Below are 68,040 nucleotides of genomic sequence, written 5' to 3'. Positions count from 1 at the left end.
CATCGCAGGTAAATGTAATTATCGTTAGAGCTCTCAGTAAGCTAGGGGTTCAGGTCAAGATTACAATTAACACTGCCTCCCAGCCAATCCCAGAGAGCCAAAGGCAAAGGCGTGCCAAACTGCCAGGACAAGCAAAGGGAAATCCAAGGAAGCAAAGGGAAATCCAAGGTAAAGGCAAAGCAAACAGCTGCAGACTTCTTTTCTGCACTACGATTGGGATGAAGGTTAATTTGACAGAAAACAAGGGGTGTTATTTTTATTGCTGCATTTCGGGTTAGAGACATTTTTTTTTACATCAGGCTAAGGGTTAGGTTTACAGATGCATTGCAGGTTAATGTAATTATCATTAGAGTTCCCATTAAGCTAGGGGTTCAGGTCAAGATCAAAATTAACGCTGCCTCCCAGCCAATCCCAGAGAGCCAAAGGCAAAGGCGTGCCAAACTCCCAGGACAAGCAAAGGGAAATCTGAGGTAAAGGCAAAGCAAACAGCAAAGGCTAAGGGAAGGGCAAAAGCAAGGAGAATGCCCAATGAAAGGCTATGGTGAGGGCAAGGGCAAGGAGAGCACAGCAGGGAAGGCCAACGGCAAAGGCCAACAGAACACAGCAAGAAATGCCTAGGTGGGGGCTAAGAGCACACGGCAGGACATGCCAAAACAGGAGGCCGAGAGGACGTGGCAGGGAACGCCAGAACAAGCAGCCAAAGAGAACATGGCAAAGGAAGCCAATGCAGAAGGCCAAGAGAAGGTGGCTAGGTAGGCCAAAACAGGAGGCCAAGGAGAATGCCACAGGGAACGCCAAAACAGAAGGCAAAGGTATAGACAGCACCCAAGGGAAGGCAACATCAAAGACAAGGCAAAGTCATGGAGAACAACAAAGGGAAGGCCTCGCCAGAGGCCGGGCCTCAAGGGACAGCCTCAGGAATGCCAAAATGAAGGACAAGATCAAAGAGAATGCCGCAAGAAACACCAAAACAGCACAAGACTGATGAGACCATTGCACAGAACACCAAAACAGAGGGCAAAAACCAAGATAATGCCACCGGCAATGCCAAAACGGAGGGCAGGGCCCAATAGAACAATGCAGGGAACGCCAAAACGGAGGGCAAGGCTCAAGAGAACAATGCAGGGAACGCCAAAACGGAGGGCAGGGCCCAAGAAAACGCCGCCAGGAACGCCAAAACGGAGGGCAGGGCCCAAGAAAACGCCGCCAGGAACGCCAAAACGGAGGGCAGGGCCCAAGAAAACGCCGCCAGGAACGCCAAAACGGAGGGCAGGGCCCAAGAAAACGCCGCCAGGAACGCCAAAACGGAGGGCAGGGCCCAAGAAAACACCGCCAGGAATGCAAAAACGGAGAGCAGGGCCCAAGAAAACACCGCCAGGAACGCCAAAACAGAGGGCAGGGCCCAAGAAAACAATGGAGGAAATGCCAAAACGGAGGGCAAGGCCCAAGAAAACACCGCCAGGAACGCCAAAACACTGGGCAGGGCCCAAGAAAACACCGCCAGGAACGCCAAAACACTGGGCAGGGCCCAAGAAAACACCGCCAGGAACGCCAAAACACTGGGCAGGGCCCAAGAGAATGCCACCACAGACATCAGAACAGAGACCAAAGAGAATGCTGCAGGAAATAACTAGGCACAGAGGAGAGGCAAGGTGAACGCACAAGGAAGAGAACGGACAGCCTGTAAGGCACGCTGAAATGCAGAAATGAACTCCGGGTACCCTACCTTGTGTCTTACTAAGTAATGGGTAAACATTGCCCTTACCTCTTGGGCAGATTATTACCGTCAGCAAAGTTGGCTTCCAGGGCATCGCAGGAAATGCAGATTTCTGTTCCTGGCTGTTCTCATGAAGAGCCACAGATCACTCTGTGCAGTTTTTACGGCGCTCAGGAGCACCACAGCTCTCCGCTGCCACCTGTTGGACACAATACAGTAATGAAGGCACTATCCCACACATGCGGGGGCTGCACCCTGTGCACACTGCTCTAATGATGTCACAAAGGAGCATTAGGGATAAAATTAATGCTATTTGTTGGCTTGAATTGTTAAACTAACTACAACTTCTTTTCTGCACTACGATTGGGACGAAGGTTAATTTGACAGAAAACAAGGGGTGTTATTTTTATTGCTGCATTTCGGGTTAGAGACATTTTTTTTTACATCAGGCTAAGGGTTAGGTTTACAGATGCATTGCAGGTTAATGTAATTATCATTAGAGTTCCCATTAAGCTAGGGGTTCAGGTCAAGATCAAAATTAACGCTGCCTCCCAGCCAATCCCAGAGAGCCAAAGGCAAAGGCGTGCCAAACTCCCAGGACAAGCAAAGGGAAATCTGAGGTAAAGGCAAAGCAAACAGCTAAGGCTAAGGGAAGGGCAAAAGCAAGGAAAATACCCAGTGAAAAGCTATGGTGAGGGCAAGGAGAGCACAGCAGGGAAGGCCAACGGCAAAGGCCAAGAAAACACAGCAAGAAACACCAAAACAGAAGGCCAAGAGAACATGGCAAGAAATGCCTAGGCAAGAGCTAAGAGAACATGGCAAGAAATGCCAAAACAGGAGGCCGAGAGGACGTGGCAGGGAACGCCAGGACAAGCGGCCAAAGAGAACATGGCAAAGAAAGCCAATACAGAAGGCCAAGAGAAGGTGGCTGGGTAGGCCAAAACAGGAGGCCAAGGAGAATGCCACAGGGAAGGGAACGCCAAACAGGACGCCGAGGAGGACATCACAGGGAACGCCCGGGCAAGGGCTATGAGATGGCAGGAAGTGCCGAGGACAACGGCCAAGAGAACATGGCAAGAAATACCAAAACAGAAGGCTAAGAGAACACAGCAGTAAATGCCTAGGCAAGGGCTAAGAGAACATGGCAGGAAGTGCCAAAACAGGAAGCCAAGAGGATGTGGCAGGGAACTCCAGAACAAGTGGCCAGAGAGAACATGGCAAAGAAAGCCCATGCAGAAGGCCAAGAGAAGGTGGCTGGGTAGGCCAAAACAGGAGGCCAAGGAGAATGCCACAGGGAACGCCAAAACAGGACACCGAGGAGGATGTCACAGGGAACGCCCAGGCAATGGCTATGAGATGGCAGGAAATGCTGAGGACAACGGCCAAGAGAACATGGCAAGAAACACCAAAACCAAACGCTGAAGAGAATGCAGCAAAGAAAGCTAAGTACAATGGCCACGACAATGGGGCACAGAACACCAAAACAGGACAGCAAGAAAATGCAGTAGATAATATCTAGGGTAAAGAGAAGGAGAACACTGCAGTGAAAGGCCAGAGACAAATAGAATGTGGGAAGAAAAGGACAGGCAGCCTTTGGGGTACCCTAAAATGCAATAAAGAGCTCCGGGAGTGCTACATTGTACCACGCTACATAATGGGTAAACATTGGTGTGCATACGCTGCCCTTACCTGCTGGGCAGACAATTACCAGTCAGCAAAGTGGGATTCTGGGGCATCCCAGGAAATCCAGCTTTCTGTTTCTAGCTGTTCTCATGAAGATTCACACATCTCTCCATGCAGACGTTACAGCACCTGGGAGAACCACAGCTCCCAGTAATGCTGCACAGTAACGAAAGCACTACCCTGCATACATCGGGGGGCTGCACTCTGTGCATGATGCTGCTCAACAGCAGCACAGTAGCTGAGAACAACACACAAGAAAAGGCTCAAATACCCAACAACACTTTTGCTTCCATCTCCTCTGATAACTGCTCATTATATACAGCCCTCACCTTTGGCTGTGCAGGTGGGGATTGAGAAAGCAATGCCACCCCCACCAACAACCTCCCTGCCCCACACTGAGAGTCAAGATAAGGTTTGGGATCACCTGAGGAACCTGAACATCCAGGAGTCTATGGGTCCCAATGAAATGCATCCCAGAGTCACGATGGTATTCGCTGATGCAGTCAACAAGCCATTCTCAACGGTATTTGAGAAGTTGTGGCAGTCAGGTGAAATCCCTGGTGAGTAGAAAAAAGGCAACAGCACACCTGTTATTATGGATAAAAAGGATGACTCTGGGAACTATCAACATGTCAGTCTCACCTCTGTGCTGTGAATGATCGCAGAGCAGATCCTCCTGGAAGTGACTCCAAGGCACATGTTCCAGTGCATCACCACCCTGAGTGAAAAACTTTCTCCTAATATCCAACCTAAACCTCTCCTGTCTTAGTTTAAAACTACTCCCCCTTGTCCTATCCTGATCCACCCTCATAAACAGCTGTTTCCCCTCCTGTTTATCCACTCCCTCAAGTACTGGAAGGCCACAATGAGGTCTCTCCAGAGCCTTCTCTTCTCCAGTCTAAACAAGCCCAGTTCCCTCAACCTTTCCTCATAGGAGAGGTGCTCCAGGCCTCTGATCATCTTAGTGCCCTCCTCTGGACCCACTCCGAGAGTTCCAAGTCCTTCCTGTGCTGGGGGCTCCAGGCCTGGACGCAGTTAAGCAGATGGTGCCTCATGAGAGCCGAGTAGAGGGGGAAAAGAAAAAAAAAAAAAAAAAAATCACCTCCCTCTCTCTGCTGGCTGTTCTTCTTTTAATGCAGCCCAGGATATAGTTGTCTTTCCAGGATGCAAGTGCACACTGCTAGCTCATGTCCAGCTTCTTATCCACTGGGATCCACACGTCCTTCTCTTCAGGGCTGCTCTCAAGCGGTTCTTTGCCGAGTTTGTATAAACATCTGGGATTGCCTCTTCATCAGTAACATTGACAGTGGGGGCCAAGTGCACCCTAATGACACCGAGCTGTGGGGTGCAGTGACACACCAGAGGGATGGGACACCATCCAGAGAGACCTCAACACGCTGAGTAGTGGGCACTCAGCAATGTACCTTCCCAGCCCAGAAAGCTAACTGTATGCTGGGTTCCACCCAAAGATGCGTGGTCAGTAGGCAAAGGGAGATGATCCTGCCCCTCTGCCCTATGCTGGTGAGGCCTCACCTGGAGTGCTGTGTCTGGATTTGGATGGCTGCAGTGTAGGATACAGACATAGAGCTGTTCGAGTACATCCAGAGAATAGCCACAAATATGAACCGAGGGATGGAATGCCTTTCCTATGAAGAGAGAAAATTGGGGCTGTTCAGCCTGGAGAAGTGAAGGCTCTGAGGTGACCTGGTAACAGCCTTTCAATACCTAAAGAGAAGAAAGAGAAAAAATTTAGGTTAGATATAAAGAAAATCTTGTGAGGGTGGTGACAGAGTGGAACAGGTTACTCAGACACATGATGGATGCCTTGTCCCTTCCAAGGTGAGGCTGGGCCAGGTTCTGGGCAACCTGATCTAGCTGTATCACAGAGCCTCTCTGGACCAGTCCCAGTATTCAGCAGACCAGGGACCTCACTTCATCACACTGTTGGGAACCAGAGCTGTAGAGCTATTGAATGGGGGACAGGGGATGGAAGGAAGAGGGATGGGGGTTTGGGTGTCATAGAGATTAGGAAACTAATAGGATCTCCAGACAATTAGGATGGAGATATCTGGGGTGATGCTGAGTACAGTGGTCCAAAAGAGGACAATCCTTGGCCTTCTATAAAGATGAAGTAAGATCTGCTGTTCAAACAGAAAGGACTGTAGGATCCCAAGGTGGTCAGTCACAATGTGCTCTGAGAACAATGCCTGGGGATCCATTACCATTGACAAATTTTTAAGGGAGATATGGGAGAGAACCAGACAAAATAGGAACAGAATACCTGTTATCACTAAGCTCGAGTGGTGCAGACCATATTAAGCACAGTGAGGATGAAGCAGATGGCCACTACGTTCTGGGAGTGTTCTTCAGGTCCTGGCCGAAGCACCTCACTCTATCATCAGCCGTGTAGTGCAGCAGGCTGGGAGAATAGACCCCATGGAGAAAGGTGAGCCGCCTGCAACCCATTTGATCCCTAAGTGAGCTTCCCACAGCCATTAGAAACCTGCCTGCATACAAGCTAGTGCACAAACACGGGGCTTGGAATGCTCTGTTACCTGCTCAGTAGATCTCAGAGTGCTTACACCCCTGATGAGACAAACTCCAGCAATCCCTAAACCCCATCAAGCTAAAAAAAAAAATGAGATCAGCTGATTTATTACATGTAAGGGTGCACAGAATGCCTTTAAACAACTTTGTATGCTTGGAAGCAGTGCATAACACTCTTAACTACAGTCATGAAATGGGATGATAGAGGTGTACACAAACCATGTTTGGAGCCCCAGGTTTGAGATCATGCTGTAAGAACCATGAAATGGTGAACACAGGTGGAACCAGAAGATAACAAGCTCAGAAATATTTGCTTAAAAGACCTGGAGAATGAAGAACCTCTTTATGGAAAAGGATGTTAGCTCTGGGCATTCCCACAACACCAATGCTCAGTCAGCTAACCAGCATTATCCTGAGGCTGATTGAAGCATTCCAGAAATGAGGGAGCAATGAAAGAAAGAAACATGTGTCAGTCCTTCAATCACCATATCAGAGAAAGGGAGATAACACCTTCATCTCCATTAGAGAAGAAAAAAGGGCATTGTGATGACAAACATGCAAATACAGTTGCTCTAATCCAGTTTGGGATCCCCCCAAAAAGGTGGAGCTCACAGCCCTGAAATAAAGAAGGAATTACATGCCCCGTTCCAAATACTCACCCCACTCTCCCAGGGAAGCTGCCGCCAGGATGCTGCACCTATGGCTGCCAGGCCTTAAATGTAGTCAGGATACCCCCAGAAGGGGATATCACAGCCCTGAAATAAAAAAAAGAATAAGTTACCCCATTCCAAGGATGAACACTCAGCCCACACTGCCAAGGAAGCAGTCTCCAGGTAGAGATGCTGCCCTTGTGGCTTCCACCCCTTAAAATGTGGTCAGGACACTAGAGGAGAAAAAAAAAAAAAAAAAAAAAAAAAAAAAGAGAGAGAGAGAGAGAGAGAGAGAGAGATATTACAGCCCTGAAATAAAGAAACCACTTACCCCCTTCTCAAGAACCAACACTTGCCCATGCTCCACAGGAGACAGTCTACAGAGATAAACGCTGTCCTTACAGGTGCCAGCACTTAAATGTGGTCAGGATGCCCCCAAAATGGGAAAAAAATCACAGCCCTGAAATAAGAAGGAATCACTCGCCCTTTCTCAAGGACCAGACCTCGCCCCACACTCCCAAAGAGACAGTCGCCAAAGATAGATACCACGTTTAAGGCTGTCAGCCCTTAAGTGGGGGCGAGATCTACCAAAAAAAGGAAAGATTGCAACCCTGAAATAAAGAATCACTCACTCTGTTCTAAGGGTTCACTCCATGCTCTAAAGGAAACATTCACCAGGTACAATAGCTGCTCATCCTGCTGCCAGACCTTAAGTGTGGTCAGGAACCCCCCAGAAAGGGAGATTACAATCCAACAATGAAGAAAGAATCAGTTACCCTATTCCAACAACAATCACCCCACACCACAGAGGAAGCAGTCTCCATGGAGAGATGCTGCCCTTATGGTTTCCACCCCTTGAAAGCGGTCAAGATGCCAAAAAAAGGGAAAGATGGCGGCAACATCAGTAACAAGGCACGGCGGCAACATCAGTAACAAGGCACGGCGGCAACATCAGTAACAAGGCACGGCGGCAACATCAGTAACAAGGCACGGCGGCAACATCAGTAACAAGGCACGGCGGCAACATCAGTAACAAGGCACGGCGGCAACATCAGTAACAAGGCACGGCGGCAACATCAGTAACAAGGCACGGCGGCAACATCAGTAACAAGGCACGGCGGCAACATCAGTAACAAGGCACGGCGGCAACATCAGTAACAAGGCACGGCGGCAACATCAGTAACAAGGCACGGCGGCAACATCAGTAACAAGGCACGGCGGCAACATCAGTAACAAGGCACGGCGGCAACATCAGTAACAAGGCACGGCGGCAACATCAGTAACAAGGCACGGCGGCAACATCAGTAACAAGGCACGGCGGCAACATCAGTAACAAGGCACGGCGGCAACATCAGTAACAAGGCACGGCGGCAACAATCAGTAACAAGGCACGGCGGCAACAATCAGTAACACATGAATCACTCACCACTTTCCAAAGGTCTGCACTCACTCCCAAGGAGACAACCCCCAGGTAGAGATGCTGCCCTTACTGTTCCCAGCCCTTAAATGTGGTCAGGGAGGGGGTGGAGCCAAGGTCAGCCCTATCCGGTCCCATAGGTGAATTGCTTCCACCTGTGCTCACAGGGCTGGCTACACCCTTCACCAGGTGCTCAATCACTGCTTCTGGCTGTGACCTAACTGTTCCCATAAGGTCTGAAGCAAAAAAAAAAAAAAGACTAGTAACAAGCTGGCGATTGGATCTGCCTGTCTGGCAAGGGGAGTTTTATCAGTGGATGAGCAACAATGGCACGCATATTTTGATTCAAGTCTGTCCTCAAAGGCAATTGGTAAAATTGCCTGACTTTCTAAAATTGGTGACTCTGCTGGTGACACTGGGGTGACATTGGGCTAGGATGATGTGGGGGGGTGATGCTGAGGGGTGATGTTGGAATATCATGGGGGGACATCAGGGAGTGATGTTGGAGTGATATTGTTGGGGGGAATGTAGTGGAAACCCTAAGTTGTGGCTTGAAACAATAATTGAGAAAGGACAAACCAGAGGAGCTCAGGTGCACGAAACGCACCTGAGTGATGAAAGGGGTGGATCCTGGCTCCACCCCCTCCCAGGCCTCATTTAAGTGTTGTCAGCAGGAATGAGCAGCTTTTGCTAGAGGTCCCTGCTTGCTTGAGGTCTTCTAAAGTTAAGCAGATTTTGTTCCTTGTTTTTGTGTTTACAGCTGCTGTGTTTAAGCAAGTCCTCACTTATTGCAACCTAGTACTTGCTTTTTTGCTATTGTTGTTGCATTTTCCATCATGTTGCAGCATTACAGGAGATAATTATTGGTGGGGGTGATGTTGGGGTTTTTTTGAGTAGTATTGTTGGAGTGAAGCTGGTAGGTTACATTGCGATGACTAGGATGGTGTTGGAGTTTCACTGGGGGGTGACATAAGGGAGTGATATTGGGGTTACACTGTTGGGGTGACACTGGTGGGGGCACACTGGTGTGACACTGGGGTGAAACTGGGTTGAGGTTGTGCAGTGATGCTGTAGGGTGATGTTAGAGTATCTCTGGGGGATAAGATGAAGGAGTGACGTTGTTGGGGGGGGGGTGACATTATTGAGGTGATGCTGGGAGGGAAGTGAGGGAGGAATCAGGAAATGACGTTGGGGTGATGTTGTTGGGGTGACAAGGGAGAGACGTTGGGTGGTGATGTTGGGGTATCACTTGGGGTAACATCAAGGAGTGACATTGCTGGGGTGACATTACTAGGAAGGATATTGGGCTATCCCTACCCTAGAGGGGTTTCAACAGGGAGTGACGCTGCGGTGATGTTTGGAAGTGATACTGGGGAGTGCTGGTGGGGTGTGGCTGGGATTGACATCAGGAAGTGAAGCTGGGGGGGTGACACTGGAGTGAAATTGGGATGATACAGGGATGATATTAGGGGGTGACACTGGGGGTGATGTTGGGGTATCACTGGAGGAAGTGATGTTGGGTTGATGTCGGGGAATGAAGTTGTGGGTTGATGTTGGGGTATTACTACGGTTTAACATCAAGGAGTGATGTTTTGGGGGGATGTGGGGGTGACGCTGGGGTGATGTTAAGAGTGACGTTGGGGGAGACATTACTGGGGTGAAATTGTTGGGGTGACACTGGGTTTATTTTGGGGAATGACATTGAGAGGTAATGAGTATGACTGGAGGTGACATCAGGGGGTGATACTGGGGGAACGTTGTTGGGGTGATACAAGGAATGACACTGGGGTGGCACTGCTGTGACAGTGGGGTGATATTAGGGAGTAATGTTGGGGGGATGAGGTTGGGTTATTGCTGGGGGAGGGTTCAACAGGGGGGTGACACTGGGGTGATGTTGTAGTATTACTGGGGGCTGACATTGGGGATACTGGAGAATGATTCTGGTGTGTCATTCTAGTGACAAGAGTGATGTTGGGGCTTTTCTGGAGGGAGTGACATCAGGGAGTGAGTGCTGGGTGGTGATGTTGTTGGGGTGTTATGTTGGGGATCTAAAGGCCCCTGACTGAAGAATGATCCTGGAATTGAATAAGGTATTTTGGCAGTTTTAAGGGAGTTGATATTTGTGGCTGTGGCTGCAAATGTTTTGTGGAGAGAACTATCCTTGGTATTTGGTCTTGTTCTTGCAAAGACTTGTTTTGCAAGTTGATGTTCCACTTGGGCTCTGTATCACACGCTGGCCGCATGGGTACAGCATGCAAGCGGAACAAACCCTACAGACCCTGGGGAGAATGAAAGCAGGAGAAAGCACGGAAGTGCACTTTGAAGTGGGGGATGCCGTGCTGGTGCTGCCAATCGAATCTACTGCTGGCATGTTCCTTCTCTCTCCTCTTCGGTGACTTGCCATCTCTCAAGGGTCAGATAGTAATAGCACACCTGCTTAGGGAGATTCTGCTTCCCACTTAATGGAATTATCTAACATTTCAGAGAGCAACACTGGAGGAAGTGACACTGCGGTTGTGGTGGAGTGATGTTGGGATATCAATAGGGTTGACATCAGCAAGTAGCACTGGGGTGACATCATTGGGGGTGATGTTGGAGTACCACTGGGATTTAACATGAATGACTGATGGTGGGGTGAGAGCGTTGGGGTGACACTGGGGGATGACAATGTTGGAGTGATACTGAGGGTTGATAGTGTGGTGATGTTGGGGGGTGACATTGTTGGGTTGATGCTGGTGGGTGATTTTGGGATGACAGGGGGGTGATATTAAGGAATTACGCTGGGGGAGTGATGCTGGAGCATCCTTGGGGGGTGACATTGGGGTGTTGGGGCTGATGTTTGGGGTCAAATAGGCAGGGTTTGGGAGTAGAGTTTGGGGGAAAATAGTAAGGATTTGGGGCTGATACTTGGGATGAAATAATGAGGTTTTGGGAGCTCAATTTGGGGTGAATTAGCAAGGACTTGAACCTGGAGTTTGGCGTGAAATACTGATGGTTTGGGGCTGGAGTATGAGGTGAAATGGGCTTTGGAGCCTATTCGGATGGCAGTTTTCAATGTAAAAAACATGTTCTTTACAGTTTCCTTGCAGGAAGAGGATAAAGAAACTCTGCTTTCACGCAGGAGGGGATACAATATACCTTCAGCAGACTCCCACTATTGCTCCAGCCACCTCACTGAACTTTGACAGAAAGTTTCACTGCCTTAGAATGTGAAATTGTATCCATGTGTAGATATTTTAATTGCAGGCACATACCCTGGAAAGGTGGGGGAAGTGGCCAGCAGCACTAGATGACTCAGAAATTGAGATTCCACCTGCAAACTGTCAGGGACTAAGTAAAGAAGTAAAATTTTAAGGCAGCAAAGACCAGCAAAATTGTGCAGACTTGACTGAACCAAAGTGAAGATATGTGAACTAGTGTGAACAGAAGTGAAGCCGTGCAAAATTTTACAAAACCATGTGAACTTCATGGAACCTCAGTGAAGACCAGTGATCCTGTAAAGTCTTCAGTGAACCAGGGCGGACTTCTGCAAAGCCCAGTGAAGACCCACAAACCTGTACAAAGATACCATGAATTTGCACAGACAATACAAGTTAACCAAGTGAAAACCCACAAAATTGGGCATCCTTCGGTTTATTTGGGTTTGGAATTCTGGCAATGCAACCCAACTGGATAAGTCCCTTGTAGACTGGTAGTATTTTCTTCACAAATAATGAAATCTGAATCAGTAGGACATTGTTCATGCCCTATTACCTGACTCTTACCTTCTCCTCCCCTGGTTTCTCATTGCCTGAGTACTTCAGGTTCACAAAAGACGAAAATTAAGAAAAAAAGAAAGAAAAGAAAATAAGGGGAAAAGAAAAAGAAAAAAGGGAAAAGGAAAGAGTAAAAAAAAGATGTAGAAAAAGAAATAGAAAAAGAATAATAAGAGGAAATAGAAAAGGAAATAATTAGAATTATAAAAAGAAAAATTATTAGAAAAAAAAAGAATTAGAACAGGAATAGGAAAAAGACAAAATAATTGGAATTAGGAAAATAAATAGAAAACGAATTGGAAATAAACTAGAAGAAGAATTGGGAAAGGCTGTGGAAAAAACTGGAATTAGGAAAAAAAGAACTGAAATTAGAATTACAAAAAGATAAAGGAAAAGAAAACTAATTAAGGAAAACAATTAAGAATTAGAAAAAGATAAAGAGTAAAAGAATGAAAAAGAATTAGAAAGAGTAAGAAATAGAAAAGAAACAAGAAAAAGGAAAAGAGAATTCTAATTATAAAAATTATTAGAATTAGAAACAGAAAAAGAAAATAATTAGAATTAGAAAATGAAAGAGAAAAATAATTAGAAAAAGAAAAATGAAGAATTAGGATTAGAATTGGAAAAAGAAAAAAATGGAAAAAGAATTGGGAAATGAGAAAAAAATTAAAAAATATATTAGAAAAAGAATTGGAAAAAGAACTAGAATTAGAAAATGAAAAAAGAGTGAAAAAATAAAAAAACCATTGGAAAACGAGTGAGAAAAAGTCTAGAAAAAGATAAAAATAGAACTATGAAAAATAAAAGAATTAAAAAAAGAAAAGAATTAGAAAAAATAGAATTAGAGAGAAAAACAAGAATATGGAAAAGAAAATGAAAAGAAAAGGAATTGGACAAAAAAGAACAGAGAAAATAAATGGAAAATAAAATAGATGAAGAATTGGAAACAGAACTGGAAATGGAATCAAAACTGAAAAAAGAATTGGAAAATGAAAAAGAAGAGAAAGGAAACAAAAGCACTAGAGCAAGAGAAAGAATATGAAAAGGAATTAGAAAAAGAAAAACCAATGGATAAAGAAAAAGAATTAGAATGATAATTGGAAAAGGAAAAAGAACTGCAAAAACTGAAAATGCAAAAAGAAAAACCTGGAAACAAAAATAATTAGAAAAAGATTGAGAAAAATAAAATGAATTAGAAAAAGGAAAAATATAAAGAAAAAAAAAAGAAAAATATCAAGAATTACAATGAGAAGTAGAAAAAGATTTAGAATCAGAAAAAGAAAAGAAACTGATTCAGGAAAAGGACAGAAAAAATCGAAAACAAATTTAAAAAAAGAATCAGAAAAGAATTAGAAAATGTAAAAGAAAAAAACTGAAATAGAGAAAATGAAAAGGATGTGGATTGGGGAAAAGATTTGGAATGGGGAAAAGAAAAAGAACTACAATTAGAAAAAGAGTTGGAGTTAGAAAAAAATGAAATAGAAAAAAGAAAAAAAAGAGTTGGAAAAAGAATTAGAGAAAGAAAAAAACAAGGAGTAGAATAAGAATTAGAAAAAGAATTTGAGAAGTCATTAGAAAAGGAAAAAAGAAAATGAAACAAGTATTAGAAAAAAACAAAGTATTATAAAAAGAAAACGAAGAATTAAAGTTAGAATGAGAAGTGGTAAAAGGAAACGAAAAGGAATTGGAAAAAGAAAAACAATGAAAAAAAGGAAATTTAGAAAAAAACCTAGACAAATAATTAGAATTAGACAAAGAAATAGGAAAAAAATGGAAAATTATCCAGAAAAAGAGAACGCAAGAACTACAATTAGAAAAAGAACTGGGATTCAAAAAAGAAAAAAAAGGAAATAGAAAAAGGAAAAAGACTTGCAACAGGAAAAAGAAATAGGAAAAGAATTAGAAAAAAAAAATAGAAAAACAAAATAGATTAGAAACAGGAAAGAAAAAAACAGATTTAGAAAGAGAAAAAGAGAGATTTAGAAAAAGGAATGGAAAAATAATTGGTAAAGGAAAAAGAAATGGAATGAGAATTGGAATGGGAATTGTAATATGATGAAGAAAAAAATATGGAAAGGAATATGACAAAGAAAAGGAACATAATGAAGAAAAAGAAAGAAAATTGGAAACGGAAACAGAATTGGAAACAGAATTAGCAAAAGAAAGAATTAGAGGAATAGAAAAAGAATTCAAAACAAAAAAGAATTGGAAAAAGACTTGAGAAAATAAATTAGAAAGAAAAATAAAAGGAAGTAGAAAAGGATATAAAAGAATTAGAAAATGAAAAGGAGAAAAAAGAAAAAGGTAAAAAGGAAAAGAAAGGGAAAAAACAAATTAGAAAATTATTCAGAAACAGCAATGAAAAAAATACAAGGAACTGGAAAAGGAATCAGAGAAAAGGAAAGCATTACAATTAGAAAGCGAATTAGAAAATGAAAATAAATTAGAAAAAGGGGGGGAAATAAAAAAAAAAAACCGAAAGAGAACTGGAAAAGAAGAAGTTAACTCTAGAAACCCCAAGTCATACATGGCCCTCACTGGAAGCCTGTTTTGGAGCCTACCTCTTCTTTTTGCATCTCACTTGGTCAAAGCAAAGCAGTCAGCATTTGGGTCGCTGTAGCTCCAATGAGGCACAGATTGACAACATGAAACACTAGAAAAGAGAAACAAGAAACACTGCATAACGGCAAGAAATGATATTGAACCCAAAAAGAAAAGAACAAACCCATGTTTGGAAGGAGTGACAGAAGCTGCAGACATCCCATTGGTAATTGGGAGCCTAAGCCAGCTACTGTGGACGTGATGAGTGTTGGTCAAGCTAGAGTTGAACTCCATCAGGGTACGTTTGGACTTTGTGAGCCCTAGAAGACAAGGAGAGAGAAGGAACCAGGCGGCGGATGTGAGAGGCAGTGCCAGTGGAGCATCCCTTCAAGTGACACTTCTCCTGTCTCACCCAGGACAGCTTCTCTCCTGTTTTTTTTTCTTCTCAGGGTCTGCATGCTTTGTTTTGTTGGCACACCGCATCTGCCTGGCCAGAGAGAGATATGGAGACCAAGTGGAACACTTGCTTGTAAGTATATGGTGGGGAAGATGGTGTAAAATAAGAACTGTATTCTGTACCTACTAAATGTCATACACAAAGCCAACATAATACAGCATTCTCAACAGAGGAGCTTTTATTTGAAACAATGGACTGGAAACAGCTGTGGCACAAGGTGCTTTCAGTTGTCACACAACACAGTCTGCCTGAGGGCAATTCCTGCCATACACTGTAACCTTGTGAGACACTTCTGTTTCTATCAGTTTTCTGGCAGGATGCTCAGTGTGCTGCCTGCCGATGACTTTTGGCCAGAGTAATCATCCCAATAATCAGCTCTTTGAGTAAGGGACCACAGGGCACAGTAGTTGCCAGTGGTGGTCCCCAGTAACCCTCTGATTCCTTTTCAATCAACAGGATCTGATCTCCCACTGTTAGTGGCACTTTCCACACATACTGATTTCCTAGGTGTGTAACCAAAATCCTTCCTTTATTTGGCTAGTTCTGTAGCAGAATAGGGAGACCTTCTCTATACAAACATCAGAATACCCACTTTCAGTCTCTTCATACGCATGCCCAGTTTCTATCGGAAGGCAGAGAAGGATCACCAGGTTTTCTGATTTGTCTTTGTAATCAATTCCTGCAAGGACTGAATAATTTGGGTTTCTGCCGTGTGCTGTTCATTGTGGATCTCTACGGCAGCAGTAAGAGCAGCTCCTGGAACTGCACAAGTGATTGATTTTCCCTTTTCCTCCACCATACGAGTTTGCTTGTGGAGGGAATCTATATGATCCACAACTCCCTCTAAGTTGGGCCAATTATTCTGTGCCCAATTCATCTCCATGGGGGAGAATTTGGCACCATGCTTTTCTAAGAGGTCAAGGAGCGGATTCCTGCCCTCATTCCTTTTTTTTCTTAATTTCCTTTTTTTTTTTAAATGATCATGACTCAAAATGAGGAGCAATCTCCTTGGGGGGGCAAACACATACTTTCAAAGTCTCAACAATTTACTCCTTACACCCCCAAAGTGTACACACATACTCTCTTCTACCCATAGGACACTTGCTGCTACCACCTGGACACATTCAGGCCAACCTCGAGATACAGGGTCTAGTGCTTTGGACAAATATGCAATAGGCTTTCTCTAAGATATTTATAAGCATAGTTGGAAATAGCCAAATAATTTTCCAGGACAGTATCTCTGATCTTTATATCTATCCTTATTTGTAATGGTGGGCCTCCTGCAAGCAGGAGTGGACACAGGAAACGGCATGATATCTTTTATCCCCTACTGCCCTTATCTCTTTCTCCCCGGCTCCTCACTGGCTGAGTACTGCAGGTTCACACTCTTTCGCAACGCTTCACTAATCGTACCAATACCAAGTAAACACAAATCCTTACCACCCAACCACAAATATCTTAATTGGTCGACTGCCTTCTAACAACTGCTTTCTTAACAAACATCTGGTCGTAACTTTTGGATGTCTGCTTTACAACATAGACATAACCTCTTAACTGCTTCATTACCCCCCAGCATTTGTGCCCTTTGCACTGGGTCATTGTTCAGGTCATCCGTCTGTCCTTGCTTAGAGATAAGCTTGGAAGGAGGACAGAGGGCAGTATCTTGGAGCCTGCCTACGGCATCCTAACGTTCCCACAGAGTGGGACAGTTCTGCTTTGTGTAAAGGCCCCGACTCCTTGAGAGTTTGTTCAATGGACTTCACTTCTGCTGGCCTAATGAACAACCTTACAGTACGTTTCCCAGATCAGAATACTATACCCACATTGTTTAGAACATTTAAAGTCTGTTGCAGCTTTGGGAGAAAGAATTGGTCACGTAATTCGGTAACTATGTCTCTAAAATATGTTACCTATATGCATATGGTAATCTTCCTGTCCACGTCAGCTATTTCTAAGGATATGTGACAGCTTCATTCTTTAGATCAATTGCCCTTTTTCAATGTTCAGTGCAGAAACAACACTTTCACTTTCCACAGTATACGGTATTCTTACTTTGCACATCAGCTATTTCTAAGGACGTGCTACAGCTCACTTCTTTAGATCAACTGCCCCTTTCAATATCCAATGCAGAAACACCACTTTCACTTTCCACAGCATTTACCAGAACCACAGAACGGCAGGGGGGCTGAAAAGGACCACAACGATCATCCAGCTCCCCAGAACCCCCACACCCCCTCGCAGCCGCCTACAGCCTCAGATCTCGCTAGATCCCCCCCGTCGCCTCCCTGCAGCTTCCTGGAGCCCCGCACGGCCCCTCTCCCCGTCCCGGGACCGTTCTCCCGCACACCTCCGGCACAGCTGTCCTCAGCACTCGCTCCCGTCGCGCCGCGGCTTCCCTCTCGGTGCTGCCCGGACAGCTCCGGCTGCCGCCGCGCTGTCCTGCGGGGCGGCCCAGGCGGCAGGAGCGGCGCTCTGCGAGGAGAGCCGCGCCTCCGACAGCCGGCTCCCAACGCTCGCTCCCGCGCACGGCGGCTCGGCCAACGGCAGCCGGCAGAGCTACCGCGGACCAAGGAGACCCCGGGGGCGGGGCGGCGCCGCCGCTGCCCAATCAGAGGCAGGGGGCGGGGCAAGGGAGATGCTGCTCAAGGTGAGCTCCTCCTGCCGCAGCGTGATGAGGACAGGTCTGCACGGCCAGCTCGTATGTCGGGAGCCAGGAATGGACACGGCAGGAGGAGAGAGGCGTTAGGGAGCAGCCGAGGCTTCGAAATGCATCAAAAAGCCCTGAAAAGCATCACAAAGCCACAGCCAGGAAGCTCGGGATTATCATGAGCAGCATCCAGGATGCTAAACATCATTTGCTACCATACCAGATGGTAGCTGAGCTCTCGCTGCAGACATCCCAAAGCCAGACAGAATGGGAACAAACCCAGAGCTCTGCTGCGCGCACCCCACAGCCATCGCGTTGCAAGCTGGAGCGCCTTGCTCTTCGTTGCATTCGTCCCAGTCTCTGTGAATGAAGACTCGGAAGGCAGTCAAGGCGTTGATTGAGCACGAGCGTGCTTTTATTATTATGTAAAAGACAGGAGGGCGTGAGAGGTCCAGGGTAAAGATGGGACTCATCCTCTCTTGTCACGGAGAGAGTGGCTCAGAGCTCTCAGTGCTGCTGCCCGGTGCCTGGGGCTGGAGGCCTGATTCTAAGTCCCCCTCCAAGAGGCTCGGCTTCTCCTCAGCGACGCTGACCTGCTCCTGCGTGGAGGTGCTGCTGTCGGGGCACTCGGACTGTGCTTGGGCTGGGCTGCACTGCAAAGGCACTGGGTCACAGTCCAGGCTGGTGACTGTGGTGTCCAGCAGGCTCAGGTCAGCATCTTCAGCACAGCCGGGAGAAATGAGGGCGTGAACTTGGATGAGCTCCTTCTCTCCATCGCTGTTATGTGGAAGGCTGTCATCTGAACCACAGTGACTCGTGCTTCCTAAGAGCCCTCCATCGATGGAAGCACACAGCGCACCATCGCTACTTGCCCCGGCTCTTCTGGGTAGACAAGGGCTCGATTCACCTAGGAAGGATACACAGGGGTTAGTGTCAAACTTTCACAAGCTGAATTATGAAAGTGGCTCTTGATCAGGGGTGATCTGAAGATGCTAGGTATAGGTTGGAACGCTAGAAGGAGATACAAGTCCACTTGTATTGCATGAATTCTATGTCGCTGAAAAGCAAGGCTTTGAAAGCTGGATTCGCACCCTTACCTGCCAGCACCACGACTTCTGTCTCTGAGGGCTCCCTGGGACTGCGCTGCAGTCGGCGTTTGGCCACAGAGGATGGTTTCCGCAGGCTGAAGCAGGAACGCCAACTGCCAGCTGGTGATTCCTTCATCTTGCTGGGTGGACGTTGTCTGGAGAGAGAAAACAGTGACTGGTGTGAGTCGTGCGTGGTGCGGGGTGAGGGAAGAGCTGCACTGAGCTCTTGCCAACAGTTGCTTGTTCCTGGCACCGCCTGGTTTCTGCTGAAGCACAGCTTAGAAACTCGCTCTCTTTCAAGCAGTTGAGGACGGTTCCACTCCTATAGCTCAGCCCTGAAGTTTTGCTGGCTAAATTCCCCTAAACTGTGTCAAGCAAGATGCAGAGCACGTGAGCAAAGGCTCCGCGGCTGTACAGGACAGCATCTAAGGGATGGCTCTTCTGGAGCCAGCAGGCGTAACTGCTTTCTGAGGAACCGTGCAGCCATAAAGGAAATTCAAAAGCACCTCTGACTCTGACATCAACACCTCGTCGGCCCCATCTCACCGCCAAGTTTAGTTTCTAGTGCCAGCAGGTCTGACCAACAGCTCTGCTTAGAGGAGAACCGGAACTGGTTTCAGGCATGTGGCCCCGACAGCTGGAAAACCCCAACGTTTCAAGGTAGAGCCAGCTCAGGCCAGGGTAGACGTCAGCATGGCTTTATACATCTCGTGACTGCGTGCCCAGCAAGGAAGGAATGGCAGCCTCGTGTGGCTAAACCGAATATGTTAGTTGAATCTCAGAGTCCAAAGGGAGCAGAGATTCACTGCAACAATTCACTTCAGGCACCGTTACTTTAATTTAGCTTCCACATGTTTTGGCACAAGAAACAATGGGGGAAAAAAAAAAAACAACAACACAACCCACCCAAACAATGATGATGGTTGCTGGAAAACAAAGTCCTCTTTACCTTTCAGATGGAAAGTTGATAATTGTGTGGAATTTCCCCTGTACAGCTGTGGGGCCTTCTTCCACTTCTATGTCCCTGCTCTGTGTCACAACGGAAGAGCTGCTGTGGCCTCGCCTATGAGCCTGTGCCTCCTCCAGGGTGAGCAGCTTTGTGGCAGGAGAAGACACCCACGCAGACTTGGGCCCTGAGAGAGAACCGTGCCCTGTAAGGGAAAGCCACAGGTAAGAGCGAGGATCACAAAGCAGCACCACAGCCATCACAGTTCTGGGGGAGATGCTATAGTTTTCTCAGACCTGCTTATCTGAGCCACTAGAAGAAGAGGAGGTCAGAATAAGCAGGTGGTCAGAGGTATGTTTAAGGCAGAGGACAGAGTCATAATTAACAAGAGCAGCTCACTGTATCGAAACGGGCAAAGAAAAACCCTAGAAAGCGGGGGCAGGGCACTCAGAAAGCTTCACTGCCACACTTTCATCAAGCTTCACTTGCATGCAAAACATCGTAACGACAGTGACGGTTTTTTTCTCATTGTATAGTTTGGACTTGGACATTCTCAGCATCCAGCAACAGGATTCTAATCTAGGCCCAGATTCTAATCTAAGCCCAGAAGTCTGCTGTCCCCTCGATAGAAAAAGTGTATTTCAAAGATCTTGGAGAAGGCCTGGATTTGATCAAGGTGTCTGATCAAGATAAAGCTCATGGAGGAAGACACTCACCTGCTCCATCTGCCATGTCTGATCTGGATTTGGAGCAGAAGAGGACGTCTGCGTGGTTGATGATGAATTCCACCACAGCCGACTGCGTCTGCAGTTCCATGCAGGCGGCTCTTCCGCTGGCGCAGGCAGACTCGTTCTGCTGTGATCTGTAGAAAAGGCAGATTTTAGCATTCATTTATCCAAGATCCAAGTTTCCCCAAGTCTGGATTGTTGCAGCCAAAAGCTGTCAAATTGGGCTCCGGAGGCTTCCGCGGTGATGCCGCTGAAGAAATTCTCCTGGCTGATCAAGGACACGCCAGTCCCATCTAAACAAGAGGGCAGAAATTGTCATCTAGAAATTTTGCCCGTGCGGTTGGAGAACAGCCCAGGCTCTTGCTCTGCCGTCAGCCACTTACTACACAGTGTACAGGAGAAGAGCACATTCGATGGAGAAAAAGGTAGATTGCATTTTTTTCTGGAGAACAGATCCAAGCAGTGTGTTGAAATGGAGAAAGAAGTTTACCTTAAGAGGTTTGGAGCCCACACAATCGCTAAGTTCTTAGCGTGCATGTTTGTCACGGAACAGTTCCCAGCTAGACGAGCCAAGTGTCTCATCAGGTACTCCAGTGTCCTGGAAAATAAGAGAGGCAAATGTTCAGCACCAATGAGCACGCCGTGCTGCAGTTCACAGAGCAAGCCTCAATGCATGTTATTGCTACTGTCACTGAAGATGAAGTAGATCCAACTTGACTAAGTGCCGCGCTGCGGCACCAAGCCCCAGCACAGCACAGCCGCAGCCACCAGCTGCACCAACTGTGCCCCCGTGCCCAGGAACCGACCCAATAAATTAACCCCGTGTAGCCTTAAACTGCTTCAACATACGCAGGCATCATGTTGCCAGCATGAGACAAGCCTGGAATCACACCACTGCCCTCTGAAGTGCAGCACAGCTGAGCTCAACAAACTGAAAGCAGCACTGACCTGTAGTGAGGAGCGGGCAGCTGCTGGATGACGTCCTGCATTCTGACCAGCTGCTCCTCATCTGTAGCGGCACCAACAGCCTCCTGGAATAGTACAGAAAGGCACTGAGACACAAATCAGGCTAGATACCTGCCACAGGGTCGGGAACTATGGGGACAGCGTGCAGTTGGTCTGCGCCGAGACAGATTTTACGCCTTCCAGGAGGCATCTGGGGAACATAGCGGCACGCAGCTGGTGCCATCAAGGCCAAGGAGTCCAAGCAGTGGGCCGGTTTACAGCCTGATTGTGCAGCTCAGCTTCTCAAGCTTCAAGTGCACTTTGCTATTAATCCCATTCCCATTCTATAAATACTTGGGGAATAGAAAAACAAAACAAAAGAAAAAACAAAAAACATGAATTCTCGCAAGCTTTGCGAATGTGGAAATAACCGCCTCCTGGGACCACCAAAAATGGCATCCGTATGATGCATGATGTGGCAAAGACATACGAGTAAACCCCACGGGGCTAACAGAAAAAGGGCCTCAGAGCTGGGGCACTGCTGCAGCCATCTCCCAAGAGGCCCAGGGAAGAGGTAAAGGAAAGACGTTGCCTTGTGCTTACCGAGAACTTGTCATACAGCTGGTTGGTCAGCAGAGGGTTCGGGAGCTCCCTGAAGTACATTTTGCAGACGGAGCTCACGCTGTGAGTGTCACGGACAGTTAGCTCAGGAATCTGCTCAGACTCAAATTCTTGGCTGGAGAGAAGGACACAAAAACGGGCGGGGGGGTTGGGAAAGAGGAAGACAAGTCAAAAGCCACACCAAATATAATCAAGCATTGGAAGGGCTTCCCGATTAACAGGAGAAAATGAACACTCAGTCACCAGCACCACATGAGCCATGCTGGATGAGATGTTTCCAAAAGGAGACCTTTTCGTTTTGCTAAGGCATTTCCTGTGACTCTGACAACTGGCTGCCTAGCCTACAATCCTAAGCAAGGAGCCCGGAGCAGCAAGGAGGAGTGTGGGCTGCTCCAAAGGGCTCTGCAAACAGGAGGAAACGGGAATGAGAGCTGGCAGCGGTGACACCGCAGTCCCCCACAGCCTTCCAGTGCTCTGAAGGACAGAAGGAGAACTTCCTGCTCCAGCAAGTCTGCTGAACGCCCTGTATTCCTATCAAACAGCGACAAGCCTGGCGCACCACCGCTGAGCGCACGCTGCCTGCACAGAGCTGCCCCACGGCGCAGGCCTCTGAGCACCCGCAACAGGGCACGCGCCCCTACTGACCGCTGTGTCAGTCGCAGCACTCTTACCGCAGTCTCTGGATGTTGGACGCAACGCCGGACAGCCGGTATATCCCCTGCACCACGCCGTGCTGCTCAATGAACTCGGCGCAGCTCTGGAGGACCTGGGGGACTAAAGAACACGTGGCCAGCGGTTACTTGAGCTCCTCATTCAAGTCCTGGTTCAGGCTGTGCTCCTGTCAAATCTCATCCACTAAGCCCAGCCAGGCTACTGCTTAGTTCTTCCTTACAGAAGAAAGCTGTCCAAGACGAGGAAACTGGACAGACATGTGTTCCTTGCCTTCAAGAAGTGTAAGGACCTAGGAATCAGCCTAGAGAAAGTAATTCTGGGGAAGCCGGAGACACTGCAAGTCCCACCACAGCTCCATGGGAATGAAAGGAGGTGGGAAATCTCATGTCCAGGAGAGCTGGGAAACTGATGCAGGACACTCTCCTTGGCCAAAAGGCTTCCCTTCTTTTCAGGCTAGCGTGGGATTGGCTTACAGGCTTTGGTTTAAGCAAATACAAACGTGCTTGTTTATCTTTCAGCCATCAACTTCCATTACACGTTTCTCCATCGGTACCAACCTGCCCCTTTGCTAGATATGACCTCCCTTTCATCTTTAGATGCCCAACAGAGGAAGATCTCAGGAATGGGCTGTCCCTTACCATCGCGACCAGAGTGGAGAAGATGCTCTCCCAGGTCACAGCCAAACACCTTTTTCTTCTCCACCTCCCGCTCTTTCGGTTTCTTTGGGCGGGCCTTCACCAAGGAACGAAGGAAGGTGACGAGCTTGCCACATTTCTTTGGCACTGCACAACAGGAAGAAACCAGTTCATTTCAGGTTTGGCTCAGTTGGACAAGGCCGAGCATAACACATTCTACAGAGCACGTCAAAACGGGAAGAACGTTACCAAGTACATACAAAAACGGATTTTCTCCCATCCCTGCAGGAGGAGCCAAAGGCCAGGTTGGATGGGGCCCTGGGCAGTGGGGTCTAGTCTCGCATTAGATGTGGAGGTTGGTTGGCAGCCCAGTCTGAGGCAGGGGGGTTGGAACTTGATGATCCTTGAGCTCCCTTCCATCCCAAGCCATACTAGGAGGATTCTATGATTTCCCCAAGTCCACTCATAAACACGGGAGGATCGGGCCAAATCTCTGCGCGTTCTGATGGAGTTTAATGCACTCCTCTTGCTTGGCTTGCTCAACTTGGGGATTAAGGATCCTCTTGAAAAGCCACGTTCTGATCAAGCATATCACTAGCACAACCAGGCCTCTAGCTGTCCACCAGGGACACTGGCTGTTCTCAACCTCACACTGACTCGCAGGAGAACTGCCTTTGCCCTCCTTCATTCTCATTGCCTACAAAACACCAGCCATATGCCCCGTGATATGCCTGAAGGATCATCAGCACAGACTATAACACGGGATGGATAAAGGAGGTATTAAACACAGAACACACCCAAAAAGAAACGCCATTTTGCTTCCCTGCACCATCAAATGCAACATCTGTACCTGGCTTTGGCACTGAACTGAGGAGAGACTCCGGAATTTTTCCATTGATGAGCTCCACGCACTCACTTGGGAAAAATCCAACCTGTAACAAGAAAAAAAAGAGAGGTGCAATACTGAAGGCAGCATTTCTCAGACCTGAACTGTTCAACCAAAAGCCACCTAACATTTTCCTCGGAACGTGCTTGCCTGACGCTCCGTAAGACTATCCAACAAAAAGTGGCCTGCATAAAAGTAATAATTATTCAACGTTTGCAGCCAAAAGACCTACAAAACAAATAATTGCTTCTGTAGAAGATGTAGAAGAAGAAAGTTCTTGCTGACTGAGATGCAGCTGCGATCCCCAGCTCCGAGCTACCCAGCGTTCTGCAGCCAGCAGCAGCAACAAGCACGCGGAGGGTCTGTTACCCTACCTCGGCTGACAGGCAGTAACTTCCTAAAAGACACTAACTTCACGTTCTGCATGGGTGCAAGCAAAATACTCTGAGACACTGAAACACTGTCTTAGCTGCTGTATTTCCAAAGGTGGGGTTCAGTGGCCGTGACCTGATGCATATTGTGAAGGCTCTTGCTTCTAAGTGAATTGAGGAAGACAGTTTCCTACAAAGACCATCTCTGACACCGACACAGGGAAAATGTTTACATCCATGAGCCCTCCTGTGCAGGCAGCACAGCTCTTAGCCGAGATTCCCGACCTGACCGAAGTTGCGCTCTCAAGTCTGAAGCTTGTGCCTACCTGAAAGCCATGCTTGCCTCTCCACCAGGGGGTCAGCTCCTTTGGTGGCATATCAGTAACGCACACAATGTCTCCCACCTGCAAAAGACTGCAACCTCACCAAACATTCTGAAGGTATCTGAGAATATTCCTGATGCGTTCACACCTTATACTCTCCTGTACATGACAACTAGGAACGCCCTTAACTGCTTACCTCAAAGGAGAGTTCATCCGGTGTCTGGGCAACGTATCTCTTAAGAACATGGGCAGCAGCAACAGCTGGAATGTTTACAGGTGACTCCTCGTGGATCAGCTGGGGCTTCCCATTGTTCTCAGTCTGAAACAGAGAGCACAGGCCATGGTGAGGAGCTGAGGACAAATGAGGACAATTTCAGAGCAAGGAGCACATCTGCAGAGAAAGATCCTTATTGTGAGTGCTTAACAAGAAACTGCAAGTCTAATAACAGCTGTTTCTCTTCCCGACGTGCAGCAGTATCACCAGGCAATGCAAAGATGCGTCTCTCTCTACCCAGACTAAGAGGACAAACACCCCAACCGAGAGGACTCCTGGAGTTTTATAAACTTGCCACACTTGCAGTACTGTCTTGCCAAAGAGGAGCGTAAGAGTCTGCTTGCTTCCTGTAACCTATTGCTTGGAGACCTCAGCCATGGACTGGACACAGGAGCCGGTCCACTGACCCAATCCTTGGCTCACTACAAGTGCCTGCTTCCCTTAACTTGCTGAATATGAGAACTTGGTCTTTGGGTGACAAAATCCAGGCAGGATGGGGAAAATGCTTCTGCATGTTTATAACGCTCGATCTGATTCTGTCGGTACTATAACGTCCACGGCCATCTAGATGCTCGTAGCAAGGACATGAAGCTTTTCAGGCAGCTTTTCAGTGACACCGATAGAGCTGGAACGATTCTCCCTCTCTTGAAAAGCAGGAGAGCTCATCTGCAGCTCACTCTGCCGGCTCAAGTCAGCAGAACAAAGACCAATCAGAGCTTCATACTCTACCTCCATTTGTGCCAGGTCAGGCCCACAGCTGATCTCGCTGCACGCGATGCCCATCACAGCAGGCACGACAAGCTGGAACTGAAAAGAAACACACTTCTATTTTCTCTGTTCACACACCACGGTATGGAGAGACTTCTTCAGAACTACCCTCAGTTACCCACTGGCATAGGCAGGTGTTCTAGAAACAACCACTTCGTTCAGTCAATTCAAACGAGACAGCCTATTGCGCAGCAGTTTACCAAGTCGCTATCCCTCTGCTAGCAGATGGGGACTCCGGCACAAAGCAGCAGATGCGCTTGCTCAGAGCACTCCGACAGCGCAGTAGCAGGGCAGTGAGAGGAGTCACTGCTGGAGGTGGATCTGCTCCCCAGCGGCCGGCTCCCACCAGTTCACCTCCAGCGCCGGCCGCAGCCTTGCACACAGATTTCCTCTGCTTGCATCTCTGCTGTGCTCCCCACAGCTGTCATGCGCACACGCAGCCGAAGCACGCATGCTCGTGGTCACGTTGTGCAGCCCTGCACAAACTGGGACTAGGACTCCTTGCCTAAGGGATTGGTTTCCTAAAGATTAGCCGGTCACAGCATCACAGACAGCATCCTTCTGAGGGCTGAGCTGGAGGGAAAGTGGAATAACTCTACACGTGACCGGTGTCCTGTCAAGGCTGGATGAGGCTGTGTTACTAAACACGGTGCGACGCGGGCTGCAAAACCACGTGGGGGGACAACGCGTGGCACATACCAGGCAAGAGATCAGAACAAGTTCCTTGAAGCCGCAGCCGTTTCTTGTCACTTTGCTCTGTTCTTCCGCGAGCAAAAGCTGCATCAAAGGAGAAGGCAGAGGGCGGGGAGAGGAGAGAGAAAGAGCTGATCAGTGAGCTTGCACAATTTAACAAAGAAGACAAGGGAAAAGCCCTGAGACAAATGCCACCTCTATGCTTTGGAATGTAGCTACTGAGTGAAAATTATGTCTGATGGTCAAGAGTAAGCAGCATGACACTACCAGCTCCGCCAGCCAGCAGCTTTCAACACCTCACTGTCCACCCGTCTATCTCACACTGTCTCAGCTTACCTACAAGATGCTGCACAAGACGGTGTGAAAACGAAGGTACTCAGTCGATGCACAAGTGCAACAAGCGAGCTGCTCAGTCAGAGCTCAAGCGCTCCAATGAAGGGACGCAGCAGGCACTGCTCCTCCCCTCATTCTAGCTGCTTATGACATCACTAAGGGCCACCAGGCTGCTCCACCATGACAGACAAGGTGGGGAAGCAAGACCACATCACAAGACCAGAAGATTCCAACACTCCAACATTCTAGAATCAGAGGGCGGTTGGAATTCTACCTCAGCCAAATCCTGGAGAAGCTGGCACGGGGTCGTCATGACCAAAGCGCAGGACCCGGCGCTTCCTCCCAGCAGCATACCTTGCAGTGCAGGGCCTACATAAAATCCACACTAGAGTCCTTTGTTTCATTCAAGAGCACGTTACAGCACGTATCTATTTCACTGTAAGGAAATCAAGGAAGAGACGGGAGAAACACAGAACTGCTACGAGACTGCTATATACATTTCTTGCCCAAGTGGATTTTCGCCTTTTTGCTTCCAGGACGACCTCATTTTCTTCTCCCCTTCTTGTGGGGAAGCTGCCTCCAGTTCCTGAGGTTCAGGAGACAGCATGAAACACGACACTAAGACAAACGCTTGTCATGGGCGAGGGGTGGCTGTGCTTTGCCAGGCATACGGCGGGGCAGTAAGTGCCACACGGCAGCCCCAAGCCAAGCCCTGCATTCAGTCACTGTGGCCACAGCTGGTGCATCGCTGCCAGAACGTATCCAAGGATACAGGTGGACGCAGGCACTCCTGCTCCTTCTGAAAAGCCATCCTCTGCAGAGCCCATTAGGTGCTGCTCAGTGCTATGCCAACCAGGCTCCCGTTTACTGCAGCCCTGGGATAAACACGCGTGTACTCTTCTGTGCAGCAGTGAGCTCCAGGGATGAAGCACAGAGGGTAAGCCAACAGAATCTACTGCTGACTCCATCAGCTCCTTCTTCTACCAACCATGGGCAAACACTGTGAGACAGAACACAAGGAGGGAAAAGCACTTCTGCTCACACGCCTGCAATGGAATTCGAAACAGCTACTGCAAGAAGAGCTCATAGAGTAAACCCAGCCTCAGAGACACAAACGCACCAGGTTCCAGGAAATAGCATGGCACACTGTTGACCAAATGCTGCTTTGTTGCTCAGAGAGCATGCAACATGCCGCTTTGACAGGCACAGCAGTGCTGCGACGTCCAAGCTGGGCACCAAAACCTCCCCAGCATCCCTGGCCAACGCTGCCAGGGAAATGCAACACCTGCATCCCTATCTGGCTTACGGCACACACACTGGGGGGCTGCCTTAGTCTCAGGCGGGAGGGATTTTTCTTCAGAGTATCTGGTATGATGCTATGTTTGGGTTCTAGGAGAAAAATCACACTGATAACACCCTGATCTTTATAGTTTCTGACAAGCAAAGTTGCACAGAGCCAAGGCCATTCTCAGCAAAGCTCTCAACAAGGAGCTGGGAGGGAACCGAATTAAGACAGCTAACGTAAACTGGCCAAAGGGATATTCCATACTATACGGCATCAAGTGGAAGGAGTTTTGAAGGGGATGAGAGTACATCTCACTCTCTTTTATTGCTTGGCGGCTAACTGGACAGTGGTTGGCGGGTGGTGAGCCATTGCTTGTACATCACTTGCAATACATTCATATATATATTCAGAACTACTTTTATCTCAAAAACATGAGTTTTACTTCTCTTTTTCCACCCAACACTCTCCCCCATCCCACGGGGAACAGGGGAGTGGGCAAAGGACTGCGTGGTGCTGAGCCACCCACCGGCTTCAACCACAACAGGGCCGCGGGGCAATGGGAGCAAGCACAGAAATAAAACACAGAAACTCGCTGTTCCTTGGGCTCGTGGCTGCCACAAATCTCGTGTTTTAGTGATGCAGAGAACTGTATCTCCAGCTATTGTGTGTCTTGTTAACCACAAGCTCAGCTATGAGCTGTCACCACAAGCAAAAGATAAACGTAAACAAAGGCTTATATCCACACGTACCAATCTGGGTGTGATCAGTAAAAGCCCATTGGGCCATGGACAAGGCAGGCAGCACATAGGCAGGAAACAGGAAGGAGTTGAACTCCAGCTCTCCTACACAAAAGAAAGGGAGAGCACCACAGGAGGAGTTACGACACAGCTTCAGAGCTTACAGAGCCCTGAGATTTCCAAAGAACGGTGCCAGAGTAACTCTCACCATTCCCATGCAGGGGTCTTCCCAGACACTTCAGCTGCTGACTTCCACTTCCTCTGTCATGTATGTGTAGAAAGTCCAGGTGACAAATGCTCATTTCGTCTGGGTAACGCTTCCATGGTCATGACTGAAAAAAAAGAAGCATGCAACCCCATAAAATGTACCTTTCTGCTCTTTCTGTCAGCACGACATCTAAGATGAGCATTACACGTCCCTGCTACTGACTGAAAATTCATCCAAGTCTATGTTCCACACAGCTTCATCTCAGTGCCAAAAAGAAACATGTAAACAGATGTTCAGAGGATTCTTTGTGCAGATAAAAGTGCGGGGTGCATATGTATTCTCTTCTGTAATAAATATTAGTTTAGAATCCAAAGGTAACTTTTCAAGAAGCAGTATGAAAGAAAGGTCAGTCAAAAGGAAATACGTGATTTTCATCTATTTTCATCTAAAAAATCCTTGCTAAACCTCTTCCCATCAAAAAGGAAGCATGCTGGGCATTGTTAGCAGCAGCTCAGAGAACATCTTGCACCACAAAATGCAGCACATGCTTTTTTGCTCACAGGCCCCTCATGTCTCTAATTTGTGTCAGATTCACTCAAAATGACCACGTGGACCAGAACAGCCATTTGGTTCTGCTGAGGTAGGAACCCACTGCTGGGATGTCACACAGTCCCGTTTCCCCGCTACTTCCAGCCCTGGGGGGAAAAGGAAGAGCAACTGACTTCACCTACCCAGACTTCTGCACGGCCTCCAATATGGTCTCACATCACACGGAGAAGCATGGTGGAGAGCTCTGGCAGCTGAAGAAATCAAGGTTGCCTCTAAGATCCTGCTTTAAATCCACATGACTTACTGCCCATAAGACGTGAAAGACAAGGTTAAGATTAAAAAGCCTCCAATCCCCGTGGATGTGGCTGCCTGCAAAGACAACAGTTGCCTGCTCTCCAGCAGGGTGATGCTCACCCAGCAAAGCACTCACCAGCACATGTCTTTCATAGAAACATAGAATTAGCAAGCTTGGAAAAGATCTCCAAGATCATCCAGTCCAACCATCCTTCCACCAACATTTCCCACTAAGCCACGTCCCTCACGACAACATCTAATGTTTCTTGAACACCTGCAGGGATGGTAACTCTATCACCTGTCTGGGCAGCCCGTTCCAGCGTCTGACCACTCCTGTGGAGAAGTTTTTCTTAACATCCAACCTCAATCTCCCCTCATGCAACTTCAGGCCATTCCCACCAGTCCTATTACCACTTACACAGGAGAGGAGGACAACACCCACCTCGACATAACCTCTCTTCAGCTAGTTGTAGAGAGTGAGGAGGTCTTCCCTGCGCCTCCTCTTCTCCAGACTAGATGATCCCAGTTCCCTCAGCCGCTCCCCATAAGACTTGTGCTCTAGATGCCCTGCAGCTTCACTGCTCTTCTCTGGACACATTTAAGGCTTTCACTGTCCTTCCTGTAGTGAGGCACCCAGAACTGAACAAAGTACTCAAGGTGAGGACTCACCAGTGCTGAGCACAGGAGGATGATCGCTTCCCTGCTCCTGCTGGCTCCAGTTCTTTGCATTGCACTTCCAATCTAAACCGTTCCTTCTGCGGTAGCGCTTGCATCCTCACTTAGGGCTGGAGCTCAAGAGGTCAACACAACAGAAAAAACACAACGTGCAACTGGAAGACATGACTCAAAGCTCACAAGACTCAACTCTCTGACCTTGGGCACAACTCACCAACCAAGAGCCAGGCCTTGCCAACTTGGCAGATCTGAGCATGCCAGAGGGGATCAGATCACAAAGTGTCCATTTCAATTGCAGCTTCATGTAGGGAAGAAAACCTGCTAACAGGCATGAATGAATTCACTCACAAGCTGCACAATGAGTCTGTTCTTCATTAAAAAAACCACATGGATTCCTAATCCAAAAAGAGAACGGCAAGAGTTAATACCGATGGAAGAGGTTCCTGGTCCAAAGCCTCATCCTCTTACCCAACTTTCCTTGCCTCGTACTCTTCCCCAACTCCTGGGCGATGCCCACAGGCTTAAATTCAGACCTCAAATTCATAGGACTACTGTATAATCAATGAAAATTATATAAAGGAATTTTATATAATCAAATGATATTAAGATGTTATAATAATGAAATAAGCAAGAGTTAGGCACAGCAAGACAAAGAGAATAAATAGGATGCTTACCCGTGTTGTGGGCTCGCTCAGGAAAGACCAGTGGAGTGGATCTTCCGAAGAGAGAGAGATCCTTCCCCACTGGTAGATTGTTTTATATTGTATTATTTTGCATTCCGATATCATAGTTAGTAAAATAAGTTTACCTCCATAGATTGTTGCCGCTGTTTTTTTCCTTTTCCCCCTTCCTTCCCATTTTGTGGGGCCAGGCAGGGGGTGGGGAGGGCAGGGGCCTACTGCCCCCTGTCACGGGCATAAACTGATCTAGTTAATTCCATGACACTCGTCAAACCAGATTGTCTCAGTCAAAGGATGGTATGCTATCGCTCTCCACTTGTTTGGGTTGCCCTTGCTGGACCCATCTGTATACCAGGCATCTTCAGGGATAGGATATTTAATATCCTATATTTAATAAAATTAGGTCTCTCATCCCCGCTGAGAATTTGACCAGATCCGGGCCATCAAAGGTATCTTCATAAATCGCTTCCCTTACACCTAATTCACAGATGTAATTTTGAAGGTTTTCCATGGAGGACCACATCCCTGTATGTAAAGGAATATCAGATTTATTGGGCCATACCATACAGCAGGCCGCCATTAACCATTCTATTATAGAATGGTTTTCATCATTGTATTGATTACCTGCATATAATCTCTGTCTAAGAGCAGGATGGACGGTCATTGTGGCCAATTTGGCTATTTCCGGGCCATTCATCAGAACACTTTCTGCCCCAGAATCCCATAGTCCAAGCTGGCACACTTTCTCTAGCTTTCTGCCTGAATCGTTGGACTAAGTCCATCAGTTCTGTTGCCGTGTACGGTCGGGCTGTTACATGCAAGTGGGTTTGAACGGGGGGCCACTGATCAGGCGGCACCCCCGCCGGTCTGTCCTGTACCTTTTTTGTTTTTTGAGTTATAACAGGACGGACTTCTAGTGCATCCGTCAAAATTGGAGATTCAAGATCAGATTTAGATTGTTTATTTTCCTGATCAACACAGTCCGTTGATAACAGGAGCCTGGTCATTGTTTATTGAAATATTACGGACTTGACCTATTGGAAGATGTAGAATTGAGTTTTTTCCTGTTAATATGCCAAGTTCCTGTTCTAACTTTTCAATAGGATCTTTTAAAAGTTCATTTTCGTTCACTAAAGTATTATTCCTTATTTCAGCATTGTTTAAAGCATTTAACAGTGGCCATGCCACTGTAGAAGCAGCTAATTGTCTTTCTCTTGTGAAAAATGTATCTTTGCCTAGTCCCTGAAAGTAATCTGCTAGGCGATATGGGGAAACATTTCCCACAACACGTAGAGGACCCCATTTTTCAATGATAGTTGACAACTCATAATAAGGGGATCCCGCAAATCCTGGCATCTGCCCTGGAATTATTTTATCTAGGGGGGTAGTGTTCTCCCCCTTGAACATTTACAGAAATTCCAAAGAAAGGACATAGTGTAAGTTTTAGTTTATTCGGCTTGCCTGCCTGGCTCACCAAGTGTATAATCAATGAAAATTATATAAAGAAATTTTATATAATCAAAAAATATTAAGATGTTATAATAATGAAATAAGCAAGAGAGTTAGGCACAGCAAGACAAAGAGAATACATCGGATGCTTACCCATGTCATGGGCTCGCTCAGGAAAGACCAGTGGAGAGAATCTTCCAAAGAGAGAGAGAGATCCTACCCACAGCTCTTAAATGGGTCTAGGAGAGGTGGAGCCATGCACCACCCCTCCCTGCAGCACAGGTGAATTGCTTTCACCTGTGCTCCCAGGGCTGACTCATTGCTCGCCTCAGGTGATAAATCAGAGGTTCAGGCCCTGACTCAGCAGTTCCCATACAGACTCCTTTCACAGGACTCAGTCAAAGAGGATGTCACACTTGTTCCACACACTCAAACTGACTGAGCAGTGGTATCACAGTCACTTAAAACACACGGAAGCATCCAAACCCAAGCATGCACATTCCCTCTTGTGCTACTGGTGCCCACAGCTCACCTTCACACCTCTGGGGATTTCTGGTGTTTTACACTGATGCAGCCTCACTATAGCTCCATGGGTGTCACACAAGGCCTGCAGGACCTCTTTCTCCACAAACCCCATCTGCAGGCACTGGTTCATAGGGCTCACCACCCACCCTTCTGAGCAAAAGCAAGCACTAAGAATGAGAGCAAAGTGCACTGGATTTGACCTGGCCTGGTCCCCAAGCCTCAGTCCTGCCAGACATACCCCGGTGCGTAGACTCATCCCCAAAATCTGACTGGACATTGTCATTCTGCAAACGCCCCATCCCAGCAGCAAGGGATCAAAGCATTGGGACAGCTGAAACAAAAATGTCATGAAAGTTTCCTATTAGCACTGATCAAGAACACATCTACCCCTGAGCAACAGGATGGGAGACAAACAGCAGAAGACAACCAACCTGCAGAACCCGCTCCGCTGGGGTTGGTCCAGATGTTTGTATGCTCCCTTCCATGGCCCAGGCCAAGCTTGCTGAGCTGCTCCTCCTTTGTGCAGGGGGAGAGCGGCGCAGATGCTACGTGGTGGCTATGCACAGCATGCCTTTGACTTGATTCTCCTCTCTCCATCTTCCATTAGCAAGCAGCATTTCAAATCTCTCCTTGCAAAAAATCACCTAGGTAAAAAAGAACTGGCAATCTTGCTTTTAAAGTTTCCTTATTTATACAACTTGATGCTTTAAAGCACAAGCTCACCTAGCAATCACCTACCTTAGACAAGCCCAACCTGCAAGGAAAAGTTATTCTTCTGTGTCTGCAGACTTTGCACACATTTCCAGGTGCAGTAGTCAGCCCAGTTCTCAGCACAGCTTTACCAACCACAGAAACCCAGTTTACGCCCGCCGTGCTTTTCTCTCATCTGAAACGCTGCATTGCTGCAAGAAGCAATGAATAAAATCACAGAATCACAAAACTGGGGTTGCAAGGGAGCTCCAGAGATCACTGAGCCCAAGCCCCCTGCAAAACAGGCTCCCTAGAGTAGGCAGCACAGGAAGGGCGCCCAGGAGGGCCTGGAATATCTCCAGAGAAGGAGAATCCACAGCCTCCCTGGGCAGCCCGTTCCAGCGCTCCGTCATCCTCGCCGTGAAGAAGTTCCTTTGCATTTTGGTGCAGAACTTCCTGTGCTCCAGTTTATGGCCATTTCCCCTTCTTCTGTCACCACAGATCGCTGAAAAGATTGCAGCCGTGTCCTTTTGACTCCCACATCTAAGATATTTATAAGCGTTGTTGGAAATAGCCAAATAGTTTTCCAGGACGGTTCTCTGATCTTTGTATCTATCTTTATTCCCAATTGCAATGGCGGGCCTCCTGCAAGCAGGAGAGCGCAGAGAAAACAGTGTTACATCTTTTATCCCCTACTGCCCGACCCTTATCTCTTTCTCCCCGGCTCCTCACTGGCTGAGTACTGCAGGTTCACACTCTTTCGCAACGCTTCACTAATCGTACCAATACCAAGTAAACACAAATCCTTACCACCCAACCACAAATATCTTAATTGGTCGACTGCCTTCTAACAACTGCTTTCTTAACAAACATCTGGTCGTAACTTTTGGATGTCTGCTTTACAACATAGACATAACCTCTTAACTGCTTCATTACCCCCCAGCATTTGTGCCCTTTGCACTGGGTCATTGTTCAGGTCATCCGTCTGTCCTTGCTTAGAGATAAGCTTGGAAGGAGGACAGAGGGCAGTATCTTGGAGCCTGCCTACGGCATCCTAACGTTCCCACAGAGTGGGACAGTTCTGCTTTGTGTAAAGGCCCCGACTCCTTGAGAGTTTGTTCAATGGACTTCACTTCTGCTGGCCTAATGAACAACCTTACAGTACGTTTCCCAGATCAGAATACTATACCCACATTGTTTAGAACATTTAAAGTCTGTTGCAGCTTTGGGAGAAAGAATTGGTCACGTAATTCGGTAACTATGTCTCTAAAATATGTTACCTATATGCATATGGTAATCTTCCTGTCCACGTCAGCTATTTCTAAGGATATGTGACAGCTTCATTCTTTAGATCAATTGCCCTTTTTCAATGTTCAGTGCAGAAACAACACTTTCACTTTCCACAGTATACGGTATTCTTACTTTGCACATCAGCTATTTCTAAGGACGTGCTACAGCTCACTTCTTTAGATCAACTGCCCCTTTCAATATCCAATGCAGAAACACCACTTTCACTTTCCACAGCATTTACCAGAACCACAGAACGACAGGGGGGCTGAAAAGGACCACAACGATCATCCAGCTCCCCAGAACCCCCACACCCCCTCGCAGCCGCCTACAGCCTCAGATCTCGCTAGATCCCCCCCGTCGCCTCCCTGCAGCTTCCTGGAGCCCCGCACGGCCCCTCTCCCCGTCCCGGGACCGTTCTCCCGCACACCTCCGGCACAGCTGTCCTCAGCACTCGCTCCCGTCGCGCCGCGGCTTCCCTCTCGGTGCTGCCCGGACAGCTCCGGCTGCCGCCGCGCTGTCCTGCGGGGCGGCCCAGGCGGCAGGAGCGGCGCTCTGCGAGGAGAGCCGCGCCTCCGACAGCCGGCTCCCAACGCTCGCTCCCGCGCACGGCGGCTCGGCCAACGGCAGCCGGCAGAGCTACCGCGGACCAAGGAGACCCCGGGGGCGGGGCGGCGCCGCCGCTGCCCAATCAGAGGCAGGGGGCGGGGCAAGGGAGATGCTGCTCAAGGTGAGCTCCTCCTGCCGCAGCGTGATGAGGACAGGTCTGCACGGCCAGCTCGTATGTCGGGAGCCAGGAATGGACACGGCAGGAGGAGAGAGGCGTTAGGGAGCAGCCGAGGCTTCGAAATGCATCAAAAAGCCCTGAAAAGCATCACAAAGCCACAGCCAGGAAGCTCGGGATTATCATGAGCAGCATCCAGGATGCTAAACATCATTTGCTACCATACCAGATGGTAGCTGAGCTCTCGCTGCAGACATCCCAAAGCCAGACAGAACGGGAACAAACCCAGAGCTCTGCTGCGCGCACCCCACAGCCATCGCGTTGCAAGCTGGAGCGCCTTGCTCTTCGTTGCATTCGTCCCAGTCTCTGTGAATGAAGACTCGGAAGGCAGTCAAGGCGTTGATTGAGCACGAGCGTGCTTTTATTATTATGTAAAAGACAGGAGGGCGTGAGAGGTCCAGGGTAAAGATGGGACTCATCCTCTCTTGTCACGGAGAGAGTGGCTCAGAGCTCTCAGTGCTGCTGCCCGGTGCCTGGGGCTGGAGGCCTGATTCTAAGTCCCCCTCCAAGAGGCTCGGCTTCTCCTCAGCGACGCTGACCTGCTCCTGCGTGGAGGTGCTGCTGTCGGGGCACTCGGACTGTGCTTGGGCTGGGCTGCACTGCAAAGGCACTGGGTCACAGTCCAGGCTGGTGACTGTGGTGTCCAGCAGGCTCAGGTCAGCATCTTCAGCACAGCCGGGAGAAATGAGGGCGTGAACTTGGATGAGCTCCTTCTCTCCATCGCTGTTGTTATGTGGAAGGCTGTCATCTGAACCACAGTGACTCGTGCTTCCTAAGAGCCCTCCATCGATGGAAGCACACAGCGCACCATCGCTACTTGCCCCGGCTCTTCTGGGTAGACAAGGGCTCGATTCACCTAGGAAGGATACACAGGGGTTAGTGTCAAACTTTCACAAGCTGAATTATGAAAGTGGCTCTTGATCAGGGGTGATCTGAAGATGCTAGGTATAGGTTGGAACGCTAGAAGGAGATACAAGTCCACTTGTATTGCATGAATTCTATGTCGCTGAAAAGCAAGGCTTTGAAAGCTGGATTCGCACCCTTACCTGCCAGCACCACGACTTCTGTCTCTGAGGGCTCCCTGGGACTGCGCTGCAGTCGGCGTTTGGCCACAGAGGATGGTTTCCGCAGGCTGAAGCAGGAACGCCAACTGCCAGCTGGTGATTCCTTCGTCTTGCTGGGTGGACGTTGTCTGGAGAGAGAAAACAGTGACTGGTGTGAGTCGTGCGTGGTGCGGGGTGAGGGAAGAGCTGCACTGAGCTCTTGCCAACAGTTGCTTGTTCCTGGCACCGCCTGGTTTCTGCTGAAGCACAGCTTAGAAACTCGCTCTCTTTCAAGCAGTTGAGGACGGTTCCACTCCTATAGCTCAGCCCTGAAGTTTTGCTGGCTAAATTCCCCTAAACTGTGTCAAGCAAGATGCAGAGCACGTGAGCAAAGGCTCCGCGGCTGTACAGGACAGCATCTAAGGGATGGCTCTTCTGGAGCCAGCAGGCGTAACTGCTTTCTGAGGAACCGTGCAGCCATAAAGGAAATTCAAAAGCACCTCTGACTCTGACATCAACACCTCGTCGGCCCCATCTCACCGCCAAGTTTAGTTTCTAGTGCCAGCAGGTCTGACCAACAGCTCTGCTTAGAGGAGAACCGGAACTGGTTTCAGGCATGTGGCCCCGACAGCTGGAAAACCCCAACGTTTCAAGGTAGAGCCAGCTCAGGCCAGGGTAGACGTCAGCATGGCTTTATACATCTCGTGACTGCGTGCCCAGCAAGGAAGGAATGGCAGCCTCGTGTGGCTAAACCGAATATGTTAGTTGAATCTCAGAGTCCAAAGGGAGCAGAGATTCACTGCAACAATTCACTTCAGGCACCGTTACTTTAATTTAGCTTCCACATGTTTTGGCGCAAGAAACAATGGGGGAAAAAAAAAAAACAACAACACAACCCACCCAAACAATGATGATGGTTGCTGGAAAACAAAGTCCTCTTTACCTTTCAGATGGAAAGTTGATAATTGTGTGGAATTTCCCCTGTACAGCTGTGGGGCCTTCTTCCACTTCTATGTCCCTGCTCTGTGTCACAACGGAAGAGCTGCTGTGGCCTCGCCTATGAGCCTGTGCCTCCTCCAGGGTGAGCAGCTCTGTGGCAGGAGAAGACACCCACGCAGACTTGGGCCCTGAGAGAGAACCGTGCCCTGTAAGGGAAAGCCACAGGTAAGAGCGAGGATCACAAAGCAGCACCACAGCCATCACAGTTCTGGGGGAGATGCTATAGTTTTCTCAGACCTGCTTATCTGAGCCACTAGAAGAAGAGGAGGTCAGAATAAGCAGGTGGTCAGAGGTATGTTTAAGGCAGAGGACAGAGTCATAATTAACAAGAGCAGCTCACTGTATCGAAACGGGCAAAGAAAAACCCTAGAAAGCGGGGGCAGGGCACTCAGAAAGCTTCACTGCCACACTTTCATCAAGCTTCACTTGCATGCAAAACATCGTAACGACAGTGACGGTTTTTTTCTCATTGTATAGTTTGGACTTGGACATTCTCAGCATCCAGCAACAGGATTCTAATCTAGGCCCAGAAGTCTGCTGTCCCCTCGATAGAAAAAGTGTATTTCAAAGATCTTGGAGAAGGCCTGGATTTGATCAAGGTGTCTGATCAAGATAAAGCTCATGGAGGAAGACACTCACCTGCTCCATCTGCCATGTCTGATCTGGATTTGGAGCAGAAGAGGACGTCTGCGTGGTTGATGATGAATTCCACCACAGCCGACTGCGTCTGCAGTTCCATGCAGGCGGCTCTTCCGCTGGCGCAGGCAGACTCGTTCTGCTGTGATCTGTAGAAAAGGCAGATTTTAGCATTCATTCATCCAAGATCCAAGTTTCCCCAAGTCTGGATTGTTGCAGCCAAAAGCTGTCAAATTGGGCTCCGGAGGCTTCCGCGGTGATGCCGCTGAAGAAATTCTCCTGGCTGATCAAGGACACGCCAGTCCCATCTAAACAAGAGGGCAGAAATTGTCATCTAGAAATTTTGCCCGTGCGGTTGGAGAACAGCCCAGGCTCTTGCTCTGCCGTCAGCCACTTACTACACAGTGTACAGGAGAAGAGCACATTCGATGGAGAAAAAGGTAGATTGCATTTTTTTCTGGAGAACAGATCCAAGCAGTGTGTTGAAATGGAGAAAGAAGTTTACCTTAAGAGGTTTGGAGCCCACACAATCGCTAAGTTCTTAGCGTGCATGTTTGTCACGGAACAGTTCCCAGCTAGACGAGCCAAGTGTCTCATCAGGTACTCCAGTGTCCTGGAAAATAAGAGAGGCAAATGTTCAGCACCAATGAGCACGCCGTGCTGCAGTTCACAGAGCAAGCCTCAATGCATGTTATTGCTACTGTCACTGAAGATGAAGTAGATCCAACTTGACTAAGTGCCGCGCTGCGGCACCAAGCCCCAGCACAGCACAGCCGCAGCCACCAGCTGCACCAACTGTGCCCCCGTGCCCAGGAACCGACCCAATAAATTAACCCCGTGTAGCCTTAAACTGCTTCAACATACGCAGGCATCATGTTGCCAGCATGAGACAAGCCTGGAATCACACCACTGCCCTCTGAAATGCAGCACAGCTGAGCTCAACAAACTGAAAGCAGCACTGACCTGTAGTGAGGAGCGGGCAGCTGCTGGATGACGTCCTGCATTCTGACCAGCTGCTCCTCATCTGTAGCGGCACCAACAGCCTCCTGGAATAGTACAGAAAGGCACTGAGACACAAATCAGGCTAGATACCTGCCACAGGGTCGGGAACTATGGGGACAGCGTGCAGTTGGTCTGCGCCGAGACAGATTTTACGCCTTCCAGGAGGCATCTGGGGAACATAGCGGCACGCAGCTGGTGCCATCAAGGCCAAGGAGTCCAAGCAGTGGGCCGGTTTACAGCCTGATTGTGCAGCTCAGCTTCTCAAGCTTCAAGTGCACTTTGCTATTAATCCCATTCCCATTCTATAAATACTTGGGGAATAGAAAAACAAAACAAAAGAAAAAACAAAAAACATGAATTCTCGCAAGCTTTGCGAATGTGGAAATAACCGCCTCCTGGGACCACCAAAAATGGCATCCGTATGATGCATGATGTGGCAAAGACATACGAGTAAACCCCACGGGGCTAACAGAAAAAGGGCCTCAGAGCTGGGGCACTGCTGCAGCCATCTCCCAAGAGGCCCAGGGAAGAGGTAAAGGAAAGACGTTGCCTTGTGCTTACCGAGAACTTGTCATACAGCTGGTTGGTCAGCAGAGGGTTCGGGAGCTCCCTGAAGTACATTTTGCAGACGGAGCTCACGCTGTGAGTGTCACGGACAGTTAGCTCAGGAATCTGCTCAGACTCAAATTCTTGGCTGGAGAGAAGGACACAAAAACGGGCGGGGGGGTTGGGAAAGAGGAAGACAAGTCAAAAGCCACACCAAATATAATCAAGCATTGGAAGGGCTTCCCGATTAACAGGAGAAAATGAACACTCAGTCACCAGCACCACATGAGCCATGCTGGATGAGATGTTTCCAAAAGGAGACCTTTTCGTTTTGCTAAGGCATTTCCTGTGACTCTGACAACTGGCTGCCTAGCCTACAATCCTAAGCAAGGAGCCCGGAGCAGCAAGGAGGAGTGTGGGCTGCTCCAAAGGGCTCTGCAAACAGGAGGAAACGGGAATGAGAGCTGGCAGCGGTGACACCGCAGTCCCCCACAGCCTTCCAGTGCTCTGAAGGACAGAAGGAGAACTTCCTGCTCCAGCAAGTCTGCTGAACGCCCTGTATTCCTATCAAACAGCGACAAGCCTGGCGCACCACCGCTGAGCGCACGCTGCCTGCACAGAGCTGCCCCACGGCGCAGGCCTCTGAGCACCCGCAACAGGGCACGCGCCCCTACTGACCGCTGTGTCAGTCGCAGCACTCTTACCGCAGTCTCTGGATGTTGGACGCAACGCCGGACAGCCGGTATATCCCCTGCACCACGCCGTGCTGCTCAATGAACTCGGCGCAGCTCTGGAGGACCTGGGGGACTAAAGAACACGTGGCCAGCGGTTACTTGAGCTCCTCATTCAAGTCCTGGTTCAGGCTGTGCTCCTGTCAAATCTCATCCACTAAGCCCAGCCAGGCTACTGCTTAGTTCTTCCTTACAGAAGAAAGCTGTCCAAGACGAGGAAACTGGACAGACATGTGTTCCTTGCCTTCAAGAAGTGTAAGGACCTAGGAATCAGCCTAGAGAAAGTAATTCTGGGGAAGCCGGAGACACTGCAAGTCCCACCACAGCTCCATGGGAATGAAAGGAGGTGGGAAATCTCATGTCCAGGAGAGCTGGGAAACTGATGCAGGACACTCTCCTTGGCCAAAAGGCTTCCCTTCTTTTCAGGCTAGCGTGGGATTGGCTTACAGGCTTTGGTTTAAGCAAATACAAACGTGCTTGTTTATCTTTCAGCCATCAACTTCCATTACACGTTTCTCCATCGGTACCAACCTGCCCCTTTGCTAGATATGACCTCCCTTTCATCTTTAGATGCCCAACAGAGGAAGATCTCAGGAATGGGCTGTCCCTTACCATCGCGACCAGAGTGGAGAAGATGCTCTCCCAGGTCACAGCCAAACACCTTTTTCTTCTCCACCTCCCGCTCTTTCGGTTTCTTTGGGCGGGCCTTCACCAAGGAACGAAGGAAGGTGACGAGCTTGCCACATTTCTTTGGCACTGCACAACAGGAAGAAACCAGTTCATTTCAGGTTTGGCTCAGTTGGACAAGGCCGAGCATAACACATTCTACAGAGCACGTCAAAACGGGAAGAACGTTACCAAGTACATACAAAAACGGATTTTCTCCCATCCCTGCAGGAGGAGCCAAAGGCCAGGTTGGATGGGGCCCTGGGCAGTGGGGTCTAGTCTCGCATTAGATGTGGAGGTTGGTTGGCAGCCCAGTCTGAGGCAGGGGGGTTGGAACTTGATGATCCTTGAGCTCCCTTCCATCCCAAGCCATACTAGGAGGATTCTATGATTTCCCCAAGTCCACTCATAAACACGGGAGGATCGGGCCAAATCTCTGCGCGTTCTGATGGAGTTTAATGCACTCCTCTTGCTTGGCTTGCTCAACTTGGGGATTAAGGATCCTCTTGAAAAGCCACGTTCTGATCAAGCATATCACTAGCACAACCAGGCCTCTAGCTGTCCACCAGGGACACTGGCTGTTCTCAACCTCACACTGACTCGCAGGAGAACTGCCTTTGCCCTCCTTCATTCTCATTGCCTACAAAACACCAGCCATATGCCCCGTGATATGCCTGAAGGATCATCAGCACAGACTATAACACGGGATGGATAAAGGAGGTATTAAACACAGAACACACCCAAAAAGAAACGCCATTTTGCTTCCCTGCACCATCAAATGCAACATCTGTACCTGGCTTTGGCACTGAACTGAGGAGAGACTCCGGAATTTTTCCATTGATGAGCTCCACGCACTCACTTGGGAAAAATCCAACCTGTAACAAGAAAAAAAAGAGAGGTGCAATACTGAAGGCAGCATTTCTCAGACCTGAACTGTTCAACCAAAAGCCACCTAACATTTTCCTCGGAACGTGCTTGCCTGACGCTCCGTAAGACTATCCAACAAAAAGTGGCCTGCATAAAAGTAATAATTATTCAACGTTTGCAGCCAAAAGACCTACAAAACAAATAATTGCTTCTGTAGAAGATGTAGAAGAAGAAAGTTCTTGCTGACTGAGATGCAGCTGCGATCCCCAGCTCCGAGCTACCCAGCGTTCTGCAGCCAGCAGCAGCAACAAGCACGCGGAGGGTCTGTTACCCTACCTCGGCTGACAGGCAGTAACTTCCTAAAAGACACTAACTTCACGTTCTGCATGGGTGCAAGCAAAATACTCTGAGACACTGAAACACTGTCTTAGCTGCTGTATTTCCAAAGGTGGGGTTCAGTGGCCGTGACCTGATGCATATTGTGAAGGCTCTTGCTTCTAAGTGAATTGAGGAAGACAGTTTCCTACAAAGACCATCTCTGACACCGACACAGGGAAAATGTTTACATCCATGAGCCCTCCTGTGCAGGCAGCACAGCTCTTAGCCGAGATTCCCGACCTGACCGAAGTTGCGCTCTCAAGTCTGAAGCTTGTGCCTACCTGAAAGCCATGCTTGCCTCTCCACCAGGGGGTCAGCTCCTTTGGTGGCATATCAGTAACGCACACAATGTCTCCCACCTGCAAAAGACTGCAACCTCACCAAACATTCTGAAGGTATCTGAGAATATTCCTGATGCGTTCACACCTTATACTCTCCTGTACATGACAACTAGGAACGCCCTTAACTGCTTACCTCAAAGGAGAGTTCATCCGGTGTCTGGGCAACGTATCTCTTAAGAACATGGGCAGCAGCAACAGCTGGAATGTTTACAGGTGACTCCTCGTGGATCAGCTGGGGCTTCCCATTGTTCTCAGTCTGAAACAGAGAGCACAGGCCATGGTGAGGAGCTGAGGACAAATGAGGACAATTTCAGAGCAAGGAGCACATCTGCAGAGAAAGATCCTTATTGTGAGTGCTTAACAAGAAACTGCAAGTCTAATAACAGCTGTTTCTCTTCCCGACGTGCAGCAGTATCACCAGGCAATGCAAAGATGCGTCTCTCTCTACCCAGACTAAGAGGACAAACACCCCAACCGAGAGGACTCCTGGAGTTTTATAAACTTGCCACACTTGCAGTACTGTCTTGCCAAAGAGGAGCGTAAGAGTCTGCTTGCTTCCTGTAACCTATTGCTTGGAGACCTCAGCCATGGACTGGACACAGGAGCCGGTCCACTGACCCAATCCTTGGCTCACTACAAGTGCCTGCTTCCCTTAACTTGCTGAATATGAGAACTTGGTCTTTGGGTGACAAAATCCAGGCAGGATGGGGAAAATGCTTCTGCATGTTTATAACGCTCGATCTGATTCTGTCGGTACTATAACGTCCACGGCCATCTAGATGCTCGTAGCAAGGACATGAAGCTTTTCAGGCAGCTTTTCAGTGACACCGATAGAGCTGGAACGATTCTCCCTCTCTTGAAAAGCAGGAGAGCTCATCTGCAGCTCACTCTGCCGGCTCAAGTCAGCAGAACAAAGACCAATCAGAGCTTCATACTCTACCTCCATTTGTGCCAGGTCAGGCCCACAGCTGATCTCGCTGCACGCGATGCCCATCACAGCAGGCACGACAAGCTGGAACTGAAAAGAAACACACTTCTATTTTCTCTGTTCACACACCACGGTATGGAGAGACTTCTTCAGAACTACCCTCAGTTACCCACTGGCATAGGCAGGTGTTCTAGAAACAACCACTTCGTTCAGTCAATTCAAACGAGACAGCCTATTGCGCAGCAGTTTACCAAGTCGCTATCCCTCTGCTAGCAGATGGGGACTCCGGCACAAAGCAGCAGATGCGCTTGCTCAGAGCACTCCGACAGCGCAGTAGCAGGGCAGTGAGAGGAGTCACTGCTGGAGGTGGATCTGCTCCCCAGCGGCCGGCTCCCACCAGTTCACCTCCAGCGCCGGCCGCAGCCTTGCACACAGATTTCCTCTGCTTGCATCTCTGCTGTGCTCCCCACAGCTGTCATGCGCACACGCAGCCGAAGCACGCATGCTCGTGGTCACGTTGTGCAGCCCTGCACAAACTGGGACTAGGACTCCTTGCCTAAGGGATTGGTTTCCTAAAGATTAGCCGGTCACAGCATCACAGACAGCATCCTTCTGAGGGCTGAGCTGGAGGGAAAGTGGAATAACTCTACACGTGACCGGTGTCCTGTCAAGGCTGGATGAGGCTGTGTTACTAAACACGGTGCGACGCGGGCTGCAAAACCACGTGGGGGGACAACGCGTGGCACATACCAGGCAAGAGATCAGAACAAGTTCCTTGAAGCCGCAGCCGTTTCTTGTCACTTTGCTCTGTTCTTCCGCGAGCAAAAGCTGCATCAAAGGAGAAGGCAGAGGGCGGGGAGAGGAGAGAGAAAGAGCTGATCAGTGAGCTTGCACAATTTAACAAAGAAGACAAGGGAAAAGCCCTGAGACAAATGCCACCTCTATGCTTTGGAATGTAGCTACTGAGTGAAAATTATGTCTGATGGTCAAGAGTAAGCAGCATGACACTACCAGCTCCGCCAGCCAGCAGCTTTCAACACCTCACTGTCCACCCGTCTATCTCACACTGTCTCAGCTTACCTACAAGATGCTGCACAAGACGGTGTGAAAACGAAGGTACTCAGTCGATGCACAAGTGCAACAAGCGAGCTGCTCAGTCAGAGCTCAAGCGCTCCAATGAAGGGACGCAGCAGGCACTGCTCCTCCCCTCATTCTAGCTGCTTATGACATCACTAAGGGCCACCAGGCTGCTCCACCATGACAGACAAGGTGGGGAAGCAAGACCACATCACAAGACCAGAAGATTCCAACACTCCAACATTCTAGAATCAGAGGGCGGTTGGAATTCTACCTCAGCCAAATCCTGGAGAAGCTGGCACGGGGTCGTCATGACCAAAGCGCAGGACCCGGCGCTTCCTCCCAGCAGCATACCTTGCAGTGCAGGGCCTACATAAAATCCACACTAGAGTCCTTTGTTTCATTCAAGAGCACGTTACAGCACGTATCTATTTCACTGTAAGGAAATCAAGGAAGAGACGGGAGAAACACAGAACTGCTACGAGACTGCTATATACATTTCTTGCCCAAGTGGATTTTCGCCTTTTTGCTTCCAGGACGACCTCATTTTCTTCTCCCCTTCTTGTGGGGAAGCTGCCTCCAGTTCCTGAGGTTCAGGAGACAGCATGAAACACGACACTAAGACAAACGCTTGTCATGGGCGAGGGGTGGCTGTGCTTTGCCAGGCATACGGCGGGGCAGTAAGTGCCACACGGCAGCCCCAAGCCAAGCCCTGCATTCAGTCACTGTGGCCACAGCTGGTGCATCGCTGCCAGAACGTATCCAAGGATACAGGTGGACGCAGGCACTCCTGCTCCTTCTGAAAAGCCATCCTCTGCAGAGCCCATTAGGTGCTGCTCAGTGCTATGCCAACCAGGCTCCCGTTTACTGCAGCCCTGGGATAAACACGCGTGTACTCTTCTGTGCAGCAGTGAGCTCCAGGGATGAAGCACAGAGGGTAAGCCAACAGAATCTACTGCTGACTCCATCAGCTCCTTCTTCTACCAACCATGGGCAAACACTGTGAGACAGAACACAAGGAGGGAAAAGCACTTCTGCTCACACGCCTGCAATGGAATTCGAAACAGCTACTGCAAGAAGAGCTCATAGAGTAAACCCAGCCTCAGAGACACAAACGCACCAGGTTCCAGGAAATAGCATGGCACACTGTTGACCAAATGCTGCTTTGTTGCTCAGAGAGCATGCAACATGCCGCTTTGACAGGCACAGCAGTGCTGCGACGTCCAAGCTGGGCACCAAAACCTCCCCAGCATCCCTGGCCAACGCTGCCAGGGAAATGCAACACCTGCATCCCTATCTGGCTTACGGCACACACACTGGGGGGCTGCCTTAGTCTCAGGCGGGAGGGATTTTTCTTCAGAGTATCTGGTATGATGCTATGTTTGGGTTCTAGGAGAAAAATCACACTGATAACACCCTGATCTTTATAGTTTCTGACAAGCAAAGTTGCACAGAGCCAAGGCCATTCTCAGCAAAGCTCTCAACAAGGAGCTGGGAGGGAACCGAATTAAGACAGCTAACGTAAACTGGCCAAAGGGATATTCCATACTATACGGCATCAAGTGGAAGGAGTTTTGAAGGGGATGAGAGTACATCTCACTCTCTTTTATTGCTTGGCGGCTAACTGGACAGTGGTTGGCGGGTGGTGAGCCATTGCTTGTACATCACTTGCAATACATTCATATATATATTCAGAACTACTTTTATCTCAAAAACATGAGTTTTACTTCTCTTTTTCCACCCAACACTCTCCCCCATCCCACGGGGAACAGGGGAGTGGGCAAAGGACTGCGTGGTGCTGAGCCACCCACCGGCTTCAACCACAACAGGGCCGCGGGGCAATGGGAGCAAGCACAGAAATAAAACACAGAAACTCGCTGTTCCTTGGGCTCGTGGCTGCCACAAATCTCGTGTTTTAGTGATGCAGAGAACTGTATCTCCAGCTATTGTGTGTCTTGTTAACCACAAGCTCAGCTATGAGCTGTCACCACAAGCAAAAGATAAACGTAAACAAAGGCTTATATCCACACGTACCAATCTGGGTGTGATCAGTAAAAGCCCATTGGGCCATGGACAAGGCAGGCAGCACATAGGCAGGAAACAGGAAGGAGTTGAACTCCAGCTCTCCTACACAAAAGAAAGGGAGAGCACCACAGGAGGAGTTACGACACAGCTTCAGAGCTTACAGAGCCCTGAGATTTCCAAAGAACGGTGCCAGAGTAACTCTCACCATTCCCATGCAGGGGTCTTCCCAGACACTTCAGCTGCTGACTTCCACTTCCTCTGTCATGTATGTGTAGAAAGTCCAGGTGACAAATGCTCATTTCGTCTGGGTAACGCTTCCATGGTCATGACTGAAAAAAAAGAAGCATGCAACCCCATAAAATGTACCTTTCTGCTCTTTCTGTCAGCACGACATCTAAGATGAGCATTACACGTCCCTGCTACTGACTGAAAATTCATCCAAGTCTATGTTCCACACAGCTTCATCTCAGTGCCAAAAAGAAACATGTAAACAGATGTTCAGAGGATTCTTTGTGCAGATAAAAGTGCGGGGTGCATATGTATTCTCTTCTGTAATAAATATTAGTTTAGAATCCAAAGGTAACTTTTCAAGAAGCAGTATGAAAGAAAGGTCAGTCAAAAGGAAATACGTGATTTTCATCTATTTTCATCTAAAAAATCCTTGCTAAACCTCTTCCCATCAAAAAGGAAGCATGCTGGGCATTGTTAGCAGCAGCTCAGAGAACATCTTGCACCACAAAATGCAGCACATGCTTTTTTGCTCACAGGCCCCTCATGTCTCTAATTTGTGTCAGATTCACTCAAAATGACCACGTGGACCAGAACAGCCATTTGGTTCTGCTGAGGTAGGAACCCACTGCTGGGATGTCACACAGTCCCGTTTCCCCGCTACTTCCAGCCCTGGGGGGAAAAGGAAGAGCAACTGACTTCACCTACCCAGACTTCTGCACGGCCTCCAATATGGTCTCACATCACACGGAGAAGCATGGTGGAGAGCTCTGGCAGCTGAAGAAATCAAGGTTGCCTCTAAGATCCTGCTTTAAATCCACATGACTTACTGCCCATAAGACGTGAAAGACAAGGTTAAGATTAAAAAGCCTCCAATCCCCGTGGATGTGGCTGCCTGCAAAGACAACAGTTGCCTGCTCTCCAGCAGGGTGATGCTCACCCAGCAAAGCACTCACCAGCACATGTCTTTCATAGAAACATAGAATTAGCAAGCTTGGAAAAGATCTCCAAGATCATCCAGTCCAACCATCCTTCCACCAACATTTCCCACTAAGCCACGTCCCTCACGACAACATCTAATGTTTCTTGAACACCTGCAGGGATGGTAACTCTATCACCTGTCTGGGCAGCCCGTTCCAGCGTCTGACCACTCCTGTGGAGAAGTTTTTCTTAACATCCAACCTCAATCTCCCCTCATGCAACTTCAGGCCATTCCCACCAGTCCTATTACCACTTACACAGGAGAGGAGGACAACACCCACCTCGACATAACCTCTCTTCAGCTAGTTGTAGAGAGTGAGGAGGTCTTCCCTGCGCCTCCTCTTCTCCAGACTAGATGATCCCAGTTCCCTCAGCCGCTCCCCATAAGACTTGTGCTCTAGATGCCCTGCAGCTTCACTGCTCTTCTCTGGACACATTTAAGGCTTTCACTGTCCTTCCTGTAGTGAGGCACCCAGAACTGAACAAAGTACTCAAGGTGAGGACTCACCAGTGCTGAGCACAGGAGGATGATCGCTTCCCTGCTCCTGCTGGCTCCAGTTCTTTGCATTGCACTTCCAATCTAAACCGTTCCTTCTGCGGTAGCGCTTGCATCCTCACTTAGGGCTGGAGCTCAAGAGGTCAACACAACAGAAAAAACACAACGTGCAACTGGAAGACATGACTCAAAGCTCACAAGACTCAACTCTCTGACCTTGGGCACAACTCACCAACCAAGAGCCAGGCCTTGCCAACTTGGCAGATCTGAGCATGCCAGAGGGGATCAGATCACAAAGTGTCCATTTCAATTGCAGCTTCATGTAGGGAAGAAAACCTGCTAACAGGCATGAATGAATTCACTCACAAGCTGCACAATGAGTCTGTTCTTCATTAAAAAAACCACATGGATTCCTAATCCAAAAAGAGAACGGCAAGAGTTAATACCGATGGAAGAGGTTCCTGGTCCAAAGCCTCATCCTCTTACCCAACTTTCCTTGCCTCGTACTCTTCCCCAACTCCTGGGCGATGCCCACAGGCTTAAATTCAGACCTCAAATTCATAGGACTACTGTATAATCAATGAAAATTATATAAAGGAATTTTATATAATCAAATGATATTAAGATGTTATAATAATGAAATAAGCAAGAGTTAGGCACAGCAAGACAAAGAGAATAAATAGGATGCTTACCCGTGTTGTGGGCTCGCTCAGGAAAGACCAGTGGAGTGGATCTTCCGAAGAGAGAGAGATCCTTCCCCACTGGTAGATTGTTTTATATTGTATTATTTTGCATTCCGATATCATAGTTAGTAAAATAAGTTTACCTCCATAGATTGTTGCCGCTGTTTTTTTCCTTTTCCCCCTTCCTTCCCATTTTGTGGGGCCAGGCAGGGGGTGGGGAGGGCAGGGGCCTACTGCCCCCTGTCACGGGCATAAACTGATCTAGTTAATTCCATGACACTCGTCAAACCAGATTGTCTCAGTCAAAGGATGGTATGCTATCGCTCTCCACTTGTTTGGGTTGCCCTTGCTGGACCCATCTGTATACCAGGCATCTTCAGGGATAGGATATTTAATATCCTATATTTAATAAAATTAGGTCTCTCATCCCCGCTGAGAATTTGACCAGATCCGGGCCATCAAAGGTATCTTCATAAATCGCTTCCCTTACACCTAATTCACAGATGTAATTTTGAAGGTTTTCCATGGAGGACCACATCCCTGTATGTAAAGGAATATCAGATTTATTGGGCCATACCATACAGCAGGCCGCCATTAACCATTCTATTATAGAATGGTTTTCATCATTGTATTGATTACCTGCATATAATCTCTGTCTAAGAGCAGGATGGACGGTCATTGTGGCCAATTTGGCTATTTCCGGGCCATTCATCAGAACACTTTCTGCCCCAGAATCCCATAGTCCAAGCTGGCACACTTTCTCTAGCTTTCTGCCTGAATCGTTGGACTAAGTCCATCAGTTCTGTTGCCGTGTACGGTCGGGCTGTTACATGCAAGTGGGTTTGAACGGGGGGCCACTGATCAGGCGGCACCCCCGCCGGTCTGTCCTGTACCTTTTTTGTTTTTTGAGTTATAACAGGACGGACTTCTAGTGCATCCGTCAAAATTGGAGATTCAAGATCAGATTTAGATTGTTTATTTTCCTGATCAACACAGTCCGTTGATAACAGGAGCCTGGTCATTGTTTATTGAAATATTACGGACTTGACCTATTGGAAGATGTAGAATTGAGTTTTTTCCTGTTAATATGCCAAGTTCCTGTTCTAACTTTTCAATAGGATCTTTTAAAAGTTCATTTTCGTTCACTAAAGTATTATTCCTTATTTCAGCATTGTTTAAAGCATTTAACAGTGGCCATGCCACTGTAGAAGCAGCTAATTGTCTTTCTCTTGTGAAAAATGTATCTTTGCCTAGTCCCTGAAAGTAATCTGCTAGGCGATATGGGGAAACATTTCCCACAACACGTAGAGGACCCCATTTTTCAATGATAGTTGACAACTCATAATAAGGGGATCCCGCAAATCCTGGCATCTGCCCTGGAATTATTTTATCTAGGGGGGTAGTGTTCTCCCCCTTGAACATTTACAGAAATTCCAAAGAAAGGACATAGTGTAAGTTTTAGTTTATTCGGCTTGCCTGCCTGGCTCACCAAGTGTATAATCAATGAAAATTATATAAAGAAATTTTATATAATCAAAAAATATTAAGATGTTATAATAATGAAATAAGCAAGAGAGTTAGGCACAGCAAGACAAAGAGAATACATCGGATGCTTACCCATGTCATGGGCTCGCTCAGGAAAGACCAGTGGAGAGAATCTTCCAAAGAGAGAGAGAGATCCTACCCACAGCTCTTAAATGGGTCTAGGAGAGGTGGAGCCATGCACCACCCCTCCCTGCAGCACAGGTGAATTGCTTTCACCTGTGCTCCCAGGGCTGACTCATTGCTCGCCTCAGGTGATAAATCAGAGGTTCAGGCCCTGACTCAGCAGTTCCCATACAGACTCCTTTCACAGGACTCAGTCAAAGAGGATGTCACACTTGTTCCACACACTCAAACTGACTGAGCAGTGGTATCACAGTCACTTAAAACACACGGAAGCATCCAAACCCAAGCATGCACATTCCCTCTTGTGCTACTGGTGCCCACAGCTCACCTTCACACCTCTGGGGATTTCTGGTGTTTTACACTGATGCAGCCTCACTATAGCTCCATGGGTGTCACACAAGGCCTGCAGGACCTCTTTCTCCACAAACCCCATCTGCAGGCACTGGTTCATAGGGCTCACCACCCACCCTTCTGAGCAAAAGCAAGCACTAAGAATGAGAGCAAAGTGCACTGGATTTGACCTGGCCTGGTCCCCAAGCCTCAGTCCTGCCAGACATACCCCGGTGCGTAGACTCATCCCCAAAATCTGACTGGACATTGTCATTCTGCAAACGCCCCATCCCAGCAGCAAGGGATCAAAGCATTGGGACAGCTGAAACAAAAATGTCATGAAAGTTTCCTATTAGCACTGATCAAGAACACATCTACCCCTGAGCAACAGGATGGGAGACAAACAGCAGAAGACAACCAACCTGCAGAACCCGCTCCGCTGGGGTTGGTCCAGATGTTTGTATGCTCCCTTCCATGGCCCAGGCCAAGCTTGCTGAGCTGCTCCTCCTTTGTGCAGGGGGAGAGCGGCGCAGATGCTACGTGGTGGCTATGCACAGCATGCCTTTGACTTGATTCTCCTCTCTCCATCTTCCATTAGCAAGCAGCATTTCAAATCTCTCCTTGCAAAAAATCACCTAGGTAAAAAAGAACTGGCAATCTTGCTTTTAAAGTTTCCTTATTTATACAACTTGATGCTTTAAAGCACAAGCTCACCTAGCAATCACCTACCTTAGACAAGCCCAACCTGCAAGGAAAAGTTATTCTTCTGTGTCTGCAGACTTTGCACACATTTCCAGGTGCAGTAGTCAGCCCAGTTCTCAGCACAGCTTTACCAACCACAGAAACCCAGTTTACGCCCGCCGTGCTTTTCTCTCATCTGAAACGCTGCATTGCTGCAAGAAGCAATGAATAAAATCACAGAATCACAAAACTGGGGTTGCAAGGGAGCTCCAGAGATCACTGAGCCCAAGCCCCCTGCAAAACAGGCTCCCTAGAGTAGGCAGCACAGGAAGGGCGCCCAGGAGGGCCTGGAATATCTCCAGAGAAGGAGAATCCACAGCCTCCCTGGGCAGCCCGTTCCAGCGCTCCGTCATCCTCGCCGTGAAGAAGTTCCTTTGCATTTTGGTGCAGAACTTCCTGTGCTCCAGTTTATGGCCATTTCCCCTTCTTCTGTCACCACAGATCGCTGAAAAGATTGCAGCCGTGTCCTTTTGACTCCCACATCTAAGATATTTATAAGCGTTGTTGGAAATAGCCAAATAGTTTTCCAGGACGGTTCTCTGATCTTTGTATCTATCTTTATTCCCAATTGCAATGGCGGGCCTCCTGCAAGCAGGAGAGCGCAGAGAAAACAGTGTTACATCTTTTATCCCCTACTGCCCGACCCTTATCTCTTTCTCCCCGGCTCCTCACTGGCTGAGTACTGCAGGTTCACACTCTTTCGCAACGCTTCACTAATCGTACCAATACCAAGTAAACACAAATCCTTACCACCCAACCACAAATATCTTAATTGGTCGACTGCCTTCTAACAACTGCTTTCTTAACAAACATCTGGTCGTAACTTTTGGATGTCTGCTTTACAACATAGACATAACCTCTTAACTGCTTCATTACCCCCCAGCATTTGTGCCCTTTGCACTGGGTCATTGTTCAGGTCATCCGTCTGTCCTTGCTTAGAGATAAGCTTGGAAGGAGGACAGAGGGCAGTATCTTGGAGCCTGCCTACGGCATCCTAACGTTCCCACAGAGTGGGACAGTTCTGCTTTGTGTAAAGGCCCCGACTCCTTGAGAGTTTGTTCAATGGACTTCACTTCTGCTGGCCTAATGAACAACCTTACAGTACGTTTCCCAGATCAGAATACTATACCCACATTGTTTAGAACATTTAAAGTCTGTTGCAGCTTTGGGAGAAAGAATTGGTCACGTAATTCGGTAACTATGTCTCTAAAATATGTTACCTATATGCATATGGTAATCTTCCTGTCCACGTCAGCTATTTCTAAGGATATGTGACAGCTTCATTCTTTAGATCAATTGCCCTTTTTCAATGTTCAGTGCAGAAACAACACTTTCACTTTCCACAGTATACGGTATTCTTACTTTGCACATCAGCTATTTCTAAGGACGTGCTACAGCTCACTTCTTTAGATCAACTGCCCCTTTCAATATCCAATGCAGAAACACCACTTTCACTTTCCACAGCATTTACCAGAACCACAGAACGACAGGGGGGCTGAAAAGGACCACAACGATCATCCAGCTCCCCAGAACCCCCACACCCCCTCGCAGCCGCCTACAGCCTCAGATCTCGCTAGATCCCCCCCGTCGCCTCCCTGCAGCTTCCTGGAGCCCCGCACGGCCCCTCTCCCCGTCCCGGGACCGTTCTCCCGCACACCTCCGGCACAGCTGTCCTCAGCACTCGCTCCCGTCGCGCCGCGGCTTCCCTCTCGGTGCTGCCCGGACAGCTCCGGCTGCCGCCGCGCTGTCCTGCGGGGCGGCCCAGGCGGCAGGAGCGGCGCTCTGCGAGGAGAGCCGCGCCTCCGACAGCCGGCTCCCAACGCTCGCTCCCGCGCACGGCGGCTCGGCCAACGGCAGCCGGCAGAGCTACCGCGGACCAAGGAGACCCCGGGGGCGGGGCGGCGCCGCCGCTGCCCAATCAGAGGCAGGGGGCGGGGCAAGGGAGATGCTGCTCAAGGTGAGCTCCTCCTGCCGCAGCGTGATGAGGACAGGTCTGCACGGCCAGCTCGTATGTCGGGAGCCAGGAATGGACACGGCAGGAGGAGAGAGGCGTTAGGGAGCAGCCGAGGCTTCGAAATGCATCAAAAAGCCCTGAAAAGCATCACAAAGCCACAGCCAGGAAGCTCGGGATTATCATGAGCAGCATCCAGGATGCTAAACATCATTTGCTACCATACCAGATGGTAGCTGAGCTCTCGCTGCAGACATCCCAAAGCCAGACAGAACGGGAACAAACCCAGAGCTCTGCTGCGCGCACCCCACAGCCATCGCGTTGCAAGCTGGAGCGCCTTGCTCTTCGTTGCATTCGTCCCAGTCTCTGTGAATGAAGACTCGGAAGGCAGTCAAGGCGTTGATTGAGCACGAGCGTGCTTTTATTATTATGTAAAAGACAGGAGGGCGTGAGAGGTCCAGGGTAAAGATGGGACTCATCCTCTCTTGTCACGGAGAGAGTGGCTCAGAGCTCTCAGTGCTGCTGCCCGGTGCCTGGGGCTGGAGGCCTGATTCTAAGTCCCCCTCCAAGAGGCTCGGCTTCTCCTCAGCGACGCTGACCTGCTCCTGCGTGGAGGTGCTGCTGTCGGGGCACTCGGACTGTGCTTGGGCTGGGCTGCACTGCAAAGGCACTGGGTCACAGTCCAGGCTGGTGACTGTGGTGTCCAGCAGGCTCAGGTCAGCATCTTCAGCACAGCCGGGAGAAATGAGGGCGTGAACTTGGATGAGCTCCTTCTCTCCATCGCTGTTGTTATGTGGAAGGCTGTCATCTGAACCACAGTGACTCGTGCTTCCTAAGAGCCCTCCATCGATGGAAGCACACAGCGCACCATCGCTACTTGCCCCGGCTCTTCTGGGTAGACAAGGGCTCGATTCACCTAGGAAGGATACACAGGGGTTAGTGTCAAACTTTCACAAGCTGAATTATGAAAGTGGCTCTTGATCAGGGGTGATCTGAAGATGCTAGGTATAGGTTGGAACGCTAGAAGGAGATACAAGTCCACTTGTATTGCATGAATTCTATGTCGCTGAAAAGCAAGGCTTTGAAAGCTGGATTCGCACCCTTACCTGCCAGCACCACGACTTCTGTCTCTGAGGGCTCCCTGGGACTGCGCTGCAGTCGGCGTTTGGCCACAGAGGATGGTTTCCGCAGGCTGAAGCAGGAACGCCAACTGCCAGCTGGTGATTCCTTCGTCTTGCTGGGTGGACGTTGTCTGGAGAGAGAAAACAGTGACTGGTGTGAGTCGTGCGTGGTGCGGGGTGAGGGAAGAGCTGCACTGAGCTCTTGCCAACAGTTGCTTGTTCCTGGCACCGCCTGGTTTCTGCTGAAGCACAGCTTAGAAACTCGCTCTCTTTCAAGCAGTTGAGGACGGTTCCACTCCTATAGCTCAGCCCTGAAGTTTTGCTGGCTAAATTCCCCTAAACTGTGTCAAGCAAGATGCAGAGCACGTGAGCAAAGGCTCCGCGGCTGTACAGGACAGCATCTAAGGGATGGCTCTTCTGGAGCCAGCAGGCGTAACTGCTTTCTGAGGAACCGTGCAGCCATAAAGGAAATTCAAAAGCACCTCTGACTCTGACATCAACACCTCGTCGGCCCCATCTCACCGCCAAGTTTAGTTTCTAGTGCCAGCAGGTCTGACCAACAGCTCTGCTTAGAGGAGAACCGGAACTGGTTTCAGGCATGTGGCCCCGACAGCTGGAAAACCCCAACGTTTCAAGGTAGAGCCAGCTCAGGCCAGGGTAGACGTCAGCATGGCTTTATACATCTCGTGACTGCGTGCCCAGCAAGGAAGGAATGGCAGCCTCGTGTGGCTAAACCGAATATGTTAGTTGAATCTCAGAGTCCAAAGGGAGCAGAGATTCACTGCAACAATTCACTTCAGGCACCGTTACTTTAATTTAGCTTCCACATGTTTTGGCGCAAGAAACAATGGGGGAAAAAAAAAAAACAACAACACAACCCACCCAAACAATGATGATGGTTGCTGGAAAACAAAGTCCTCTTTACCTTTCAGATGGAAAGTTGATAATTGTGTGGAATTTCCCCTGTACAGCTGTGGGGCCTTCTTCCACTTCTATGTCCCTGCTCTGTGTCACAACGGAAGAGCTGCTGTGGCCTCGCCTATGAGCCTGTGCCTCCTCCAGGGTGAGCAGCTCTGTGGCAGGAGAAGACACCCACGCAGACTTGGGCCCTGAGAGAGAACCGTGCCCTGTAAGGGAAAGCCACAGGTAAGAGCGAGGATCACAAAGCAGCACCACAGCCATCACAGTTCTGGGGGAGATGCTATAGTTTTCTCAGACCTGCTTATCTGAGCCACTAGAAGAAGAGGAGGTCAGAATAAGCAGGTGGTCAGAGGTATGTTTAAGGCAGAGGACAGAGTCATAATTAACAAGAGCAGCTCACTGTATCGAAACGGGCAAAGAAAAACCCTAGAAAGCGGGGGCAGGGCACTCAGAAAGCTTCACTGCCACACTTTCATCAAGCTTCACTTGCATGCAAAACATCGTAACGACAGTGACGGTTTTTTTCTCATTGTATAGTTTGGACTTGGACATTCTCAGCATCCAGCAACAGGATTCTAATCTAGGCCCAGAAGTCTGCTGTCCCCTCGATAGAAAAAGTGTATTTCAAAGATCTTGGAGAAGGCCTGGATTTGATCAAGGTGTCTGATCAAGATAAAGCTCATGGAGGAAGACACTCACCTGCTCCATCTGCCATGTCTGATCTGGATTTGGAGCAGAAGAGGACGTCTGCGTGGTTGATGATGAATTCCACCACAGCCGACTGCGTCTGCAGTTCCATGCAGGCGGCTCTTCCGCTGGCGCAGGCAGACTCGTTCTGCTGTGATCTGTAGAAAAGGCAGATTTTAGCATTCATTCATCCAAGATCCAAGTTTCCCCAAGTCTGGATTGTTGCAGCCAAAAGCTGTCAAATTGGGCTCCGGAGGCTTCCGCGGTGATGCCGCTGAAGAAATTCTCCTGGCTGATCAAGGACACGCCAGTCCCATCTAAACAAGAGGGCAGAAATTGTCATCTAGAAATTTTGCCCGTGCGGTTGGAGAACAGCCCAGGCTCTTGCTCTGCCGTCAGCCACTTACTACACAGTGTACAGGAGAAGAGCACATTCGATGGAGAAAAAGGTAGATTGCATTTTTTTCTGGAGAACAGATCCAAGCAGTGTGTTGAAATGGAGAAAGAAGTTTACCTTAAGAGGTTTGGAGCCCACACAATCGCTAAGTTCTTAGCGTGCATGTTTGTCACGGAACAGTTCCCAGCTAGACGAGCCAAGTGTCTCATCAGGTACTCCAGTGTCCTGGAAAATAAGAGAGGCAAATGTTCAGCACCAATGAGCACGCCGTGCTGCAGTTCACAGAGCAAGCCTCAATGCATGTTATTGCTACTGTCACTGAAGATGAAGTAGATCCAACTTGACTAAGTGCCGCGCTGCGGCACCAAGCCCCAGCACAGCACAGCCGCAGCCACCAGCTGCACCAACTGTGCCCCCGTGCCCAGGAACCGACCCAATAAATTAACCCCGTGTAGCCTTAAACTGCTTCAACATACGCAGGCATCATGTTGCCAGCATGAGACAAGCCTGGAATCACACCACTGCCCTCTGAAATGCAGCACAGCTGAGCTCAACAAACTGAAAGCAGCACTGACCTGTAGTGAGGAGCGGGCAGCTGCTGGATGACGTCCTGCATTCTGACCAGCTGCTCCTCATCTGTAGCGGCACCAACAGCCTCCTGGAATAGTACAGAAAGGCACTGAGACACAAATCAGGCTAGATACCTGCCACAGGGTCGGGAACTATGGGGACAGCGTGCAGTTGGTCTGCGCCGAGACAGATTTTACGCCTTCCAGGAGGCATCTGGGGAACATAGCGGCACGCAGCTGGTGCCATCAAGGCCAAGGAGTCCAAGCAGTGGGCCGGTTTACAGCCTGATTGTGCAGCTCAGCTTCTCAAGCTTCAAGTGCACTTTGCTATTAATCCCATTCCCATTCTATAAATACTTGGGGAATAGAAAAACAAAACAAAAGAAAAAACAAAAAACATGAATTCTCGCAAGCTTTGCGAATGTGGAAATAACCGCCTCCTGGGACCACCAAAAATGGCATCCGTATGATGCATGATGTGGCAAAGACATACGAGTAAACCCCACGGGGCTAACAGAAAAAGGGCCTCAGAGCTGGGGCACTGCTGCAGCCATCTCCCAAGAGGCCCAGGGAAGAGGTAAAGGAAAGACGTTGCCTTGTGCTTACCGAGAACTTGTCATACAGCTGGTTGGTCAGCAGAGGGTTCGGGAGCTCCCTGAAGTACATTTTGCAGACGGAGCTCACGCTGTGAGTGTCACGGACAGTTAGCTCAGGAATCTGCTCAGACTCAAATTCTTGGCTGGAGAGAAGGACACAAAAACGGGCGGGGGGGTTGGGAAAGAGGAAGACAAGTCAAAAGCCACACCAAATATAATCAAGCATTGGAAGGGCTTCCCGATTAACAGGAGAAAATGAACACTCAGTCACCAGCACCACATGAGCCATGCTGGATGAGATGTTTCCAAAAGGAGACCTTTTCGTTTTGCTAAGGCATTTCCTGTGACTCTGACAACTGGCTGCCTAGCCTACAATCCTAAGCAAGGAGCCCGGAGCAGCAAGGAGGAGTGTGGGCTGCTCCAAAGGGCTCTGCAAACAGGAGGAAACGGGAATGAGAGCTGGCAGCGGTGACACCGCAGTCCCCCACAGCCTTCCAGTGCTCTGAAGGACAGAAGGAGAACTTCCTGCTCCAGCAAGTCTGCTGAACGCCCTGTATTCCTATCAAACAGCGACAAGCCTGGCGCACCACCGCTGAGCGCACGCTGCCTGCACAGAGCTGCCCCACGGCGCAGGCCTCTGAGCACCCGCAACAGGGCACGCGCCCCTACTGACCGCTGTGTCAGTCGCAGCACTCTTACCGCAGTCTCTGGATGTTGGACGCAACGCCGGACAGCCGGTATATCCCCTGCACCACGCCGTGCTGCTCAATGAACTCGGCGCAGCTCTGGAGGACCTGGGGGACTAAAGAACACGTGGCCAGCGGTTACTTGAGCTCCTCATTCAAGTCCTGGTTCAGGCTGTGCTCCTGTCAAATCTCATCCACTAAGCCCAGCCAGGCTACTGCTTAGTTCTTCCTTACAGAAGAAAGCTGTCCAAGACGAGGAAACTGGACAGACATGTGTTCCTTGCCTTCAAGAAGTGTAAGGACCTAGGAATCAGCCTAGAGAAAGTAATTCTGGGGAAGCCGGAGACACTGCAAGTCCCACCACAGCTCCATGGGAATGAAAGGAGGTGGGAAATCTCATGTCCAGGAGAGCTGGGAAACTGATGCAGGACACTCTCCTTGGCCAAAAGGCTTCCCTTCTTTTCAGGCTAGCGTGGGATTGGCTTACAGGCTTTGGTTTAAGCAAATACAAACGTGCTTGTTTATCTTTCAGCCATCAACTTCCATTACACGTTTCTCCATCGGTACCAACCTGCCCCTTTGCTAGATATGACCTCCCTTTCATCTTTAGATGCCCAACAGAGGAAGATCTCAGGAATGGGCTGTCCCTTACCATCGCGACCAGAGTGGAGAAGATGCTCTCCCAGGTCACAGCCAAACACCTTTTTCTTCTCCACCTCCCGCTCTTTCGGTTTCTTTGGGCGGGCCTTCACCAAGGAACGAAGGAAGGTGACGAGCTTGCCACATTTCTTTGGCACTGCACAACAGGAAGAAACCAGTTCATTTCAGGTTTGGCTCAGTTGGACAAGGCCGAGCATAACACATTCTACAGAGCACGTCAAAACGGGAAGAACGTTACCAAGTACATACAAAAACGGATTTTCTCCCATCCCTGCAGGAGGAGCCAAAGGCCAGGTTGGATGGGGCCCTGGGCAGTGGGGTCTAGTCTCGCATTAGATGTGGAGGTTGGTTGGCAGCCCAGTCTGAGGCAGGGGGGTTGGAACTTGATGATCCTTGAGCTCCCTTCCATCCCAAGCCATACTAGGAGGATTCTATGATTTCCCCAAGTCCACTCATAAACACGGGAGGATCGGGCCAAATCTCTGCGCGTTCTGATGGAGTTTAATGCACTCCTCTTGCTTGGCTTGCTCAACTTGGGGATTAAGGATCCTCTTGAAAAGCCACGTTCTGATCAAGCATATCACTAGCACAACCAGGCCTCTAGCTGTCCACCAGGGACACTGGCTGTTCTCAACCTCACACTGACTCGCAGGAGAACTGCCTTTGCCCTCCTTCATTCTCATTGCCTACAAAACACCAGCCATATGCCCCGTGATATGCCTGAAGGATCATCAGCACAGACTATAACACGGGATGGATAAAGGAGGTATTAAACACAGAACACACCCAAAAAGAAACGCCATTTTGCTTCCCTGCACCATCAAATGCAACATCTGTACCTGGCTTTGGCACTGAACTGAGGAGAGACTCCGGAATTTTTCCATTGATGAGCTCCACGCACTCACTTGGGAAAAATCCAACCTGTAACAAGAAAAAAAAGAGAGGTGCAATACTGAAGGCAGCATTTCTCAGACCTGAACTGTTCAACCAAAAGCCACCTAACATTTTCCTCGGAACGTGCTTGCCTGACGCTCCGTAAGACTATCCAACAAAAAGTGGCCTGCATAAAAGTAATAATTATTCAACGTTTGCAGCCAAAAGACCTACAAAACAAATAATTGCTTCTGTAGAAGATGTAGAAGAAGAAAGTTCTTGCTGACTGAGATGCAGCTGCGATCCCCAGCTCCGAGCTACCCAGCGTTCTGCAGCCAGCAGCAGCAACAAGCACGCGGAGGGTCTGTTACCCTACCTCGGCTGACAGGCAGTAACTTCCTAAAAGACACTAACTTCACGTTCTGCATGGGTGCAAGCAAAATACTCTGAGACACTGAAACACTGTCTTAGCTGCTGTATTTCCAAAGGTGGGGTTCAGTGGCCGTGACCTGATGCATATTGTGAAGGCTCTTGCTTCTAAGTGAATTGAGGAAGACAGTTTCCTACAAAGACCATCTCTGACACCGACACAGGGAAAATGTTTACATCCATGAGCCCTCCTGTGCAGGCAGCACAGCTCTTAGCCGAGATTCCCGACCTGACCGAAGTTGCGCTCTCAAGTCTGAAGCTTGTGCCTACCTGAAAGCCATGCTTGCCTCTCCACCAGGGGGTCAGCTCCTTTGGTGGCATATCAGTAACGCACACAATGTCTCCCACCTGCAAAAGACTGCAACCTCACCAAACATTCTGAAGGTATCTGAGAATATTCCTGATGCGTTCACACCTTATACTCTCCTGTACATGACAACTAGGAACGCCCTTAACTGCTTACCTCAAAGGAGAGTTCATCCGGTGTCTGGGCAACGTATCTCTTAAGAACATGGGCAGCAGCAACAGCTGGAATGTTTACAGGTGACTCCTCGTGGATCAGCTGGGGCTTCCCATTGTTCTCAGTCTGAAACAGAGAGCACAGGCCATGGTGAGGAGCTGAGGACAAATGAGGACAATTTCAGAGCAAGGAGCACATCTGCAGAGAAAGATCCTTATTGTGAGTGCTTAACAAGAAACTGCAAGTCTAATAACAGCTGTTTCTCTTCCCGACGTGCAGCAGTATCACCAGGCAATGCAAAGATGCGTCTCTCTCTACCCAGACTAAGAGGACAAACACCCCAACCGAGAGGACTCCTGGAGTTTTATAAACTTGCCACACTTGCAGTACTGTCTTGCCAAAGAGGAGCGTAAGAGTCTGCTTGCTTCCTGTAACCTATTGCTTGGAGACCTCAGCCATGGACTGGACACAGGAGCCGGTCCACTGACCCAATCCTTGGCTCACTACAAGTGCCTGCTTCCCTTAACTTGCTGAATATGAGAACTTGGTCTTTGGGTGACAAAATCCAGGCAGGATGGGGAAAATGCTTCTGCATGTTTATAACGCTCGATCTGATTCTGTCGGTACTATAACGTCCACGGCCATCTAGATGCTCGTAGCAAGGACATGAAGCTTTTCAGGCAGCTTTTCAGTGACACCGATAGAGCTGGAACGATTCTCCCTCTCTTGAAAAGCAGGAGAGCTCATCTGCAGCTCACTCTGCCGGCTCAAGTCAGCAGAACAAAGACCAATCAGAGCTTCATACTCTACCTCCATTTGTGCCAGGTCAGGCCCACAGCTGATCTCGCTGCACGCGATGCCCATCACAGCAGGCACGACAAGCTGGAACTGAAAAGAAACACACTTCTATTTTCTCTGTTCACACACCACGGTATGGAGAGACTTCTTCAGAACTACCCTCAGTTACCCACTGGCATAGGCAGGTGTTCTAGAAACAACCACTTCGTTCAGTCAATTCAAACGAGACAGCCTATTGCGCAGCAGTTTACCAAGTCGCTATCCCTCTGCTAGCAGATGGGGACTCCGGCACAAAGCAGCAGATGCGCTTGCTCAGAGCACTCCGACAGCGCAGTAGCAGGGCAGTGAGAGGAGTCACTGCTGGAGGTGGATCTGCTCCCCAGCGGCCGGCTCCCACCAGTTCACCTCCAGCGCCGGCCGCAGCCTTGCACACAGATTTCCTCTGCTTGCATCTCTGCTGTGCTCCCCACAGCTGTCATGCGCACACGCAGCCGAAGCACGCATGCTCGTGGTCACGTTGTGCAGCCCTGCACAAACTGGGACTAGGACTCCTTGCCTAAGGGATTGGTTTCCTAAAGATTAGCCGGTCACAGCATCACAGACAGCATCCTTCTGAGGGCTGAGCTGGAGGGAAAGTGGAATAACTCTACACGTGACCGGTGTCCTGTCAAGGCTGGATGAGGCTGTGTTACTAAACACGGTGCGACGCGGGCTGCAAAACCACGTGGGGGGACAACGCGTGGCACATACCAGGCAAGAGATCAGAACAAGTTCCTTGAAGCCGCAGCCGTTTCTTGTCACTTTGCTCTGTTCTTCCGCGAGCAAAAGCTGCATCAAAGGAGAAGGCAGAGGGCGGGGAGAGGAGAGAGAAAGAGCTGATCAGTGAGCTTGCACAATTTAACAAAGAAGACAAGGGAAAAGCCCTGAGACAAATGCCACCTCTATGCTTTGGAATGTAGCTACTGAGTGAAAATTATGTCTGATGGTCAAGAGTAAGCAGCATGACACTACCAGCTCCGCCAGCCAGCAGCTTTCAACACCTCACTGTCCACCCGTCTATCTCACACTGTCTCAGCTTACCTACAAGATGCTGCACAAGACGGTGTGAAAACGAAGGTACTCAGTCGATGCACAAGTGCAACAAGCGAGCTGCTCAGTCAGAGCTCAAGCGCTCCAATGAAGGGACGCAGCAGGCACTGCTCCTCCCCTCATTCTAGCTGCTTATGACATCACTAAGGGCCACCAGGCTGCTCCACCATGACAGACAAGGTGAGGAAGCAAGACCACGTCACAAGACCAGAAGATTCCAACACTTCAACATTCTAGAATCAGAGGGCGGTTGGAATTCTACCTCAGCCAAATCCTGGAGAAGCTGGCACGGGGTCGTCATGACCAAAGCGCAGGACCCGGCACTTGCTCTTGTTGAGCCTCGTACAACCGGCCTCAGGCCATCCTTCTGCAGGGCCTTCCTACCCTCGGGCAGATGGACACTTCCTCCCAGCAGCATACCTTGCAGTGCAGGGCCTACATAAAATCCACACTAGAGTCCTTTGTTTCATTCAAGAGCACGTTACAGCACGTATCTATTTCACTGTAAGGAAATCAAGGAAGAGACGGGAGAAACACAGAACTGCTACGAGACTGCTATATACATTTCTTGCCCAAGTGGATTTTCGCCTTTTTGCTTCCAGGACGACCTCATTTTCTTCTCCCCTTCTTGTGGGGAAGCTGCCTCCAGTTCCTGAGGTTCAGGAGACAGCATGAAACACGACACTAAGACAAACGCTTGTCGTGGGCAAGGGGTAGCTGTGCTTTGCCAGGCATACGGCGGGGCAGTAAGTGCCACACGGCAGCCCCAAGCCAAGCCCTGCATTCAGTCACTGTGGCCACAGCTGGTGCATCGCTGCCAGAACGTATCCAAGGATACAGGTGGACGCAGGCACTCCTGCTCCTTCTGAAAAGCCATCCTCTGCAGAGCCCATTAGGTGCTGCTCAGTGCTATGCCAACCAGGCTCCCGTTTACTGCAGCCCTGGGATAAACACGCGTGTACTCTTCTGTGCAGCAGTGAGCTCCAGGGATGAAGCACAGAGGGTAAGCCAACAGAATCTACTGCTGACTCCATCAGCTCCTTCTTCTACCAACCATGGGCAAACACTGTGAGACAGAACACAAGGAGGGAAAAGCACTTCTGCTCACACGCCTGCAATGGAATTCGAAACAGCTACTGCAAGAAGAGCTCGTAGGGTAAACCTAGCCTCAGAGACACAAACGCACCAGGTTCCAGGAAATAGCATGGCACACTGTAGATGAAACGCTGCTTCGTTGCTCGGAGAGCACGCAGCATGCCGCTTTGACAGGCACAGCAGTGCTGCGACGTCCAAGCTGGGCACCAAAACCTCCCCAGCATCCCTGGCCAACGCTGCCAGGGAAATGCAACACCTGCATCCCTATCTGGCCTACGGCACACACACTGGGGGGCTGCCTTAGTCTCAGGCGGGAGGGATTTTTCTTCAGAGTATCTGGTATGATGCTATGTTTGGGTTCTAGGAGAAAAATCACACTGATAACACCCTGATCTTTATAGTTTCTGACAAGCAAAGTTGCACAGAGCCAAGGCCATTCTCAGCAAAGCTCTCAACAAGGAGCTGGGAGGGAACCGAATTAAGACAGCTAACGTAAACTGGCCAAAGGGATATTCCATACTATACGGCAGCAAGTGGAAGGAGTTTTGAAGGGGATGAGAGTACATCTCACTCTCTTTTATTGCTTGGCGGCTAACTGGACAGTGGTTGGCGGGTGGTGAGCCATTGCTTGTACATCACTTGCAATACATTCATATATATATTCAGAACTACTTTTATCTCAAAAACATGAGTTTTACTTCTCTTTTTCCACCCAACACTCTCCCCCATCCCACGGGGAACAGGGGAGTGTGTGGTGCTGAGCCACCCACCGGCTTCAACCACAACAGGGCCACGGGGCAATGGGAGCAAGCACAGAAATAAAACACAGAAACTCGCTGTTCCTTGGGCTCGTGGCTGCCACAAATCTCGTGTTTTAGTGATGCAGAGAACTGTATCTCCAGCTATTGTGTGTCTTGTTAACCACAAGCTCAGCTATGAGCTGTCACCACAAGCAAAAGATAAACGTAAACAGAGGCCCTTATCCACATGTGCCAATCTGGGTGCGAGGAATAAAAGCCCATTGGGCCATGGGCAAAGCAGGGAGCACATAGGCAGGAAACAGGAAGGAGTTGAACTCCAGCTCTCCTACACAAAAGAAAGGGAGAGCTGAGCCAGCACCACAGGAGGAGTTACGACACAGCTTCAGAGCTTACAGAGCCCTGAGATTTCCAAAGGACGGTGCCAGGGTAACTCTCATCATTCCCATGCAGGGGTCTTCCCAGACGCTTCAGCTGCTGACTTCCACTTCCTCTGTCATGTGTAGAAAGTCCAGGTGACAAATGCTCATTTCGTCTGGGTAACGCTTCCATGGTCATGACTGAAAAAAAAGAAGCATGCAACCCCATAAAATGTACCTTTCTGCTCTTTCTGTCAGCACGACATCTAAGATGAGCATTACACGTCCCTGCTACTGACTGAAAATTCATCCAAGTCTATGTTCCACACAGCTTCATCTCAGTGCCAAAAAGAAACACGTAAACAGATGTTCAGAAGTTTCTTTGTGCAGATAAAAGTGCGGGGTGCATATGTATTCTCTTCTGTAATAAATATTAGTTTAGAATCCAAAGGTAACTTTTCAAGAAGCAGTATGAAAGAAAGGTCAGTCAAAAGGAAATACGTGATTTTCATCTATTTTCATCTAAAAAATCCTTGCTAAATCTCTTCCCATCAAAAAGAAAGCATGCTGGGCATTCTTAGCAGCAGCTCAGAGAACATCTTGCACCACAAAATGCGGCACATGCTTTTTTGCTCACAGGCCCCTCATGTCTCTTATTTGTGTCAGATTCACTCAAAATGACCACGTGGACCAGAACAGCCATTTGGGTCTGCTGAGGTAGGAACCCACTGCTGGGATGTCCCACAGTCCCGTTCCCCGCTACTTCCAGCCCTGGGGGGAAAAGGAAGAGCAACTGACTTCACCTACCCAGACTTCTGCACGGCCTCCAATATGGTCTCACATCACACGGAGAAGCATGGTGGAGAGCTCTGGCAGCTGAAGAAATCAAGGTTGCCTCTAAGATCCTGCTTTAAATCCACATGACTTACTGCCCATGAGACATGAAAGACGAGGTTAAGGTTAAAAAGCCTCCAATCCCCGTGGATGTGGCTGTCTGATAAAGACAACAGCTGTCCGCTTTCCAGCAGGGTGATGCTCACCCAGCAAAGCACTCACCAGCACATGTCTTTCATAGAAACATAGAATTAGCAAGCTTGGAAAAGATCTCCAAGATCATCCGGTCCAACCATCCAACTTCCACCAACATTTCCCACTAAGCCACGTCCCTCACGACAACATCTAATGTTTCTTGAACACCTGCAGGGATGGTAACTCTATCACCTGTCTGGGCAGCCCGTTCCAGCGTCTGACCACTCCTGTGGAGAAGTTTTTCTTAACATCCAACCTCAATCTCCCCTCACGCAACTTCAGGCCACTCCCTCCAGTCCTATTACTACTTACACGGGAGAGGAGGACGACCCCCACCTCGACATAACCTCTCTTCAGCTAGTTGTAGAGAGTGAGGAGGTCTTCCCTGCGCCTCCTCTTCTCCAGACTAAATGATCCCAGTTCCCTCAGCCGCTCCCCATAAGACTTGTGCTCTAGATGCCCCGCAGCTTCACTGCTCTTCTCTGGACACCTTTCAGGTTTTCATTGTCCTTCCTGTAGTGAGGCACCCAGAACTGAACAGAATACTCAAGGTGAGGACTCACCAGTGCTGAGCACAGGAGGATGATCGCTTCCCTGCTCCTGCTGGCTCCAGTTCTTTGCATTGCACTTCCAATCTAAACCGTTCCTTCTGCGGTAGCGCTTGCATCCTCACTTAGGGCTGGAGCTCAAGAGGTCAACACAACAGAAAAAACACAGCGTGCAACTGGAAGACATGACTCAAACCTCACAAGAGTCAACTCTCTGACCTTGGGCACAACTCACCAACCAAGAGCCAGGCCTTGCCAACTTGGCTGATCTGAGCACGCGGGAGGGGGCCGCACATCTGACCACAAGCGTCCACTTCCATTGCAGCTCCATTTAGAGAAGAAAATCAGCTAACAGGCGTGAATGAATTCACTCACAAGCAGCACAATAAGTCTGTTCTTCGTTAAAAAAAACACATGGATTCCTAATCCAAAAAGAGAACGGCAAGAGTTAATACCGATGGAAGAGGTTCCTGGTCCTAAGCCTCATCCTCTTACCCCAACCTTCCTTGCCTCGTACTCTTCCCCAACTCCTGGACTCAAAGTCTGTTGCAGCTTTGGGAGAAAGAATTGGTCACGTAATTCGGTAACTATGTCTCTAAAATATGTTACCTATATGCATATGGTAATCTTCCTGTCCACATCAGCTATTTCTAAGGATATGTGACAGCTTCATTCTTTAGATCAATTGCCCTTTTTCAATGTTCAGTGCAGAAACAACACTTTCACTTTCCACAGTATACGGTATTCTTACTTTGCACATCAGCTATTTCTAAGGACGTGCTACAGCT

General features: G+C 48.9%; 3 protein-coding genes and 6 long non-coding RNA genes across 22 annotated transcripts; all 9 read right to left on the bottom strand.

Annotated features, from left to right (window-relative positions):
* Positions 1-4,811: 4,811 nt before the first annotated feature.
* LOC149916488 (uncharacterized) lies at positions 4,812-7,395 on the bottom strand. Of its 5 annotated transcripts, none has more exons than XR_016469951.1 (5): positions 7,230-7,395; positions 6,607-6,702; positions 5,956-6,026; positions 5,682-5,855; positions 4,812-5,125 (listed from the first exon to the last, which is right to left on the bottom strand). It is a non-coding gene; the product is annotated as an uncharacterized LOC149916488 (long non-coding RNA). The 5 variants fall into 5 exon arrangements; XR_016469950.1 differs by lacking the exon at positions 7,230-7,395 and adding an exon at positions 6,929-7,032; XR_016469947.1 differs by lacking the exon at positions 7,230-7,395 and having other exon boundaries at positions 6,607-6,821.
* Positions 7,396-17,807: 10,412 nt separating this feature from the next.
* LOC116241211 (rho GTPase-activating protein 32-like) lies at positions 17,808-28,985 on the bottom strand. Of its 2 annotated transcripts, none has more exons than XM_090148523.1 (15): positions 28,928-28,985; positions 26,371-26,448; positions 25,633-25,710; positions 24,826-24,948; positions 24,633-24,710; positions 23,900-23,981; positions 23,053-23,196; positions 22,414-22,516; positions 21,725-21,857; positions 21,125-21,207; positions 20,667-20,774; positions 20,165-20,310; positions 19,452-19,653; positions 18,512-18,657; positions 17,808-18,321 (listed from the first exon to the last, which is right to left on the bottom strand). In XM_090148523.1, exons 1-15 carry the CDS (start codon positions 28,934-28,936, stop codon positions 17,897-17,899), a joined length of 1,938 nt encoding a protein of 645 aa, XP_090004649.1. In that variant the 5' UTR covers positions 28,937-28,985; the 3' UTR covers positions 17,808-17,896. The 2 variants fall into 2 exon arrangements, with proteins under 2 accessions (XP_090004649.1, XP_090004650.1); XM_090148524.1 differs by lacking the exon at positions 28,928-28,985 and adding an exon at positions 26,701-26,883.
* Positions 28,986-28,991: 6 nt separating this feature from the next.
* On the bottom strand, positions 28,992-31,457 carry LOC149916487 (uncharacterized). 4 transcript variants are annotated; one of them, XR_016470204.1, is made up of 4 exons: positions 30,660-31,457; positions 30,440-30,561; positions 29,659-29,727; positions 28,992-29,051 (listed from the first exon to the last, which is right to left on the bottom strand). It is a non-coding gene; the product is annotated as an uncharacterized LOC149916487 (long non-coding RNA). The 4 variants fall into 4 exon arrangements; XR_016470202.1 differs by lacking the exon at positions 30,660-31,457 and having other exon boundaries at positions 29,659-29,845; positions 30,440-30,649; XR_016470203.1 differs by lacking the exon at positions 30,660-31,457 and having other exon boundaries at positions 29,659-29,779; positions 30,440-30,649.
* A 92-nt stretch (positions 31,458-31,549) lies between these two features.
* LOC149916486 (uncharacterized) lies at positions 31,550-35,685 on the bottom strand. 2 transcript variants are annotated; one of them, XR_016469946.1, is made up of 4 exons: positions 35,507-35,685; positions 33,531-34,001; positions 33,338-33,430; positions 31,550-31,650 (listed from the first exon to the last, which is right to left on the bottom strand). It is a non-coding gene; the product is annotated as an uncharacterized LOC149916486 (long non-coding RNA). The 2 variants fall into 2 exon arrangements; XR_016469945.1 differs by lacking the exon at positions 31,550-31,650 and having other exon boundaries at positions 33,066-33,430.
* Positions 35,686-36,199: 514 nt separating this feature from the next.
* Positions 36,200-47,362, bottom strand: LOC149916485 (rho GTPase-activating protein 32-like). Its single transcript, XM_090148545.1, has 15 exons — positions 47,305-47,362; positions 44,748-44,825; positions 44,010-44,087; positions 43,203-43,325; positions 43,010-43,087; positions 42,277-42,358; positions 41,430-41,573; positions 40,791-40,893; positions 40,102-40,234; positions 39,502-39,584; positions 39,044-39,151; positions 38,542-38,687; positions 37,936-38,048; positions 36,907-37,219; positions 36,200-36,716 (listed from the first exon to the last, which is right to left on the bottom strand). Exons 1-15 carry the CDS (start codon positions 47,311-47,313, stop codon positions 36,289-36,291), a joined length of 2,019 nt encoding a protein of 672 aa, XP_090004671.1. The 5' UTR covers positions 47,314-47,362; the 3' UTR covers positions 36,200-36,288.
* A 6-nt stretch (positions 47,363-47,368) lies between these two features.
* LOC149916484 (uncharacterized) lies at positions 47,369-49,834 on the bottom strand. 4 transcript variants are annotated; one of them, XR_016470200.1, is made up of 4 exons: positions 49,037-49,834; positions 48,817-48,938; positions 48,036-48,104; positions 47,369-47,428 (listed from the first exon to the last, which is right to left on the bottom strand). It is a non-coding gene; the product is annotated as an uncharacterized LOC149916484 (long non-coding RNA). The 4 variants fall into 4 exon arrangements; XR_016470198.1 differs by lacking the exon at positions 49,037-49,834 and having other exon boundaries at positions 48,036-48,222; positions 48,817-49,026; XR_016470199.1 differs by lacking the exon at positions 49,037-49,834 and having other exon boundaries at positions 48,036-48,156; positions 48,817-49,026.
* Positions 49,835-49,926: 92 nt separating this feature from the next.
* LOC149916483 (uncharacterized) lies at positions 49,927-54,062 on the bottom strand. 2 transcript variants are annotated; one of them, XR_016469944.1, is made up of 4 exons: positions 53,884-54,062; positions 51,908-52,378; positions 51,715-51,807; positions 49,927-50,027 (listed from the first exon to the last, which is right to left on the bottom strand). It is a non-coding gene; the product is annotated as an uncharacterized LOC149916483 (long non-coding RNA). The 2 variants fall into 2 exon arrangements; XR_016469943.1 differs by lacking the exon at positions 49,927-50,027 and having other exon boundaries at positions 51,443-51,807.
* Positions 54,063-54,576: 514 nt separating this feature from the next.
* Positions 54,577-63,606, bottom strand: LOC149916482 (rho GTPase-activating protein 32-like). Its single transcript, XM_090148544.1, has 15 exons — positions 63,455-63,606; positions 63,125-63,202; positions 62,387-62,464; positions 61,580-61,702; positions 61,387-61,464; positions 60,654-60,735; positions 59,807-59,950; positions 59,168-59,270; positions 58,479-58,611; positions 57,879-57,961; positions 57,421-57,528; positions 56,919-57,064; positions 56,313-56,425; positions 55,284-55,596; positions 54,577-55,093 (listed from the first exon to the last, which is right to left on the bottom strand). Exons 3-15 carry the CDS (start codon positions 62,438-62,440, stop codon positions 54,666-54,668), a joined length of 1,908 nt encoding a protein of 635 aa, XP_090004670.1. The 5' UTR covers positions 62,441-62,464; positions 63,125-63,202; positions 63,455-63,606; the 3' UTR covers positions 54,577-54,665.
* Positions 63,607-65,762: 2,156 nt separating this feature from the next.
* On the bottom strand, positions 65,763-67,571 carry LOC149916481 (uncharacterized). Its single transcript, XR_016469942.1, has 4 exons — positions 67,488-67,571; positions 67,268-67,389; positions 66,483-66,551; positions 65,763-65,876 (listed from the first exon to the last, which is right to left on the bottom strand). It is a non-coding gene; the product is annotated as an uncharacterized LOC149916481 (long non-coding RNA).
* Between the last annotated feature and the right edge of the window lie 469 nt (positions 67,572-68,040).

This window comes from Phasianus colchicus, chromosome 11 (assembly GCF_987193195.1).
Source record: "Phasianus colchicus chromosome 11, bPhaCol1.hap1.1, whole genome shotgun sequence".
Taxonomy (NCBI): domain Eukaryota; kingdom Metazoa; phylum Chordata; class Aves; order Galliformes; family Phasianidae; genus Phasianus; species Phasianus colchicus.
Note: the sequence above shows the minus strand (reverse complement) of the source record. Positions and strands in the feature narration are given on the sequence as shown.

What these genes read in the sequence shown, in the direction of transcription:
- LOC116241211 (XM_090148523.1), bottom strand. An exon ending in CGGATGAACTCTCCTTTGAG is followed by an intron (nt 24,711 to 24,825) that starts GTAAGCAGTTAA and finishes AGTCTTTTGCAG; the next exon opens with GTGGGAGACATTGTGTGCGT. An exon ending in AGAAGTCGTGGTGCTGGCAG is followed by an intron (nt 18,322 to 18,511) that starts GTAAGGGTGCGA and finishes TATCCTTCCTAG; the next exon opens with GTGAATCGAGCCCTTGTCTA.
- LOC149916485 (XM_090148545.1), bottom strand. An exon ending in TGGGCTCCAAACCTCTTAAG is followed by an intron (nt 38,688 to 39,043) that starts GTAAACTTCTTT and finishes CCTTTTCTACAG; the next exon opens with ATCACAGCAGAACGAGTCTG. An exon ending in GCCACAGCAGCTCTTCCGTT is followed by an intron (nt 37,220 to 37,935) that starts GTGACACAGAGC and finishes GCTGAGCTATAG; the next exon opens with GAGTGGAACCGTCCTCAACT.
- LOC149916482 (XM_090148544.1), bottom strand. Translation starts at nt 62,440, where the DNA reads ATGGGCATCGCGTGCAGCGAGATCAGCTGTGGGCCTGACCTGGCACAA. An exon ending in CAGTTCAGTGCCAAAGCCAG is followed by an intron (nt 59,951 to 60,653) that starts GTACAGATGTTG and finishes CCTGTTGTGCAG; the next exon opens with TGCCAAAGAAATGTGGCAAG. An exon ending in AGACATGGCAGATGGAGCAG is followed by an intron (nt 56,426 to 56,918) that starts GTGAGTGTCTTC and finishes TTTCCCTTACAG; the next exon opens with GGCACGGTTCTCTCTCAGGG.